Consider the following 71,465-nt stretch of genomic DNA (forward strand, 5'->3'; position numbering starts at 1 on the left):
TGCGGCCGCCACCCCGCCAGCCCGATGCGCGCCCGTTGCTACGCGCCCGAAGCTTCCAGGATGCCTTCCGGGCGGTCACCCGGCGCCGTCCCGCAGGACTCCGGGCGGCAAGTCAGGTTGCCGCGCCAGGATGGTGCCTGGGCGTTGGGGAGACCGCTAGGACTCACTGCACTACTGTAGGGGGCCGCCGCAGTCGGAGTCATGGCTGCAGGGGGTGGGGTGGCAGAAGGCTGCGGAAACGAGCCTCATTCGTGACACCAGGTCAGTGCGGCACGAAAGTGGCGCCACCCACTGTAGACAGGGTGGGTAGTGGGCAGTTGGACAAGGTTGGTGAGGTTCGGTTCTCTGGGTTGCATTTTTAAGATTCAAACTAACCAGGCTCTCCAGAGTACTGCTGAGAGTGGACCAGCAGTACCTGACTAGAGCAATCTTTGGCAAGAGACGTAGCCTTCCCGAGTTCCCTCATCGTGCGCTCCCGGATTCCGCGTTCTACGCCTCCACTGTCGAGGTTCTTTGGTGAAAGTCTCGGCGCACGTATCCTCCCTAGCTGGGAAGCCTAGCGGCCTAAGACAGTAGTGGCTTAGCCTATGTATATATACTCTTGCCAAGTTGTTCCAAACCCTGTCTTCATTTCTTGACCCCTCCACTAGGGCTGCAAACTTGGGCTGTGGTTTCGGATCCCACAGAACTCCTGAAACTGCTCTCAGCACACCACTTTTGTTTTCATTAAGTTTGATACTAACATTTCCTAGCTCCTCTGGTTAAGAAAACCAACTCACATTAGACCTGGAACCTAATCACTTAGTTGTGTGATCCTGGGAGACGGGAAAGTTAGCCCCTCGTCTAAAAAATGGGGACAGTGGTATACTTCCCTAATAGAATAGGCTGCACATTAAAAAATCACATGGTTCCTTAAAAAACTACAAATAGAACTACCATATGACTCAGCAATCCCACTACTGGGCATATACCCTGAGAAAACCATAATTCAAAAAGAGTCAAGTACCAAAATGTTCATTGCAGCTCTATTTACAATAGCCCGGAGATGGAAACAACCTAAGTGTCCATCATCGGATGAACGGATAAAGATGTGGCACATATATACAATGGAATATTACTCAGCCATAAAAAGAAACGAAATTGAGCTATTTGTAATGAGGTGGATAGACCTAGAGTCTGTCATACAGAGTGAAGTAAGTCAGAAAGAGAGAGACAAATACCGTATGCTAACACATATATATGCAATTTAAGAAAAAAAATGTCATGAAGAACCTAGGGGTAAAACAGGAATAAAGACACAGACCTACTCGAGAATGGACTTGAGGATATGGGGACGGGGAAGGGTGAGCTGTGACAAAGCGAGAGGAAGGCATGGACATATATACACTACCAAACGTAAGGTAGATAGCTAGTGGGAAGCGGCCGCATAGCACAGGGAGATCAGCTCGATGCTTTGTGACTGCCTGGAGGGCTCGGATAGGGAGGGTGGGAGGGAGGGAGACGCAAGCGGGAAGAGATATGGGAACATATGTATATATATAACTGATTCATTTTGTTGTGAAGCAGAAACTAACACACCATTGTAAAGCAATTATACTCCAATAAAGATGTTAAAAAAAAAAAATCACATGGAGACTTTAAAGGGAAAAAGCCTGGGCCCATCCCCAAACCAATTAAGAATTCAGTTCTGGAGTTGCACTCACAGTGGAGAACCACCCACCCAGGATAAGGTGGATTAAGTGTACACTAGCCCTCAATATATGACCAAATGTTTATTAAATCGGTCTGTTTTGAGTTTGCTGTCCCCTCTTCTTGGCTACCACACCCCTCACTGACACTTACCCAACTCTCTGCCTTGGCTCATGCTGTTCTACCAACAGGCGCCCAAATTCGACCTCCTCTGTGAAACTTCCTAATCCTCACAGCAGGAACCATCTCCTATATTCCTCTAACATATTTTCACATACTATTACCCCTACACGATAAAACTCATTTTCCCAAGTCCTCCTGGGTAAAACAATATCTATCTAATCTCCATAAGCTTCCACTCCTCCTCTCACCATTCCCCACCCAAACACCCAAGGACTAAAATGTGCTAACACTGGAGATGCAAAATTTTAAATGGCTATTGTCCATAAAAGGCTTGATTCACTCAATCAAAAAAGCAAAGGACCTGCAATGCACTAGGCATTGTTCTCTAACTGCTGGAATAGAGGAGGCTAAGACTCAAACCTGATACTCAAATCTTGAGTGGCTGGGAAAAGTAACAGATAACAAGTTAATGGAAAAATGATTTCTGATAGTAAAAGATACTATAAAAAAACAAAAAACAAGGTTACATGAAGAGATGTCAGAGATCTTTATCCAGAATGAAAAAGCCAAGTACACAGGCCTCCTCAGGGCTGAGTGTTCCAGACACAAGATTTCAAGTGCCAAGACCGTACATTAGAAGCTTTTCATTTTTGAGGAACAAGAAAAAATATAGCTGAGAGCCATAAATTAGAGATCAAAGAACGGCCCTCTCAAATATCTCCCTGCCCTAATTTCTAGAACCTGTGAATATGCTACCTTATGTAGACTTTGCAGATGTACTTATATTCAGTATTAAGGAATTTGAGAGGGGGAATTATCCTGGATTATCTGGGTGGCCCAACATAATCACAAAAGTCCATAAAAGAGGGAGGCAGGAGGATCAGAGCCAGAGATGATGGAAGGATGGAAACAGAGGTTACACTTTGAAGATGGAGAAGAGGCCACAAGCCAAGAATTGTAAGCAGCTTCTAGAAACTGCAAACTGCAAGGAAACGGATTCTCCCCTAGAGGCTTCGGAAGGCAGGAAGGCCTGATGACACCTTGATTTAGCACAGTGAAACTGATTTTGAACTTCTGACCTTCAAAGCTGTTAAGAAACTTGTGTTTTAAGTCACCTAAGTTTGTGGTAATTTGTGACAGCAGTGATAGAAAACAAATACTTAGTGTCTACTATAAGTTATGTCAGGTACTGGGTAGGATGAATAAAAGCCCACCTTAAAAAGTTAACTGCTGAAGAGAAGGGAGCACTTGAATGAGGCACGTGTATGTTTCGGCTAGTTTGATACCAAATCTGTAAAGGAAAACAGCGGGAACAGAAAGTTGTCCATCTTCCCATGCAGGTGGTCCCCAATGACACTTCAAGAATCTGTCCCATCCTAGACATCCTCGTGTAGCACTTATATTTGTGTTAAGTCTATCTTGCCCATTAACACAAGAAAGCAGAGGCTATTTTCCTTTGTATACCCCTGCTAAGTGCTCAAGTTACACAGCAGACAGCATTTACTAAGCACTTTGGGCCAGGCACTGCCCTAAGCATTTTCCATGACCTGACATATTTAATCTTCACTAAAATCCTATGAAAGTTAGGTACTATTATTTCCCCCATTTTGCTGGTAAGGAACCAGAGATGAAGTAATTTAATGGCTCAAACTATTAAGTGGAAGCTGGATATGAATTCATGCAGTTTGGCTCCAGAGCCAGCATTCTTAATCCAGTTTACCACAAAGGAAACTTCAAAGGTAAGCAAGACCAGGAAACACCGGCAACAACTAAACTAGGGTAGCTAGGGAAAGACCTAATAAAGCTGGAACTCTGAAGGGTACAAAAAGGCAATGTACTTATGTGAAGTGAATCTTTGTATAAGTAGAACCTGGGTGGCCCAGACTTTCATCAGAGGTTGGTTAGCCTTCTAGTGGATGTGGATATCTCCTGTAGAAAGTGACACCACTTTCAGGGGAGTTAAGTAAAATAAGATACTAAGGTGCATTTCAACAGGTTCTAATAGTTCACAAAATATTCTCATGTTCAGTTTTAATCCTTACAATCCTGTGAAGGCAAATGATTATCCCAATTTACTCCCTAGCAATCTGACAGCTGTAACTGTCACCTGACAGCATGCTTTTTTTGTTTATTCCCATTGCTTTAGTTATCTACCATATTCCCAGATGTCCTCCCCACTTCCAAACTCTCTCATACATCTCCCTATCCTCTGGTCCTCTAGCCACATTCGGAAACTATGCGGACAGTGAATTTCCAGGACTGAAAACAAACGTGTGCAGAGGACATGTACAGCCCAAACACTGTTTCTTTCCCCTCCATATACCTACAGATCTTCCTATCCCCCTCACCTGCTTCACCAGTATTTGCTATTTTGGGTAATGATGTGTCAACATCCATGGACTGCAAAAAATGTGCCACTCAATGCTGAGAGTGGGGGAGACGGGCTGTTTAGGGGCAGAAGGGTATAATGGAACTCTGTACTTTCCACTCAGCTTTGCTGTGAACCTAAAACTGCTCTTAAAAAGTTAATTCTTTTGAAAAAAACATTACTAAATACCACCATCTCATATATAGAATGCCATTTCTATTACTATTCCAAATCCTACATGCCTAGGTAGTTAGCAATATGCCACCTGATCAACTTTATTACAGTAATTACATGTTTTCTTCTGAGCCACTCCTACCGTTCAGAATACTGGTTGTGCAAAGACTCGTGGGCTATACTGTGTAGTTACCTACAAAAGCAGTAAAACAAAACAGGTAATTTCAAAACTTAAAGACTTTGAGGCTCCACCAAGAGATTAATGTATGATTTTGTTATACATTGATCCAACTGTTTACCAAGATATTAAATTTCTTGCAAAACACTATAGACATGTATACATGTAACATTGGTTTTATAAACTAATAACCTTGATTTCCCTCCAGGATTCACTGACCCTAAACTCACTAATCCAAATAGCTTCCAACATCCAAGAATTTAAATGTAGTTGTCTAGCAACTTTCAAATACTAAAGTGATGATTCTGGTGCAACAAAATCAAAAGAATAGGGCATCTATTTCATACGGCGTAATACCCTTGGCGCTATCAGTGAGAATCATAAACCCTTTTACTTTTATTTTATGTACTTCCTGTTACACTACACTTAAAACTTTCAGGTTTGCTAGCCTAGGTGAGATGATACATAAAAACATACAGGTAATGTTATTTATAAAAGCCTTTCTTTCTATTTCAAGTTTTTGCTCACTAGTATTCTCATGAGTTCTTTAGGTGCTCCAAATAAATTGCATCCATGGGCACATTTCATTTCTTCCTTCTTGATAGACACAATACGTAGTGGAATTATTAGGAACTCACGTAAGTATGGGTAGAAGATGCAAAGCAAAAACATAAAAGTGAAATGCAAAAAGAAAATGACACATTTACTCACTACTTTATAGGCAAGCCAAAGCCTGAGAAAATGGAATTTCAGCAACGGATTTTTATTTGTAAACTGAACCTTTACTCATGCACAAAGGCCTGTGAAATGGGCTTTCTTAGAATAGACCCATTTTGGCCAACTCAAAAGTGAAAAATCAGGACTTCGTACAGGAAAATCTTCAATAAACCCCAGGAATGTTTTTCACAAGATACAAACTGGACCCTAAGTTTTACACGCAACAGGCTGTTGATGTGACTTAACTGTGTCACACCAAGATGTGCCACAATAGTTAGGGGACGGCTGAGAAAAGATAACAAAAAGTCACCAAGACAACAATACAGAGCAGAGAGCAGTCACTGTTTATTAACTGACCGGATTACAAAAATAATCATGGTAGATACCTGAAAGGAAGGGAAAAAAACCCATTAAACACCTTAATAACTAAGAATTAACATAAACCAGGAAGTTGTAAGAAACACCAATTCAGTTTCCACTATTAAGTAGGAAGGAAAAAAAGGCTTTTTCTTCCCTCCATAAATGTCCTCAAAAGGAGAAACCAAATCAACTGCGATCATATATGATGGTTGATCCCCCCCGCCGCCCCACTAAATACTGCTTAGAACTCAAACCAAACCCTTACCACAATAGTCATTTTTCCTCCAGTATTAAGTAAACTTCTTTCAGGATGTAGCTGCTCACCTTAGTTCATCCTTCTTATAAGTCTGTTGATCTGGTCTTCCCTGTTGCCAGCATCTCCACCTTCTACAAAATGGGTAGTCTTTTTCTTCATTCCACCTCGTGGAGAAGACAATTTGAAGGGCCACAGGAAGTTGTTTGCTTCTTTGAAACGTTTTCCAACAGTATAGATCTCATGAATCAGATCCTCCATGCAGATAATACCGTATTTGCCTGAACATAAATCATCAAGATGATTTAAAGTTACTAAAACTGTTTATTTTGAGACTTAAATTTTTAAGGCATTAAGATAGGCTGTGACATAAAGAATTAGAAGTAAATCAAGAGTAAAGTAACAAAGAAGGAAATACATGACTTTATTTACAAAGATACAGCTCAAGCCAACGAAATCATACCTCCATTTTTCATAAATATTGTAGGGAATAAAGGAAGATGCATAATAGTGAGAAAAACCAGGCCACAAGATGCCAAAAAATATCATTTTGTCTGATACAATAACTTTTATAATTAATAATAGTAACTTTTCCCCAAAGAGGTAGAACCTACCAAGAGATCGAGCAATCAACACGTTATCCGTCAGGGCAATTCTCTTCTTGTTGATTTTGCCATAACCACGCTTGTAGATCAATTCATTTACTGACTTCAGGTTTGGGTACCTAAATATGAAAATACAGATATAAATGACCCAATAAGACGATCACTGTCAAAACACCTGCCAGTTTACCAAACAGAAATCAAAGACACCTACCCCCATGCAATGTATGGTTCCACAATTCTCAGCATGTTAATTGAAGCCTTGTTGAGCTTCACAAAGGTGCCATTGAAAATCTGACGGAGGCGAAGAAGCTGCAACACCTTTCGAACCTTTGGGCTCACACCATTGATACTGCAATGCAAAAATACAAAAAATTCATTTAGCTTTTATCAGAATTTTTACTAGTAAAAGACGAGAAACTAACTATAACAATTTTGGGCAACACGTGTCACACCTAAATAAGAAGCCTCGCATGTTACAAAGACCACTTTTCCCTTTAGTTAGCTGTATTCTATTACCTCTGCCAGCTTGCCTCCCCTGCAAGTAAACTGTCTTTTGACACATACCTTTCACGTTTACAACTTTCCCTAACACTCTTATTACTGCTAGTTTTGCATACATCTTTGTCACAGCACTTATGAGGCTCCAATTTAACTGCTTTTGAAGGTAACCTCCAGGACACTGAACTCAAGTGCTCAATTCGAGAATGGATAGATGCTTAGGGCACAGGGCTTACAATCACTAAATTACTCTCCTCACCACCCAAATATTTTCATTCCAATGTTTTACAACCAAGGTCCCCACAAGTACTGTGAAATTTTACTGGGATTGTGTAGCTTTCCCTTGAAAACCAGAATGCAGTAAAAACTGAACTTACCCTCTGATCCTGATGACAAATGCCAATTTGGGTTCCGCGGGTACGTAGAAGTTGCCAGCTTTTCTTGCCATCCTAGCCATTCGAATCTCAGTTCTGTACATCTGCCGGTACTCCTTGTGATAGTGCTTAGCTTTTTCATAGATGAGCTTCCTCCTTGCCTTTCGAAGCTGAAAACCAACATCAGTTGTTCATCTGCTTTTTAGCTCCCAAACACAACTAGCAGTATCAGTTCTTTCCAAGAAAACCCTTCCCTTGAAGCTTTCTCACTACAGTATGCGTTAACATTGCAAGAGGGAGATAACTAACTTCACTTGGAAAGGTCGTTCTAAGTTAACCATGCTCACTGGTACAGCAGCTGAAGTAAACAAGCCTTGTTAAAAACATTCACCTCATTTTCAATCGTAGGGCCTTTTAACTTGGTGCCTCAAAAAAGTTTACTTACCATCTTCTGGGCAAATTTCTTTCTCAGGCGCTTGATCCTAAGCTCTGCGAAATTCTTTCGCTTTTTCTTAAGGGTTTCTGGCACAGCAGGAACCTTCTTTTTCTTCTCCCTAACATTAGCAGACAGAGCGTTAATTCAGAAAGCTCACAGCACTGCAGCACTCCCATTCTGTACTGAGCGCTCTCTCTTACTACTATCACCACTGACTTCAAACGTACCTTTCTTTAACCGCTGTAGCGTGCTATGATGTAAGAGGCAGATTTTAGAAAATTCCTATGCCAGTAATCTTTACCTTTAACACGGACCACTTTCTTTAAACGAGTCACAAAAATAACATATTCACATTTAATCTACCATCACTCCCGGGGTCCCACGACAACAAAAATGCCGAGAGCAAACCGTGAAGAGTAAAAGGCTGCCGCAAGACACTGATCCCTAGACTATTAGTGAGTGTGAGTCTAAGAGAACTTAAGAGTCTCAAGAGAAAAAAACAAAAAACCTCAAACAAACCCCCAACGACAACCCTGGTTCAAGCCTCAAGCTCCATATGCTGTAAGCAGAGACCTGACGGCAGGGACGCTTCGGACAAATGCCAGCTAAGGAAAAAGAACCCCATTCAGAGATTCTGAGCCTCCTTCAAAAGACGAGAGACTGGACAACCTGTCGGTTCCGCACATATTCAGCTCTCACATCTCGTTCCCGGTAACTCCAAAACCTCGCCCCAAGGCCTCCTGAAGCCCATTTCAGCCTAAGACCACCAGGAGTTTCACACAACTTCACAAACACACAGGTAAGTCGACAAAGAGACAGGTTACAGATGGGACGAGAGAGAGTAAGACAAAAGCCTCTGGTTTCGGGGATGGAGGAGGATTCTCGAAAGGACGAGGAGAAACTTACTCAGCACCTTCCATGGTTCCAGCCGGGAAAGAGGAAGTTCGCGCATGCGCGCTGTTCCACTTAAAGACGGCGAGCGTGAAGCCCCAAGACTCATAGGTGTCCCAGGATAAGCCAGAAAAAAAACTCAGAACTGAGAACTCGTATTGCAGAAGCAGAATTAAGAACTGCCTGATTCAGCCTCTTACGATCAAGTTTCAAGTAAAATCTGTATGGGAAAAATTAATGCATTGGTTAGACTCTTTAACCAATATGATGAGAGCAAAGAGTGCCGATACCTTGACTACTCGGGGTCCTAATCCCTGGGCTGCGTTGACGGGATACGGCTCGAATTCTACCCAGTAATATATACAAATTACGCGCGACCGCGGCGCGAACTACAAATCCCGGCATGCATCACTTTCACGGCCCGCCTGGCGGGAGGGCAACGCTTGACCGGGTCGGTAGGGAACCACGGCGGTGGTGAATCCAGCCGGGGAAATTGAGAGCCTTTGAGCCTACGTTCCAAAGCCTACGATTCGAAGTTGCTGCCGGCTTTTGACCGCCTTCTCGGCTCCTTGCCAACCCCAATAGAAAACCGGCACGCCCGTTGCCGCGCTGCCGAGGTCCTTCTCTTCGTTCCTCCAGCCTGCAGGGCTGTCTTCCGCAGCGCCTGATCGCAGGCGGGGCCACCGAGAGCCCCCTGGTTAACGAAAGTGACGAGACGGGGACAAGCGAGGAGCGGACGGCCAAAGGAAGATGGCCAGGGCACTGCCGACCGTCCGGTCTGGCAGGCGGAGGCCGGGACACCCCACGGCAGGGGGCGTGAACCGCGAAGGGAGGTGCGAGGAGGGCTGGAGGCTGCGGCCACGGCCATGTGAGAGGGGCTGCCCCGCCGCGGTTCGGCGGACGGCGAGCGGGAGGCGAGCGGGCGGGGGGCTGGGCCGGGGGCGGGGTGCGCCCGGGGGCGGGGAGGGCCGAGCCGAGGGAGGGCCGATGCCGCCGCCGGCTCGTCCCGGTCGCGGGTTATATAGCGCGGAGTGTGGAGCCTTCTCAGAGGCGGTCGGGAGCGCTCCGACTTGCAAGCGGCGCTGCGCTTCGGAGCCCGGTGCCCGAGTGACAGCCGCGGGGAGTGCAGGGCAGGGGGACACGAGACCGCGGAGGCAGCTGCAAGACGTTGGGGAGCGCTCTCCTGCACCGAGCGAGTCGCCCCTTCCTGGCGTTCCCGCTGCCCCGCACCCCACTCTTCTACCCTCTCGCAACTTGGATCAAGTTGACAACTCCCGCGGCGGCCGGCCGGCCCGTGCCGTCTCCGCTGCGCGCCCCTCCCCCGGAGTGAGAGGGAGCCGCCGCGCCGGCTCCGGGGACGCTCGGGCGGCGGCGGCGGCGGCGGCTTGGCCATGAGAGCAGCGCGCGCCGCCTAACTCGCGGCTGTCACCGCCGCTGCAGCGGGACCGGCCTGCGGCGCGGGCGCTCCGGGACAGGCGGGCGGCAGCCGGCAGGAGGCGCCGAGCCGGGCGGCTGCCGCGGCGGGCACAGCCCGGGGCCACCGCGCCGAGCCCGGGCGGGAGTGGCCCCGCGCAAGCGGGGAGCGGCGCTGCGCACTCCATCCCGGCGGGCACCTCGGGGGCGGGCGCGGGGCGCAGCCTTCTGGTCCCAGCAGCTCTGACAAGCGCCCCCGGGCATCTCGGGGGCTGCGGGGCGCGGGGTGGGCGCGGACGCGGGCGCTGGGCTCGTGCGGGGCCCCGGACGTCGCGATGAACATCGTGGTGGAGTTCTTCGTGGTCACTTTTAAAGTGCTCTGGGCGTTCGTGCTGGCCGCGGCGCGCTGGCTGGTGCGGCCCAAGGAAAAGAGCGTGGCTGGCCAGGTGTGCCTCATTACGGGCGCCGGCAGCGGCCTGGGCCGCCTCTTCGCGCTCGAGTTCGCCCGGCGCCGGGCCCTGCTGGTGCTCTGGGACATCAACACTCAGAGCAACGAGGAGACGGCGGGCATGGTGCGCCACATCTACCGCGACCTGGAGGCGGCGGACGCCGCGGCGCTGCAAGGTAACTGGAACCTGCACCCGAGCATTGTTGGGTCAAGCCTCTTCCCACCCCCGCGCCCTACCCTGGAGGGCCCCGAAACCCCACTGTCACGGTCAACCCTGCTCTCGAGGAAGAGAACCCCCCACCCCCACCCCAGCCCGGTCCTCTGCGAGTAGAATTTGTCCCCTAATAAAGGAACACGATCACCTCTGTATTAGGAGGGAGAAAGTGCGCCAAAGCCTTGTCTTAACGGAGGTCCTGTCCCTTGGAGCACGACTGTGGGGTTTCCCAAGCCCTCGGAAGCTAAGGAAGGCGAGGGAACTTGTTACCACCGGTTTGAATCCTAAAGAAATGTCTCAGTCTCGTTTGCGAACGGGAAACTAGTGTCTTTGGGAAGTTGTTCTCAGACTCTACTGATGCATGTGTATATGTTACTGCGGTCTGAACCGCTGAGACTAGGGCAGCATTGATGATTTCACTATAACTTTAGCCACGGGAAAATAATTAACATTGTTTCACCAGAGACAAGTCAGTACTTTAGTTACATACTCAGCCTGATTGAAAGGTAACCTCCTCTCTTAAGGGAAAACGCTTGAAGGATTCAAGCCCTATTGTAAAATTCATTCCATGTTTTTGATAACCTTAGGAAATCTGCATTTCTGGATATTTATTAACTAACCTGAATCTGAGGTTTTTTTTTTAAAGCCAAAGCGGAGACCATAATTGACCATAAGTTTGGGTCTGGGAGATTTGGTAATGGCTCTTGCATTTTTGACAATTTTTTCGTTTCCAGGGAAAACATTGAACTATATCTGGAAGATTAACTTGGGCACCACTCCTCCCCCATGTTGATCATTTGTCACCAAAATTATTGGCACTTGCCTTTTAGGTCAGAAAACTAGTATGTTTTCACCATTGGTAAGAGGGTAGCAAATAGAGATTTTTGTGCTCCCTGCCTAAACCTAAAAGGGAACAGTCGTTTTCCAGGGAAGGTTTTTTTGGTTTTTAAATTGAGTTCTTATATGGTAAAATTGCATATTTACCTGTAAACTTGGTTTATATAAGAATGCTTCTTTGGGGAGTTCAGCTACTCCAGTTAGACCAAACCAGTGTGAGTCCCACTTTTTTATCAGAAACTTGGTTGATTTCTTGGCTTTGGATGAATTCAGATCATTAATTACAATTTTGATTTGTGAACCTTGAGATGAGTTTCCATTTTGAGGGTGCACATACTAAGGAGTAAGAGCTGTTTCTGGCCACTGTTCCCCCAAAAAGAGGAGTGTGTAGTGCATGTGTTTGGGAGGAGGGGGTGTTACTCTCTGGGCTGAGATCAGTTCATTCCAGGTGTCTTTAGCTCCGGGAAGCCGATCCCATGAGGTCTGACTTGTATTGGGCTTGTCACAATTACATGATTTTCCCCTAAGCAGAGTTATCCAGTAAATTGCTGTAATTCCCAAAGACTTTTGGGGGAGGAAGGCAGCTGTAAGCTCCGTCATTGGCAAGGCTTACGGTGTTAGAAATTTGAAGCTCACTGTAGTGATTTTTGTTTTGTGTGATCTTTGTCCTACTGATGGCCACGTGACTCATGTTTTGCACCCCCCCCCCCAATCCCTTCTCTGTTCCATTTTTTTTTCTTCATCTGGACTTCTGAGGACAGCTGGGAATGGTGAGGAAGAAATTCTGCCCCACTGTAACCTGCAGGTTTTTACCTACACCTGTGATGTGGGAAAGAGAGAGAATGTCTACCTGACAGCGGAGAGGGTCCGCAAGGAGGTTGGCGAGGTCTCAGTCCTGGTCAATAATGCTGGCGTGGTCTCTGGGCATCACCTTCTGGAATGTCCTGATGAGCTCATTGAGAGAACCATGATGGTCAATTGCCACGCACACTTCTGGGTAAATATAAACATGCTTGTTTTTATTACTGGGCCCTACTCAGCAGGAAGGCTGGGAGGGAGTGAGACTTTGGGACCAGCCTGAAAGCCACCTGCACTCTTTCACCACAAAGCTTACTTCCACTTCACTCCTCCCCCGGTGAATTACAACGTATGCCGGTTACTATTAAATCGTTGTTTTCTTTTTTTTTTCCCCTCCAATTCAGTATTTCTGGAGAGAGTAGAGGACTGAACATTTTGAACTAGTTTGGAAGATTGCCATAAAAATAACAAGAGGGAGCATAAAACCCTGGGTTTGTTTATTTTACTTTCTGTTGAGTTTGTAAAACTTTGGTTGTTCTTATGAATTCCTAAAGTCAGAGTTTAGGCTTCCAAATTACTGCTCAGCCACATTTTAGAAAGTGCCAGGGATTCTGAGATCAGCATTTGTGGTCCCATGGGAGTGGTCAGGCCACCCTGGCAGTTCCTTTACCATCCATTGACTGTCCCCAGGGTCTGTGACATTGTCCTATTGGGGTATATCTCAGCACTTTCTCAGCTTAGAGGATGCGTCTCTTTGGAGAACAGAAGTCACCCTGATAGGACCACAGAGTCCCTATGTAGAGGGCAGGGGTGTTGTGAGACCTGGCAAACCGGGGACATGCACCATGTCGGCTTTTAATCATCAGAGCTATTACATCATCTAAATAGATGAGAGGGGAGGGCCTTCTGCTCTGGGGGCAAAACTAACCCCAGTTTTGCAACTAAATTTATCTTCAGTAATGGTAGGTGTGAAGTTCTCCCCTATAACTGTACACTCTTGACCCACTTTCTGCTTTTCTTCCCCCATAGTATTTCTCCTTTTCTTTTGTAGGCAGGTAGGATCCAATAAAGAAAGGGTAAGGAAATAGGTTTGTTGTTTTTCTTTTTTTTTTTCTCCCATAGGCGGCTTAGCCTTCTAACAGAACACAACAAAGAACTGTTTCTCCTAAATAGGTCACATTAAACCTCATTAATTTTTTAGCAACTGTTTTAAAAACTTAATCTAGCTATAGAAGTACTTATTCAAATGTTGCTCCTTGAACATTAAACCATTTCTCTGCCCCTGGAAGAAGCTTATTTTAATGTTGTATTTTTAAACATGAGCTTTATTTAATTCATTTCCAGAGCTCTAGAAATGAACATTTAAATGACATGAGCTAACTCATATCTATGTTTTAAACGCATAGGAGGTTACCAAATACAGTTTGGAGGGCTTTGAGTGTGCTTGTGTGTGTGTGCACCGGGGGTGGGGAACTGAATATAAGTCCTTGCTGCCGTGGGGTCCACAGGAACAGGCGGCAAGTGACAAAGGAGTGGATCAGGTGAGTAAAAGCCAGCACAACAGAATAAACTTGGCAATACAGTGTATCAAGAATCTTGTGTGTTTATAATTCTGAGTAAAACAAACAGCCACCACTTGAAATAAAAGATGCACATAAATTGCAAGTAGACTGTAGTTTTCATATTTAAAGCCTGGTAAGGATGAGGCTGCCAGAGAAACACCAGCTGATTTCAGTCACGTTGTCATCCTTAAACAGATATCCAGCCGTCGGTCAGCTAGTTATGAACCACCAACACCAGGATTGTTTTTTTCCAATAACCTTTGACTGAGATGATGTATGGTTTCCAAAATATGAACTTTTACCTACACAAAATACTCTGAAGTTTAACCATCTTGCCTACCTTCTCTGCATGAATATTTTGCTGAATTGTACAATTTCAAACATAACAAGATTTTTTTCTTTTAATTTATTTTTGGCTGCATTAGGTCTTCGTTGCTGCGAGCGGGCTTTCTCTAGTTGCGGCGAGTGGCGGGCTACTCTCTTTGTTGCGGTGCGTGGGCTTCTTATCGTGGTTCTCTTGTTGCGGAGCGCGGGCTCTAGGTGCGTGGGCTTCAGTAGTTGTGGCACGTGGGCTCAGTAGTTGTGGCTCGTGGGCTCTAGAGTGCAAGCTCAGTGGTTGTGGCACACGGGCCTAGTTGCTCCTCAGCATGTGGGATCTTCCTGGACCTGGGATCAAACCTGTGTCCCCTGCATTGGCAGGTGGATTCTTAACCACTGTGCCACCAGGGAAGTCCCAAACATAACGAGATTTTTAAAGAAACTCCATACAATTGCTCTTACAAGCAGTTAGGTACTTGTAAGAGAAAAGAAGCTTCTTTTTGCTAGACATCCTATAAAAAGAGAGCTAATTAGAGTGTATTAAGCATAGAAAATCCATTGCTTTCGCTTTGAAGATGCACATCAGTTGATATACTTCTAAGTAGAAAATTAAATCAAATTTCCAACGAAATAAACTACTGTGGACCTGAATCTCTATACCAAGGAGGAACATACCACCTTCTCAGAGTCCTTACTTTGCTTAGAGATGTTGCTTAACGTCTCTTAACATCAATTTAGAGAGTTCTTGGAAGCTTTGACAGTAATGACGTCACTTCATATTAAAATCTGGGAGGCTCCTGAATTCTCCAGCTGTTTTTCCCCTAAGCATCTAAACTTAAGAATTTATTTTCTAAATTGAGTCAAAAAATTCATTTTAGAGTTGGAATTTCTGGCTTCTTGCCAAGACTTACAGACCTTTTAAGAAGAGCTCTAGCAACCAAAATTTAAAAGAAGACTTACTATAATTTTATAGTGATTTATTTTGTGTGTTTTGAGGGGCGAGGTTTAAGTGGTACAAGTTACCACCTGAATTCAGTGTCCCTTCCAGTAGTCCCCTTAGGTGAAAATGTTCACGGTAACTGTTCCCAGATGTATTGGCACGTGCTTTTTCCCTTCCAGAAAAAATAACCAGCATGTCTTTTTGCTGCATCTGGGTGGGGAAAAGAAGTTGCCCCATACATTTTAAAGAGTGGATCAGCTGAGCAAAGACTTGTTCATCATTTGAGCAGATCATCTTTAACCAGCCTTTTAAGTAGCAGTTGGTGTCTGTGTTCATAACATAATAAAGAGCGTGTTGATCCTGACCCAGAGGTAAAGTCATAGGCAGCGAACTAGAAACCATGCGGACGTTCACTGAAGAGCTATGCGGGCTCCTCCTTTGAACCATGCCTCGTGCCACTCCCCCAGCCCGGAAGGCCCACTTCTCCGCTCCGCATATCTTTTGAGGCCTGGCTCAAGTTCTTCATGTAACCTCCATCCCCACTCCAGCCCTTTTCTGGCATTTTTGCTTATCAGAGCCGCAGGGATCCTTAGAGACCATCTTGTGCAACCCGTTGTTTTCTGGCGAAGCTGCCGTTCAATGACTTGCCTCTTCTTTCCCTTGATCTCTCGCAGTGTTTGTTGTCTCCCCCATCCTCTGCGCATAGTATGTGCTCTTTGGTGTAACTTCTGATTCGTTGTGCCCTGAGATCCCCAAGTAGATGGCAAGCTGGCTGTAGGCAGTTTGTTATGGCCGTCTGTTTGTTTTCCCCTGCCAGGAACAAAACTCTACTCCTAGTCACTCAGTAAATGTTTGATAGTATAGGCTAAGCTTCCGCTTAAATATTTAGAAGGTAACCTATTCAGAGAATGCTCACATGGGTCTGGCTTCTGAAGTTTCAAAGGGTAAGCCTTATGTTGGACTAATTCAAGCTGCATAAGATTGACGGGATCTCAAAGTGAGGCTGTCTCACATTCGTTATTGTGTCTGTCTCCTTTTGTTTCCCTCCACAACTTTTCCATTCTCCCTGCCCTACCTGTAAGCTTGCTTTTTACTGTAGTATATTGACTCTGCTCATTGGTGCGAGGCTAGCGACTTTGAGAAGGCAATCTGAATCAGCTCAATTTGACTATATGGCAGTCATTCATATTTGCCAGTGGCCGAGCCTCAAGGAGAGGATTCCTGCTGCAGTTCTTTCCTTGCTTCTTAACCTCGAACCTATTTGCATACACGTTAGAAGCTTTTGCAGTACTTGGCATTATTCTGCACAGCCCCCCAGTCTGCTGTGATACTTTACCATCCAGTGTTCTATCACCGGCAGCTCTCCTAGGAACCTTCCCTTGGTCACCAGTCAAGAAGTGATAGATTTGAGGTAGGTTCTAATCAGCATAATCTGTTGTGCAACATTCGCAGTTAGGACAAGAACGTGAGAATGTGTACAGTACAGTGCACTTGAATGTTGGCATAAGCCAGAGAAACAGTCCACTCAGGTTCTCTCTGTACCTGGGTGAGATGCAAAAGCTTGAAAATGCCTCTCTAGTGTCCTTTGAAATATGGAGAGTTGGCCTCTATATAGCAACTGCAAACATGTTTCGCCCAAAACATTAAGTATTGCTTCATTTGTTGTTTTTTAAGAGGAATCTTAAAAAAAAAAAAAATCATTGCTTGCCATTTCTAAAAGACAAAGTTTATCTGTAGATCCTTTTTGACCAAAGAGCTGCACTTGGCATTTATACGAGAGCAGCAAATTGATCCCCGATTAACCAAAAGGGGGAAGCAAAAGCATTTAACTCCAGGCCTTTTATGTTCTGAAGAAGTTTTGCATGGTAAAGGACTAAATCTGTCAAATCGCTAGTCGGTAATTTACTTCTATTGATATGATAGTCAGACAAGATAATTGGTAGTTAATTAATAGACCACTTAACTTAAAAGGTTTCACAGTTTTAAAATACTAATTACTGAATTAGGCATTTATCTATATCCAAGTGTCTAAAGTCTATTTAGTTAAAATCCATCCAGGAAAAGTAAAAGCCCACCAGCTAGATCTGAGTAATGTAGCACTTAAAGACATTAGTGCTGTGGTTGTACCTAATATCTCATGAATGGTCCCTAATCATTAATGCTTAAGTTCTTACGTGATTTACTGGTTTTTAATCTCAAATACTATATTCCTCTGATCTCTGGTTAGAGAAATCTAGTTGTGGTCAAGGCTTCTTAGATTTAGAATTTTAAAAAAAAAACCTTTCTATTCTTATAAAATTATTTGACTGATACTTCCTACTCCGAAGCATAATATTAAGAATTCTATGGAGTATTGTTTTCCCTACTAAAAACTTGAAATTCATGGTGTATTTTCAAGTCTGTACTAGAGCTGGCTTTTGTTATTAAATGAATTCACATGCATAAAAATCAAATGTTTGAGCTTCAGAAATAAACTTTTTGTGTCTTGAACCAAACTGTAAATTGACATAGGGTCAGCATACTTTATCTTATTAATTCTCACGGTCACAGTTAAAAACCGAGTAAAACATCTCTTTAGATAGCAACTGCGTGGATACTTGGAGCTCTATACCTATCAGGGTCATTTCACAGCCTTCTTTCCTAACGTAAAATAAGATCACATGCTCACTGAGCTTTAAGTTTCTATATTTGATATATTACATGCTGGACCCAAATCTAGGGCTACTAGAAATAAACATCTATGACATGATAAACTGTCACTTTACATAACTGGTGTGAGCAGGGAACCATCCTATAAAAATCTTCCCCACACCTTTGATAAATGTTGTAATCTGTGTCTGGTTATCTGAGTTGTTTAGAAAATATTGCTAAGTAACCAGTGTCATATGAAAAAATAGCAGGGGCTTGCTTAATGGCCACATCCAATGTGTGACGTGACCTTTCTACAGAACGTGAGCCTGTTGACCATCTCTTTGAAACGCTGGTGCTCTAGCTTCCATGATAAGCCCCCTTTCTCCTGCTTCTCTTCCTGTCTTCCCAATCCTCTTAGCCTCCCTACCTCCGAGATACGATGGCGGTTTAGTACGGCACGCGCAGACCTCTTCTCATTGTGCACCTCTAGTTGAGTAATCTGTTTACTTCGGTGGCTTCAACTGGGATCTCTAAGAGTTCCCAAGTTCATACAACTGTCTCAGCTCTTCCACGCATTCCCTAAAACCAGCAAGCCTCAAAACTGAACGAATTCCTCTTTGCCCCTTCTTGAACTCCCTGGTGTGGCCAGTACCAGGCTTGGAAACATCAGCAGTGTCTTTAATTCTCCATCCCGCACACATTCATGGGTCACCAAATCCTGACTGATCTGTTGCTATCATGTACTTTGATCCCCTCCTTTCCGTTCCCGCCTCCTCCTCCGTGCTTCTTTCAGCTCTTGCCTGGCCTCTACAAAGAATCTCTGAACTTCTCTCCAGTTTCCAGCCTTTGCTCTCCAACCCAGGGTGATCTAAGCAGACTTGAGTTTGTTAGATGCCTGCTTAAAGATGATGCTGACTAGAACCTACCCCAAGCCCTGTGTGACCATATTGTCCACAGCGTGAAGTCCAGGCTTGTGAGCATGGCAGCTTAGGCCTTCCAGCGCTGCTTTCCACCTGCCTTCCAAGCTCATCACCTATTACACCCCGTGGCAGACTGTAAACACCAGGCAGGCTGGACACCACGCTGGGCCTGAAGGGGCCCGGCACACTCAGCTCTTCTGCCATTTGGGTCCTGTCTTACTGGGGAGACAAAAGTTGAATAGTTCAGACAAAATGTATCACTACTCCTGAGAAAGAAAAGCGAATACATTCAAAATCTTTTCACGTTGACTTCATAGTGTCTTTATATACTAAGGGGGCAGTCCTTGTAGAATAGTGTCAAGTTCCTGGTTCAGGGAATGGACCTCTCTTGTTTGATTATGTGCTGTTTATCTAGATTCCTGGAAGCAAACTTGGTATTCTTTTCTCCCTCATTATTTCTACATCCAGGGCTTTATCCAGTGTCTGCCCAGGTAGAAATTAATCTATACGGCACGTCAAAGTGGAAGCATCCGTTAGTCTGCGCTAAGGCTAACCCTGCTGGGACAGCTGTTTCAGAAAGACTGAGTGGAGAATGCCCGGTAGAGCCCTCAGCCACTGGATCCGATGCGTGATCGGGTCACTGCGGCCCCAGGAGGGCTACAGACCCTACGGTTAAATGCTTCACTGCTCACATTCTCAACTTATTCTCTTTCTTTTCGTTTGTTTTTACCCTAACCATTTTTCAGATTTTTCAAGATCTTTGGCAAATTCTAGTGAATTGACTTGAGTAACTTGAACATACCTAAGATGTGACAATCAGAAAACACTTTCCAAGCAGTTTAATAACCTCACTGGGAAGGTGGAATGATTTTTTTAAAGTAGGAAACCCCTTTTTATTTAGGTTTTTTCTTGAGTTGAGGAATATTAATAGCAGATTCATCTAAAATTTCTGTTGTAGTTCTTTCAGAAACTAAAATTAAAGCCTATTTCAATTAAGATAAGTAGGCAAGTTGCCTCTGTCTAACCCCACTGTCTGCCTGCGTGGCTGGATGCAGAGGGGACGTGTGCGGTTTGCTAGCTTGTGTTGGAGCGCTCAGGGAAGGAAGCTCCTGACCTTGGCGCAGCTACAGACACTGCACTTGGAAAAGTGCGCTCGAGCCTGTGTGAAGTCCTAAATCCCCGGGATGGTTTTGGACCCCCAAGTTGTACTATGCTGAAATTCCACTAGGGGGTGTGCTGGCAGGGTGGATTTGTATCTTATTTCCTTCCGCACACAGCCAGTAATTGTCCCAAGATAAAGGGCCTTTTGTCGTTGATCTTTGGAGTATAACAAACTGATAGTCCTTAAGAAACAGGGACCTATTCCCTGCCTCAACTGAATGGGTTAAATCCAATGTTTTGAGCCTGTTACTCTAGGAATCAGATTAAAATGTGTGAATCTCTCTTGGTTTAATTAGTTGATTTCTTATCTCAGAAGTTACTATCGTAGTTAGCTATTCAAAGAACTAACCCCTTCTTATAGTTCTATTTACTGAGCTAAAAACTCCTTTTAGGCGGAGACCCCTTGTAAGCATAACCAGAAAATAACTTGGAGGATGGAGTCCTTTACTTCATTCTTTGAAAATATATGGTAGACAGATAAAGCATACAGCTGACCTAACCCTGTTCAGACACCATTGTTTAGAGTAGAGGTTGTCAGAGTACGGCCTTAGGACCTAATCTCATTTACCCTGACACACATGGCCAACCGCTTCCCATCACCTGGACCTCTGGGTTTACGCAGGCTTATACCATCACAGCACTGGCAGGCGTGCCTTCCAACAGAAGGATGCCAACATCTCTTACTTGCTCTTACCCAGCGTGGCCCGTTCTTGAGTTTCTTTTTCTTTTTTACTTTATTTGTCAATTCCCTCAAAACTCAAGTTCACACCTGTCAGGGACCATTTTCCTAAATGCTCTGAAGCTAAAATTAAGTGAACCACAGGGAAAAAAAAAGAATATCCTCTCATAATGATGATAAAACTTTCAACACCGCAGCAAGTGCTGCTAGAATATTTAACAAGGAAGGGCAATTACTGCTGCAACCTTGAGTGCTGTCAAATGAGCCCAACTGACAAGCCACTTACAGTGAATTCACATTCGGAAACACAACGTGACTTGGTCTGTGAAACTTTCAAAGATCGCGCAAAGATGTGTGAAAGGTGACAACGGTGTTAACATCGTGAACATTGGCGTTTTGGGGGTTTGGGGAAACCACAGTGTTTCTCATTTGCTGCTTGCATAAAAATGTGAATTTCTTGCCTTTCCTTCAAATGGCTTAGTACTGGAATTTCTGAATATTAACACGGTTCAGCTTCTTAGTGTTATTCTAAACAATGGGGCTCAAAATAACACTTCCAAATCAGTGTAACTGGGAAAATATTTGTGGTGTAACTTATGTAAGCACATGGGTATTTTGAGGACAAGCGCAACTTAAAATTCAAAGCCTGAATTTTTTTCCCACCTGCAAATTGTAATTAACATACTGCCCCCTGCTGATTTCTCAAGGATTTTTTTTTTTAATGGGGATAGTTCTACAATCTCTTGGGAAAGAGAAACATCAGGTGTAATAAATTATTTTTAAATAGTTCTGTACTAACTTTTAGTATTTTTACATTTGCTGGACTCTTCTCCGTCAAGCAGTGTAACTTGTATTTTTTAAGCGTTGATTTTCTGACCCCAGTAGAACTAAAGAAAAGGATTCGAGAAGTGGTGTTACTGGAAAGTGTCGGTTGTTTCCCAGCATCTCCCAGGATTCCGGAGGAAGGGGGCAGGCAGCTGAAGCGGCTGTTAGCCCTGTGTTTGTGAGGCTGCTTCTAGTGGTCAGGTCCTGGGTTTTTGCCGGAAGTGTGGTCTGACACTACGTGGAGGGCAGGGAGGCTTGCGAGCCGTACATAGTAAGAACCGGGAATTGCAGGAACTTGAAGAAACGACATAACCAAAAATAGATAGCACTTCTCACCCAAATAGCCTGCCTATAAATATATGCTTAATTAGCCTTGGGTACGTTTACTCTACTTTTACATAGCACTTAAATTTTACAAAGCCCTTTCATAAACACTTCTCTCTCATTTGCTCCTCACGGCAACTCTGAATTAAGTAGAGACAATATCCCCATTTTTATGGATGAGGAAACAAACCAAGAGAGGTTATGGGACTTGCCTAAGGTCACCACTGGGGAAGGAAGAAGCTAGGACCCAGACCCTCAGCCTAGGACTTAGTTTAGAAGCTCTACAAATACTTATCTGGGCTACATGTTCAAAGCTCCTGGTAGATTCTCCTAGGAGTCACTTATGCTTGTGCCCTGTGGTATAATGTAAGAATCCACCTTCAAATGTTGATTTTTTTTTTTTATTAGCACGGTTAGTTTAGCAATGACTAATTAACCCTAGCTTAATATCCCCGGAAAGTTTGCTTCATAAATTAGACAAACATGTAAAATTCTAAAGACCCAATACCACACTAGAATTTTATTACCAAAGCCCAATTCATGTGTTCTTCTCTCCCTTTTCTGTAATTTTCCATGGTCTGTGTCTGAGATGGTTACTGCATTGACAAGAGTGTGGTGTATCCTTGGTCACTCAGCTTCCTTCTCTTCCTAGTTTGCATGTCAACATTGACAGGACAGACATAAAAAGTAATGAATAAAAAGGGCTCTTCTACAAAGACTGGCTGAACAAAGTTCTATAAATACTTGGAACTGAAATGGCAATAACAGTGTGGTTTTAGTTTAGACTTTTGTTTGTTTTAAGCTTATCTCCTGGAAAATATAAAACCTTTATTCTGTTACATAATATTCTTTTGAGAGCAGAATTCCAGGTAACTGTGTGAGATTTGCTTTGGAAATGCTAATCATGGATTCTCAAAATTGTGCAGTTTTGGCCAGCTGATGGTGTCCAAACTTGTGGCCCAAGTGTCTGACTTTTAAAGGGGTAACTTTTTCCTAGGTAGGGTTTTCTCACAGGCTTACCAAAGCGTGAAAGCTTCAGAAAGGTAAATGTGGAAAATTTAAAAGGTAAATAAATGCTGAGGCTAAAAGGGTCTAAATTCCGTGTCTTGAAAGCTAAGCCCTCAAAGCCTCTGTGAGTAAGGGGGAAGGATTTTGAAATCTTCTAGGTCTCTTTTTGAGAGCTTGTTCTAATGGGGTCAGGGGTGTCTTAGTCCATTTGGGCAGCTCTAGCAGATTACCATGGACTGAGTGGCTTATAAACTACAGGAATTTATTGCTCACAGTTCTGGAGGCTGAAAGTCGAAGGTCAAGGCTCCGGGAGATGTGGTGTCTGGTGAGGACCAACTCCCTGGTTTGTAGACAGCCGTCTTTGCTGTAACCTCACACGGTGGAAGGGGGTGAGGGATCTCTCTGGGGTCTCTTTTATAAGGGCACTTATCCCACTCATGAGGGCTCCAGCCTCCTGACCTAACAACACCACATTGGGCATTAGGTTTCAACATGAATTTTGGAGGGACACAAACATTCAAACCACGGCAGAGGGGCTTGCTAGTGCTAAAAGTGGATCCAAGGCAAATATACATACAGTCAGTCTGTAAACTCCCATAGTTGCCCATACAAAGCTCCCAGGGATCTTGGCATCAATTTGAACTGGCATTTGTCTGATAAACATTACTGGGGAAAGGATGTGGGAAGTGGAGAATGGGGCCTCTCAACCCCTAATAAATACTGTGGTTCAGAGAACACAGGTAGGATAGAGGGCAGAGAAGTTAGTCTGCCTTTACTTGCTGAATTTCTAGGAGAAATTGATCTGAAGCCACTTGAGGTTTAGCGTAGACGTGACCTGGCTCAGGCTACAACCTTAGGCTCAGCCTGCGGTCCAGAATGGCAGCAACAGCATCACCCCATCAGGCTGCATGTTAGAAAAGCAAGCTCTCAGGCCCTCTCCTCTCCCAGACCTACTGGATCAGAGTCTGCATTTGATTCAGATCCCAGGTAATTCTTGTGCACATCAAAGTGTGAGGAGGAATGGCTCTTGAGCACATATTTCCCTTCCCACTTTCTCAATATTCTCTGCTTTTTTTTTAATTTTATTTTATTCCCTGAGCTAATTAGCCCTTTAGGGATTTTGTAGACTAGGAAAATACTACACCATGCACTCTAGGGTCCGCCTTGTCTAGGTGGTGTTTTTGTTTTTTTATTTGGGTTCCAGGCCATTGTTAAAGGAGGAGCCCAGGTGCTCTCTTGCTCACTATCCCCCTTGGTTGCTGTGCCCAGGATGGAGTTTCCAAAGCCATAAACATCACGGTACAGAGTCAAGGCTATGCACTGAAGAGATATGTTCTTCCTGCCCAGGACCAAACAGCTGTCTGGAAATAGGTTGCAGGAGGGCAGAGACCTTGCCTCTCGTGCACCCCGCTTCTCTGCTCCTAGCCCCTGCAGACTGTCAGCATTATCTCCCTTCAGTGGTATTTCTGAATTCAGTGGTAGAGTGGTGGTTTGAAGGTATTGGCATGTAAACTACAATGGGCTTTTGAGCCCATATTTAAGACGTGAAATTTTTTTAAGCCTAGAATGTCTTGCAAAGCCAGAAAATGTCATTACGATATGAGACTTAGAGCTTAGAAAAAATCATCACGGGACTATATGGAACTTGATTTGCTAATGTTCACGTTCCTTCTAAAGAGTGGTTCTCATGGGGCTCTTTTCCCCTCAGGGGCATTTGGCCACATCTGAAGACATTTCCCCTTGTCAGAACTGGTGGGGTTATTACTGGCATCTAGTGGGTAGAGTCTGGGGATGCTGCTAAACACTGTACAACGCACAGGACAGTCCCCACAATGGAAAATTACCCAGCACAAAATGTCCATGGGGCTGAAGCTGAGATGCCCTCTTCTAGAACACTGGCTCTCAAACGTGGCTGCATAGTCAAGTCACCTGGGGAGTGTTGCCTTCCGCGGCCAGATTCCCTCCCGGGTATGCCTGGGCCTCAGAAGGAACACCTCCCCCGGATAATTCCAGTGTGTAGCATCGTTTGAGAACTGATTTCTAGAAAAGGTGGCTTTTTACAATCCTTAAGTGTCTTTAAGAGGTTTGCAAAGTTTTTGTTTGTTTGTTTTTTAACAATGCCTAGCACAATACAGGTATCTCATAGACCCCCTTACACAGTGAGTAAGTTCTAAGTTGTTACAGTGCGTGCCTAAGAATAAAGTGAGTTTTCAGGAGTAACCTCTTGATTTTATGTATCTGGAGTTTAGGTAAAGATGTAATTTTCTATAAAGCCTCCACAGTAAGCACCCTGGAAAGCAGAGAAGAATTTGAACCCTTTGCACGGATGAAATACGAAGGGTGACGGAAGGGGATCACGGCGGCCTTGCTGGGCTGTGGCCTTTGGGTTGGGCGCGGGCTGGGTCCTGCCACTTCAGATGGCCTAAGCAGGGGCTGAGCTCACATGCACGTGGTTATGCCTCATGGAAGTAGTTGCCAGTCACTCGAGCAGAACCGAAGCCTCTGCCCTGTGGAAGGTCTGTTTTCATTACAGTTTCGGCGATGTGATTTGAGTTCGGAGCAAAGCAGAGGGATTAATGACAACCTGTTGTTTAGCAGGCTATTTGGCTGCAATTTTGTGGGCTATTTTCACTATTCTGTAAAGAGTTACTAAATCGGGTCAGGGGCTTGGGGAACACTCCTTTGATCATCTAGGACTCAGCCAGGGGGAGGGTCAGGGAAAGCAGCCTTTCAGAACCAGTGTGCAGCATTCATCGTTCCTTTTAAAACATCGAGCTTCCATGGACTCAAGTAAAAGACAGAAAAACGATGATTGTAGTTTTTTTTAACATGTAAGAGGCATGGATTCACATTGCATTATTTGAAAAGGCACAGCCATGACAACATATAAGTGTTGAATGAATAGATATTTTTACTGCTCACCAGATGCCGGCAACTGCACTAATGGAGTTGATACCTTATTGAGTCATTTATGAAAGTCTTAGGCAGCTAATACCTCTGTGTTACGACTTGTGTATCGAACACGTGGTAAGAAAGAACGAATTATTTGATATAAGCTGTCGTAACATTTTTGAGCTGAGAAACCTCGGAGATCTCCTTTTTGTCTCACAAATGAGTTAAGCCAAGAGAGGTCAAGTAACGAGGAAGGTTAAGTGATTGACAGTCAGGACCATGTGGTTTCTGGACCCTGAAGGCCAGTGTACTTTCCAGACAGATTGAGTTTTAAGTCCCCTCCTTCCTGGTATTTCTGCACAGGGAACTCTGAAGTGTCAGGGAGTGTTGATATCTGAGTTGCTGCCTTGGGGTAGATTCATCCCATGTTTTAACAGTGGGAAGGCAAGTTAATGAAGCATTTATTTTTGCTGAATAACTAATGGCGTCATCATCTAGGTGTTCATTTGAAAAGCCTCGCTCTTTTATCAGCTCCTTGGTTGCAGGGCAACTGTAGGCGTGTACTCGTGCATGTGCGTTAAGTATTAACTGCTGATGCCCCTAAATGTTAAACCAATCCCTGTGGCCTCAAAATAATAACAAAAAGGACAGTAGATGTAACATTGATATGAATTTGACGTTTATGACAAATTCTTCTCTATAGCTAAAGAGAGAACATTTTGTGTCCAGCAGGTAGAGATTTTCATGAACATTTTAAGTCTGAGAGTCGTTCCAGGTTTCAGTACCTTGGGGCTCTGTTGCACAATTTGTCTGGAGACCTTTCTTGTCTCTACAAACACACCCACATAGGAAAGAAAAAAAAAAAGCTGTCATCGAATTACATGAATTTCAGAATTTGTGCTGTCAACTGCAACGAAAGTATTTAAAGTCAGTTTATTGCTAACAAATACAGATTTGGGTTTTACTCCCTAGTTGAAGACAGTTTTGTAATGAAAAATGTCAAGTTACACTTTCTGTGGTCAAAGTGAAGTTTCTGGAGTTTGGTGCTCAGTACGTTGATGAAGCAGATACCTGTAAATCTACTGGATTAAGAATACTTAGCCATGGGTTCCTTTCCCAGATTAGCTTGGGAGTATGTCACCCTTTCTTTAATCTTTGAGCACACTAATGATTAACCCTATTAAATCGCCTTTTAAGCCCAGTTCCCTGTATTTTCAGCACCTTCAATAGTTTGTACTCTTGAATCATCGTTTTCCAGGAGAAGTGACTGAATTTTCATAGAAGAGTGCCACCAGATGTCATTTTAGCCTTGTAAATAAGCAGTATGTTCCTCTGTGATCCCGACAAAGATAAGTTAGTCTCACAGCGGCAGGCGGAAACAGCAAAACACCGAGGAGAGTCGCTGAACCATTTGGAGGGGTACCATAGGGATGTCCAGTTAAACGTTCTTTGTTCAATGGAGCCTTGATCGTATTTTTTCCAGATCATATATATTGCTGCTATTTGGAGACTCTGAAAATCCTTAAACATAAATACATCAGAAAACTGTACTGTACATGTGCTCATGGTGTTAAGCCTTTTCCCATTGTAATATGATTTTTGGTCCCCTTTAGAAATGAAAGTTTTCTGTTTCTTGGACATTCAACTGAGAGAAACACTTCAAAATGATTCTTTTAAAAAGATACCTTTTCTTGAATTGACCACAGGACAGTCATGCCAATGCACAAAAATAGAGTTTGAGGCCTTTTCCTAACTGTGAGGAATTAGCTTTGCTTTTCCCTTAGTATCCGTTATCCTTGAATAGCTTGCAAATATGGAAAACATTCTGAGTGTTTTACCTATACCTTTAAAGTGTCGTCAATCTTGCAATTTCAAAAGTCGGCCTTTGCCGGATACCACATTTCTTCGCGTTCTCTTTTGTTTAACTTTAGGTTAATTTGTCCTGACAGTGCAGCTGCGGGCTCTGCGTTGCAGTCTGTCATTAAGAGCACCAAGAAGGATCTGGAGGGTTGGAACTGTTGGGAGTTAATTTGGCGTAAACCTAACATTCAAAGATTTCTCAAGATATGACATGTCATGTCTGTGTCCAGTCACACTTCTGTTTAAGAAGTTCTTGTTTATATTATAAATATGACCTTTACAGTTATCTTTCAAAGTGCCCAGTGCTTTGAAGAGGAACCCCGAGGAGCTATGGAGATATTAAACTTGTGAAGCATGTTTCATAGGAATGTCAGTGTCTGTCTGAATATCCTCTTCCTTCATCCCTTCCTTCCTTCCTTTCTTTTTTTTCTTTTTAGTCACTTAGCAACTCTGTCAGCCTGGCAGCTTATGGTATTGGATATGGTCTTGTGATAAAATTAATCACAGGTAATCAAAGGTCTATCAGCATACTTTTTAGCCAGGATCCATTACTGAAAGAGTTTTCTCTTTTGCAGATAAAATAATCCCTGGGTCCCTTCCAATTCTAAATTGTCTCACTGAACATACAGATTGGTTGCTGACTCTGAGACTCCCCCGCCCCCAGGTCAAGAGTCAACCACATTTTCCTTGTGACGATCTAGATGTCCTCCCCTGTGTCTCAGACATTTGAATAAGAGGACAGAGCTCAGAGTGCGGTTCTCTGACTTAGACTAAACATCTAGCTAACCTTGCCACCCACTGTTGGCACCAGCTAACTCTGGTGACTGATCAAATGTACTTCCTTTAGCCATCCCTTTGCCAGCTGGTAACTCCCGATCTGGATAATTCGTCCTTACAGTAAGAGAACACAACGGTCCCGGTGTCCGGCGGAGCTGCCCCTCTCAGATTCACTGTCGGCAGCACGTGCGTGAATTTACACTCAAGCCATTTGGGTGTGTGCCGCAGCTTTGCTCGTTCTTCTAACGCGTCTCAGACAAAGATCACGAACCTGAGCTTGAACTGACTGGTGTCATGGCAACTAGCACTTCACCTCTTGCTGGTCCCCATTTCATACGTGCTACAATATTTGTGCACATTAATAATTCATCACAGAGCGCCAGAGTTCTTTGTGCTGCCAAACGGTGTCAAGGACAGACTGTGCTGTGCTCGCTCAGATGTCACCCACCAGACTGTTGAGGGCAAGAGTAATTAGAAAAGAAAACTCGTCGGGTTACTCGGGAAAGTTCCCGAGAGCGCGATGCTTTCTCACCACCCATTTACAGCACTTTTTCTCATAACGTAAGGACTAGACTTCGTGTTGATCAAAGTTCATTTGGTAATGTGCCCCAGACACAAGGCAGGGCTTTGGTTGTGGAAAGAAGGCCCGGGCGGTAATTGCTCGCCTCCACTCAGGCAGCAAAGGAAATGATTAACAGCCTCAGTGCTCGGTCACATGGATCAGGCTCCAGCCTGAGCCCTGCAAGCTCGGGTTTAAAAGGAAACCTGAGTGTCCCCGGTATGAACGCTCTTCCCCCAGGCTTGCCTTCACCCGGCATCCAGTAGGAGCTGAGTGGTGGCCACCAGCTTTGGAAGACAACCAGTCTGGGTCCCAAGGCCTCCCGGCCCTTGGATGGCTTTCCTCCCCTCCCAGTTTCCCCAGCACCTTGTCTGGTGTTTCCGACATTGCTAGTAGTTGTAATAACTGTAGCAGTAGACGTGTAAGTGGTGAGCCTTTCTAAATAAAGAGCATAGACCTTTGTCTTGGCATGTAGAAAGCACAGTGGCGCGCTGGTTTTGTTTCTACAGAAGGTCCCAGACGAGGCAGGAGGCACAGATTTTATAAGAAGTGTTGACCTGCCACAGCCCTTTTTTAAAAAAATCAACCCCTTCCTCTTAAAAGAAAGCTTCATACTAAAACAGACAGACCTGTGCCACACTTTACTAGCAGCTTAAAGTGAAGCCTATTTCCCTAAAAAATATGTTTACAACCCACAGTTGGAAAAGACTTTAGCCACATAGCTATATTTGGATTCTTTTGTTTCTCTCTTTTTTCTTATTTCCTTTAAGTGCAAAACCAGTAGCTTAAATGTCCCTCCAAACTACTTTGGTGGGGGGGTGAAGGGAGGGAAGCAGGCCCAAATCACAGGTTTTTTTTGTTTTTTTGTTTGTTTGTTTTTTGTTTCTTTTTTTTTTTTTTGCGGTATGCGGGCCTCTTACTGTTGCGGCCTCTCCCGTTGTGGACGACAGGCTCCGGATGCGCAGGCTCAGCGGCCATGGCTCACGGGCCCTGCCGCTCCGCAGCATGTGGGATCCTCCCGGACCGGGGCATGAACCCGTGTCCCCGGCATCGGCAGGCGGACTCTCAACCACTGCACCACCAGGGAAGCCCCCCAAATCACAGTTTTTAGCATATGTAGCTATAGCACCCTGCTTTTGTAAAGGATAAACTAAAACTTATATATTTGATGTACTGATGTAACACAGTTACATGCTGGTGAGGATAAATTCTGCTTAGAGACGGGAATGAGACCTGCTGCCATGTTACCTGTCATCGCTTGGCCAGATCATAATACAAGACCTGCATGTAGTAGGTGTTCAGGAAATACTTGTTGAATGAATAAGCTAATTCTGCCAGGTCAGGAGGGGACATGAATCCGCTTCAGAACTTTGCAAGAAATTAAACTTAAAAACAGTGAGGAGGGACTTCCCTGGCGGTCCTGTGGTTGAGACTTTGCCTTCCAATGCAGGGGGTGCGGGTTTGATCCCTGGTCCGGGGGCTAAGATCCCACGTGCCTTGCAGCCAAAAGACCAAAACATAAAACAGAAGCAATATTGTAACAAATTCAATGAAGGCTTAAAAAAATAAAATCAAAACAGTGAGGAATTTGGTAATCTTCTGTCACCTACCTTCATATGTGCTGGGGATCTGGATTAGTCATTTAACACCTGCAGGCACCAACATGGAACACGAACATGGAGAAGTCATTAGAGCCCGCCCACTGGGTGTCTGGGTTTCTAGTCAGGCCTGGCCACCGGGTAGAGTTAGTGTGGAAACAGGCTGGGAACGAGCACGGTCAGCGATCCGGATTTGTCAGGTAACCAAGTAGAAAATTCCTACTGGTATTCTGTACTGTGTGTAATTTCTTAGGATGTACTCTTGAGTCCTTCTACTTACTTAACTTAAAAATAAGACCTTCATACTAAATCTATCCCTGTCTTTCAAGACTAGAGCAAACTTTTAAAACTTAGACGTGGTCTCTGGATAATGTCAAGACTAAATTTTATACCTTTTAGCTAATTGAGGAACAATTAATTATAATCAGATATCTAAAATAAGACTTATAGGCCTGATTACTTAAGGATGTGTTTTGTAGTTTAGATTGGAATAGATAAGCTTCCTTGTGATGTTACTATATTGAAATTCTATCCCCATATATAAGCTCTAAAGCCTGAAGTTTCCAGGTGCTGTAGACTGAAAGGACAAAACAAAACAAAGCACCGCAGAACATAATTATATGTTACAGTGAATGATACTGATTATATGTCTTAAAGAAATATGGACAAAGTCAAGGTGAATAGGATAATATTAGATAAAGGCTTAATACCATAACTACCTGTGATAGAGAATTATTGAGAGACTCTGGTGACATAATTAACATAAAGCACTTTGAAAAGCATGAGAGGCCATGTAAATATGTGATGAATATTACACTTTGAATTATATAACAGGGCATCGGGGTAGATTGTCAGAGAAGAGTTGAGATCATGGGTAAAACCTTACAGGTGAGAATAAGCGTGACACAGGTAACAGCAGTGAGGAGGCCCAGACACATGGATATAAGTGGGGACCAGGGGGTTATGTGATGATCAGGAGTCAGACTGGGGAAGACCTTGGGGTATTTCACAAAGATTCATCTGGCAAGTGAACGCATCATGGATTGGGACATGGAAAAATTTCAAAACTAATGGAATGACTGTTTGATCTTGCACATGCAGAAGCTATCAAAACAGATAAGCTATGTATGCAAAAATTCAGCGATCTGTTAGCCGGGAAATCCTCTGAGAAGGGAATGCAACTCTCCTTTAAGTCCACTGGTCAGTGTTTGGGTTTCTTTAACTTCATAAATCATGGGAAGCTGTGTTGGCAGTGGGCTATAACTCAGCAGTGGACAGATTGCTCTTTGCTGCTTTCTTTTAAGAAGCAGGTTATAAAACTGTTGGGAGCCTGGTGGAGTAGTTAATGGATCATGTTAAGCAATTTGAAGTAATTAAAAAAAAAAAATACAACCTTGCATCTGGAAGGCAAGAAAGCTAGAGAGAAAAGAGAAGTTCAGTGAATGAGAAATCGACGCCGCCTTTTGGGTCCACTGCCCTGGAGCTTCTGCCACGTGCTCTGCCCCCTGAGTGGCCAGTCACCTGCCTCCGTGGGGAAGTCACCCCCCAGTATACCCCACAGTGGAGTGTGGTCATTCAAATGCTATAAATTGTCACAGCAGAGTTAGTGTTAGGACACATTTTTCATTAAAATGATTCTGTACCTTACCCTCCTTTTTTTACACCTAAAATACTTTACCTCCTGTGAGCATACTTGGATAATACAGCTTGGATGCTGGAAGATGCTTCTGGAATATCTCTTCATTCATGGGTCTGTTGCTGTGTAGACACAGCCATGAGGTAAACAGTACACGAGGCTTCTATTCGTGGGTAAGCGGGAGGTCCCTCACAGACCATGAGAGGCTGCACTGAAGTGTCAGAGCATGAAAAGATCTCTGACCTGGGAGTAGTTTAGATTAGCAGATAACTATCACTTGAAAGGTGATAAAGAGCCTTCTCCTAATGGCTTTCTTTTCATCTCTGGACATTGTCCCCGAAAGCTCTTGTGTTACAGTCTTGTTGGTCACGGCTTATAACAGGCCTGCCATGCCGATGATACGGTGCTAAGTGAACCAGACGCCTAAAGGATCTTCTCTTTTTGATAAATGTAAAATATTTTCAAACAGATTGGGAAATGTAACGTGTGGGTAAAACTTCGTTTCGTGATCTTGGGTTTGTGGGGTTTCTGTTTGTTTTTTGTTGCTGTTGTTTTTTAGGTGAAACCCATAACGTCAGTTCTAAAGCTTGAATCTTCCTTTTCTTTCAGACCACTAAGGCTTTTCTTCCTACCATGCTGGAGATTAATCATGGTCATATTGTGACCGTTGCAAGTTCCCTGGGATTGTTCAGTACTGCTGGAGTTGAGGTTTGTCATGATAAAGCATGTCCTTCTTTCAGTCGGTTTATCTCGAGAAGAATACACCAAAGTCCTAGGAAGGGTACCTGCTGCCTGCATGTTCCTGAAAGGCCATGGAAGCACGCTACCTGTGTGCTGCCTGTGGAATGCTCCCCAGCAACCCACGTGGCTCTACGTCTTCTGCCATAAAGTCACTTCTACTAGTTTGACAAAGCAGCAGCAGCAGCAGAAGTGGGTGGGCCCGTCCTCAGTATGGCCCCATTTTCATTAGCAGTTGTGCTTGACAATAGTGGGAAGGTGCAGGGTCAGGATGAAACTGGAGGGCAGTGGCAGTGCCACAGGGAACAGATAAATGAGGCCAAAGGTTGACATTCTGTTTTGGTCCACTTGCCAAAAGCGAGCTGTCTTGTGTTAGCTCATCAGATGAGATGCTTAGGGCTGATGCCAGGTGTCTGCATCCTAAGTCTGTAGAACTGGGCTTAATCAGACCCTGTTCTTCACCAAATTCAAGTTACAAAGCGTGTGTACGTATATTGCTCTGCGTGCTGTTCATCCCACGGGTGCCTGTAGCGGAAAACTGAAAACAGCATCCCATGCAAATATGCAAAAGGATGCAGAAGAGACAGCTTCTACATTCTACGTTTCAATTCCTAATTTTAAAGTTGGGTAATGGAGAAGAACTTTCTTCCTATACCGTGAGTCCTTGGGTTAAGTTCTAGTTTAACTTTACAAGGTAGAGTTATCATTTCCATTTTCACTTGGCCCTAAAAAGAAAATGGGATCATAACAGCTTATAACCCCAGCTAAACTCGCCTTTGTTCTCCTAGCATTAATTTAAACAAACTGGTTTTTCAGTCTCCTTTACTGAACAAGAGACCATTTGTAAATTTTCCAGACACTTCAAAGCGAGCCTCTCTCCATTTTTAACTCCAGCTCGTTCGCTTTCATAGAGTCCTTTGTGGTAACTTCCCCAAAGTAACCTGATACTTCGTTGATGTGGCAGAAAGTGTTCATCTGTTTCTGCTGTTACTTTGAAAATATTATTTCTGCACCAAACCACATCAGATATCTGTCTTTTAAAATGCTCTCCTTTTCTTTGCTTAGTCACCTGTAACCTTTTATATCAAACATGTAACCGGAGTAACGGGACCAGGGCAGCTTGGGATGGGTCAGGGATGTGGACACGTACTGAGGATTTCTGCTCTTTCCCCTCTGCCTCAGGATTACTGCGCCAGTAAATTTGGAGTCGTGGGTTTTCATGAATCCCTGAGCCATGAGTTAAAGGCTGCGGAGAAGGATGGAATTAAAACCACGCTGGTTTGCCCTTACCTTGTAGACACTGGCATGTTCAGGGGCTGCCGAATCAGGTCAGTAAGGACGCGCCTTATTACTGACAAGAAGCGGTTCTAACAAATCCTCTTTCCATCTTGGGAGAATATGTGGAATCAGTCAGATCTCCAGCCGTAACCCACCTCGCACTTCAGTATCTGTCGTTTGGCAGCTCACTTGTAGCTTTCGTTGGTCAAGGTCTGTAAAGTTGAGGCGTGTACGATTGATAAGCAAGGACTGGTATTAGCTCACAGAAGGTAGCCTATGAGCATCAGTGGGAAACGGCTTCTCTGCACCTTCAAGGAGCAAATACTCAGGATTTTCCTTAGAAGCTACTTCTTTAGGAGTGATTTTCTTTCTTTAATATTAACGTTAGTACATAAATGCGACTTTGGTTTGGATACGAAACAATGTCACTGCCATAGAAGAGGGTGGTCTTTCTTCCAAAAAGACCCTTGAATGAGACACCCCAGGTTTGGGAACTTCCTTTTTGCAGAGAGTGTATGTAGCTAGATTCACTCTGACAGAATGAGAAGAAACGTTGAGATTTTCTAAACATGAAATGAAATACCACCACACTTTGGAGGGAGGAGGCGTGTGGGAATAGCCATGTCAAGTCACATCTGACTTGAGCTAAGCGGAGTAAACAAAGCCGTGACTCATCAAGAGGACACTTGTAAAGACATGCTGACTGTGAGATCTCTGCTTGGACGAATCTGACAGGCAAAGCGAGAGAACCAAACGAGTTCCCCATGGGTCAGGGCCGATATGGACACATCCTGAGCCTGGCCACGCTCTGAGCAGGTGGAGGTGATTTGAGTCATTTCCATCTCAGGCTGACTCCAAGTCTGGACCAGGAACGGACTCAGCCCTGCCTCTTTTCCCGCGTGTGGGCGGCGTGTGTGTTGCTTTGCTTTTTGCCTCTTACGGATGGACCAGACGCTGGGGGTCTGAGGAGCTTAGACTGTTTAGCATCCTGTTTAGCATCACAGCAGGTGTCCAGCGCTGCGGAGGGGCGCGAGGGGGGGGGGACGATGAAAAGTCAAAAGAATAAATTGTATTAAGTTATTTCAGTGGGTGCCTGGATGAATTCAGCTGAAGGTAGGGTGTCTCTGTGCACTTCATTTCAGAGACCCCCGGAGAAAATGCCACGGCTTTCCCTCTCCAGGCACCCGGGAAAGCACACAGCTGACATATATTTCACTCCGAAAGGTTATGTTGGTGTTTACACACCATCATTTGAACTACACTTAATACTTAAAAGTTTGGCATCTTGTTTGGGTTTAGTGTCTGTTATGCCAGACACCCTCTCCTTTTTCAATTGAAAGAAAAAAAAAAGTAATTTGAAATACATTTCAAGGCATGTTGAAAACACGACTTTCTCACTTTACAGAAAAGCAGACCAATTCTGCTTTTTTTTTAACTTGTTTTCCAGACTATGCAAATAAAATGTGTGCATAGTAGGAAAATTTAGAAAATACAGAAAAAGCACAACGAAGTAAACAAAACGAATTCCAAATTCTGTTGCTCAGATAACGTCATCCTTCGTGTTTTGATGTGTATTTCCAGTCTTCCCTATTTTGTGTTCATTCTTAATTTCGTCTTTTGAATTTGTAACTCTCAGGAAAGAAATTGAGCCTTTCCTGCCCCCTCTGAAGCCCGATTACTGCGTGAAGCAGGCTATGAAGGCCATCCTCACGGACCAGCCCATGATCTGCACCCCCCGCCTCATGTACATCGTGACTTTCATGAAGAGGTAAGTGTGAGGGGGCTCCCTCCTCGGCAGGTCTTCCCCAGTCCGCCCCGTAACGTAAGGAACACACCACGCCTCACGGGGGCTCACTGTGACTTTTCCTTTTCAGCATCCTCCCTTTCGAAGCAGTTGTGTGTATGTATCGATTCCTAGGAGCGGACAAGTGTATGTACCCCTTTATCGCTCAGAGAAAACAAGCCACAAACAATAACGAAGCAAAAAACGGAATCTAAGGATCTTTTTTGTATGGAATATCACTTCTACCAGAAGACGATCAAGATATCTCATTCCGACCCACATCAGCATGACTGATACTCTCTGGATTCTAAATCCGCATTGACTTTTTTTTTTTCAAATCAACTTTTTAAAAAAATAAAGTGTAAATTAACCGACTAGAGTGCTTGGAAAATGTGATCAGCGTAAATGAGCTTAAGCTGTTGCCAGTGGGGTCCTTTTCCGGCAGAACCCTAAAACCAGTTTTATCTTTTAGACAAGCGCTGTGTGATGTCTCCAGGCTACCATTATTTTTTCTGAATGAGCAGGGAGTCTCGAGATGATAACGACAGTGTGTTTCATGTGTGTGGTTTTTCTTAATTCCCATAGAGTTTATTAATTCTTGTAATTAATCTCTAGCCAATCGACACCCTTGCAACTTCAAGGACTGATAGTGCTATATTTTCTCATGTTTTCGAAGTTTCAGTTTTGCAAAGCCTGTGTGGCTCTTTCATTGTGTTTGTATGTACAGCTCTTTGAAAATGGCATTTTGAAATCTCTATCAATTGGAAGTAGATGATGATGTCTGATTGTTACAGTAAAGGTGATCAGGTCTCTTTGTTAAAGTCATAACGACTACAGTGTTGGTCGAATTTTAAAATGAGTCTCTGAGATCTTTCCTTGAGTATCTCTTCCCCTGGAGACCTATTGATCCAAAAAAAGATCATACATTTTCTACCTATGAATTTTGCTGCATACAGAAAGTGCCCTTTCCTCAGGAAGTTGCTGTGTTTCATTTCTTTGGATGGACTTTGATCTAGAATACATAGCAGCTCTGCAAAGAAACAGTTTCTAAAAATGGGAACTTCTGCATTTAAAAACGTCCCCATTTTTGTGCCAACTATGATTAGCAAGGGGGAAAAAATCTTATACTGTGGAGTACATATGGAAGGGTGTAAAGATTCTTTTGAAAGTTTTATTCACATTGTAGAACAGCAAATGACATTTTTACAGTATTTTTTTGTAAAGCAAACTATTTTGTGCCTTGAATTTGGTAAATGTGTATTAGTGAAACGTTGTAAAAGTGAACTTCTACCTCTGTATCTAAATGTATACCATCCACTTGTAAATTACTATAAACTATTATGTGATTGCTTTTTTTTTTTTTAGAATGTCCTGTTTAAATAGTGACCAATGTTTTAGGCTATTAAAATAAGCCATCTTTTACTAATTAATTGGGAAATTTTATAAAGGACTGATTAAATTTAAAGAAAACTTACCTACAAATGACTGTGTGATTATTAGTTACCAGCATTGTTGCAGGGACATTGTGTTCTTTTTTTCCTCCATGCCATATCACACCTCAAAGAGAGATGTTTGAACGGGATAGTGTTCAGGAACAGACATTGATAGCTTTGGTTGCCCTACACTCAAATTTCCAATGTTACCATCTTCTTAGATTAGAGACTTTATCAGGAGCTTGTTGATAGTGAAAGTGAGAGGATAGAAAGAATCCCAATACCTGTGTGCTGTCTGGCTGCACCACAGTTCAAATCTGCACTGTATCCACATACAGGATAGTGCTGGCTCACTGCTAGTGTCCCCAACACTGGTCTTAACGAACAGCTTCATTCTGTGTTTGAATTTCTTTTTATAAATGACAACTAAACCTGAAGCCATTATAACACCTGAGGCACTGGCCGCCTCTTATTTTCCATTTTGGATTTTAAGAACAGTTGACCCTTGAACAACACGGGGGTTAGAGCCCCGACTTCCGTGTAGTCAAAAATCCATGTGTAACTTATAGTCAGCCCTCCGTATCCGTGGTTCCTCCTTAACCGCAATTCCCCATCAGCTGATTCAACCAACCTTGGATTGTGTAGTACTGCAGTATTCACTACTGAAAAAAATTCATGTACACGTGGACCTGTGCATTTCAAACCTGTGTTGTTCAAGGGTCAACTGTACTTTGAAGTAACCTCATAACAATGTGGGGTGGAGACTTATTTTCAGGGGTTCTCTGGGTCTGCCCATCAGTAAACCCCTAGCACCCTCCAACCATCCTACAGAGATCCGTTCTACTCTAACAACCCACTTAACAATCTTAAGACGAAGGAAAGTCGTCTTTACATTTAATTTTATTCTCATGTGTTATAACTTAAACCTATTTCTATTCTTGTTTGTTACTGCCCTTATAAGGTTGTCCATCTCTAAATTCAATAAACCAAATTCATTTAACTTTTTGGTAGAAGTCTTCAATTCCCATGTCCCAGCCTTAGTTGAATTACCTCTGTGGCTCTCCCTTGAATGTTGTCCAAATTCTCTTTCCCATCTTTAGCCGTGGAGTTTGGAAGGGGACCCAGTTAATGCAAATTTAGGACTGCAGGATTCCTACGTGTTATGTAGCTTCATACCAGTCTCCTGTTCTTAGCCTAAAGCTGTATTGATGATGTAGTTTTCCCCAAACATGAACTCTCTTCTAGTCAAGACTGCACACTTGTGTTGATCATTTAAGTAATTACCAGTGTTCCTTTTCTTGCTGATTATTCATCGAGACCCCCGACCCCACCTTGAGATTAATGCTGACTTTGAATATGTTCCCTTTTTCTGTCAGTTGGCCCTTTTAGGCGATATTCAGGACCACTGGGCTCAAGGCTGACCCCCTAAAGAGGCCACTTCTGTTCCCCAGCTAGAACTGGCTCTGTCTCATCTTGGGGCCCAGGAATCAAAAGTTTTGAAGGCAGCAAAGATAAATTCCAACTATTGTTTTCCCCCTTGATCTACCAGGTCTGTTGCTTTGTCACAAAAGATTAGATTAGCTTGACAGGATTGAACTACATAAAGCCAGGCTGGTGTTTTTTTGTTTTTTTTCTTTAAAGTATCCTGTTTCCTTGAAAGGCTATAGCTTTCAAAATTTTTCCCAAGTTGAAAAAAAAAAGTCACATGCATTTTTCAAAGTTTTCTTTTCCAACTGGCAGAAATAATTCGAAATTGGTATTGACTTGAATCTTGGAAATTTGCTTTTGCCTCCAACAAAACATAAAATTAGTGAGGGTTGGGGGAGGAGGGCAGTTCCTTCTGTGTCAAATTTATTGCCTGTGTCTGATTAAAAAGAGGAGAGGACTTCCCTTGTGACGCAGTGGTTAAGAATCCGCCTAACAATGCAGGGGACAAGGGTTCGAGCCCTGGTCCGGGAGGATCCCACACGCCGCAGAGCAACTGAGCCCGTGCGCCACAACTACTGAGCCCATGCACCGCAGCTACTGAAGCCCACGAGCCTAGAGCCCGTGCTCCACAACAAGAGAAGCCACCACAACGAGAAGCCCGTGCACCGCAACAAAGAGTAGCCCCTGCTCACCGCAACTAGAGAAAGCCCGCACGCAGCAACAAAGACCCAATGCAGCCAAAAAATAAATAAATAAAAATTTTTAAAAAGGAGGAGAGAAAGCAAGGCTGTGATGGGCCAGAAGTGGCTGGGACATGGGGCCAGGGAGCATGGAGTCAGCCTTTGCCCACACTCAGTTTGATACACTAGGCATCTACGGGGCCCAGGGACTCAAGTAGCGTGCAAGTCACAAGTTCAAATACAAGTACCTTTCTGTGCATATACCACAGGTGAAGCCTCAGAAGTGTGATGAGGTTTCAGCAAGGTGGGGAGGCAACTGAGATAAGCCTTGAAGGTTGGTGATGAAACAGATGGAGATGAGGATGAGAGCTTGGGCATTGCAAAGAACGGATTATCAGGAAAGGCCCAGGGACTTCCCTGGCGGTCCAGTGGTTAAAACTCCATGCTTCCACTGCAGGGGGCACAGGTTCGATCCCTGGTCGGGGAACTAAGATCCCACATGTGGCGCGGTGTGGCGGGAAGAAAAAAAAGAGGGAAGGCCCAGAGGTTGAAAAAGGACGATGATAGTCATCGTGCCTGAAACAGAACACGCGAAGGGAATGCCATGCCTCCCTGACAAAAGGCCCGTTTTGAAAAGAGCCTTCATTCCAGGAGGAGGAATGGGTGCTTCACGTGATGAAGAAGCGGGGCGCCCTGGGAGGTTTCTTAGCAGGAAAGCGACAGGAGCACAGAGTTGCGAAGTTAAGAGCACCAATCAAGCTGCCGTAAGAATTTTGAGTCGCCGCGAGCCAGAGAGCGGTCAGGAGGGAAGCTCTTGCAGCTAAGCAGTGACAGGCCTGTGAGCCAGCCTGGCGGTGAGACAGGAAAAGAAGACAGTGAGAATTTAGGAGGGAGAAGAACCCTGCAAGGCCGAACAGGTGATTGCCCATGAGATCTAACTTAAGCTTGAGTGACTGAAGCCTCACTCGTCCCGGGCCAGGTCGTTAAGGGTTTTGTTTTTTGTTTTTTTTTAACTTAAAGTTTTTTAATTGAAGTATAGTTGATGTACAGTGTTGTGTTAGTTTCAGGCGTACAGCACAGTGATTCAGTTATACATACCTATATATATTCTTTTTCATGTTCTTTTCCATTATAGTTTATTACAAGATAGTGAATATAGGACCTAGAGATTATCATACTAAGTGAAGTAAGTCAGGCAGAGAGAGCCAGGTCGTTTCTAAGGGAGCCGCAGAACGAACAGTGACTGTAAGAAACGTTGCATTCGAGGTGATGATCGATCCCCGGCAGACACGGGGACATTAGACCTGGCCCTCAGGAGAGAGGTGGGTGCTAGGATTCTGGACTCAAGGAAACGGGGAGCGGGGACGTGCAGAATGCGAAGGTCCAGTGCTCAAAACCTGGGGAACAGGAGGGAGCAGCTGAAGGGAAATTCATAACGGGTGACGTCTCAGCGAAGTTCAGAGGGGAACTTCCTCCTCCCGAGGAAAAACCAGACTAGAAACAATTATCTCCTCTGGCTGGGCCTAATCTTCAGTCTGAGTCACATTTAAGAGACCTCAGTCTGGCCCAAGAAAAAGAGCCTGTGTGGCCAGCCCTGGGGCAGAGGCCCAAAAGGTGAAGGGTAGTGTCAGCAGAGAGCCCAAGGGGTCTATCTACCCGGGCACCCGGGTTCCTAGTAACTGAAGCCATTGTTAAAATAACCAAAGTAGAATTTCTTCCTAAGTGAAGCCTGGAGACGTCAACATTTGACAGTGTTTTTTGCTTGGCCTCAGAAGCATGGCTTGCTTAGATGTTGGAGGCCATGCTTCATGAGAACCTGGGGAAAACCAAATGCTTCTCAAGCATCACCAGATGGATACACGTTAGCTCAGATGAACTCCTTCTGATGTGCCAGAAAGATGGGACAGAACCAGCTTCTATCAGTCTGCTCAGCGAGACAGGCTCCTATCTGGTTCCCGCAAGCACTAAACCCCCAGCCGAGAACTGCTCCGGGCAGATCCCCAGGTCAAGATGGACATCCAAGCACTCCCCAGCTCTCCCAGGAAACGGCAAGGCAGAGCCGTGTGGGACCACCGTCCTAGGTACTATTTATTATGACCCTTCCTGGGCCTCACAGTTCCTACAATACAATAACACTTAACACATTTTCCCTACGCTCTCTTTGGGCAAGCATTGAGAATGTACGGTCATGAATCCTACTCGCTAGGTAATTATTTCTCATTTAACTTGCTCCGTTTCTGTAGAGTATTTCCAAGATGTCTTCCAGGAGCTTCTAACAAGCTTTTCAGCTGTCAAGTGTTGAAACCTTTCTAACCACTAGCCAAAAGCAAGAGAATTGATTAGCAAGAAAAACAAAGCATCTTCAGCCCAGACTCTAAGTTTGAGGTTTTCCTGTCCAGGTGATTTAAACCATGCTGCAGGGAGAGATGTGTGGTCATAGCAGCCATGAAAAATGCCCCCTTGCCTTGCCCACGCGTCCTGGGTGGTCCACCTGGACTGCACTTGGGAGGTCTCCCCTCCCCCGCAGAGGAGGAGCCTGGCCCCTCCCTCCCAGCCCTCTGCTGTCACCCCAGCTAGCCTGGCTCTGTGCGTAGGGCGTGCGAGGTCCAGGAGGCCAATGGGCATGTTGGGATCCTGGCCCCAACACAGGCACACAGCATCCTGAAGCCATAGATTTCCCATCTGACCCCAACATTTTGGGTCAAAATGTGTCCCTCCCCTCCCGAAAAGATAATGTCCTGAAGTCCTAACCCCCAGATCCTGTAAATGTGACGGTATTTGGAAATAGGGACTTCACAGATGTAGTCATGATAAGGTCATATTGCATGGGGGGTGGGGGACCCTAAGCCCAATCACTGGAGTCCTTAAAAGAAAGATGGAAATGGGCAGGGAATAAACCATGTGATGACAGAGGCAAAGAGGGGAGGGATGCAGCTACAAGCCAGGGAGTGTCAAGGATTGCCGGCAAGGACAGCAGCTAGGCAGAGGCCAGGAGCAGACTCTCCCTCAGAGCCTCCAAAAAGGAATCAACCCTGTTGACACCTTGATTTCTGATTTTTAGCCTCTGGAACTGTGAGAGAATACATTTATCAAAAAACTATATATAGGGCTTCCCTGGTGGCACAGTGGTTGAGAGTCCACCTGCCGATGCAGTGGACACGGGTTCATGCCCCGGTCCGGGAAGATCCCACGTGCCGCAGAGCGGCTGGGCCCGTGAGCCATGGCCGCTGAGCCTGCGCGTCCGGAGCCTGTGCTCCACAACGGGAGAGGCCACAGCAGTGAGAGGCCCGCGTACCACAAAAAACCCCCCAAAAAACTATATATAGCCTCTTTTATCCTATGATTTAATATAGAATATAAACCTCGTGATCACAAATGCACAAAAAATCACTTTGTATATGTATTATTTTCACCGCATTGTATATTTTTTCATTTGATACACAAAGAAATGTACTCATCAGGTTTATTCTTTTAACACGTGAACTATATTCAAATTTACTCTGGCTCCTAAGATTAAAAAAAAAAAAAAGCGTCCAGTTTGTGATACTCTGTTAAGGCAGTCCTAGGAGAGGAACGCAGAGTCTGCTGACGCAGGGCCTCAGCTCAAACCCAGCTCTTCCCCTCCCTAGCCATTTATCCTCAGCCTTTTTCTTAACTTCTGGAAGTCTCAGTCTCCTCATGTATAAACTGGGAATAATGGCAGTACCTATCTCAAGAGTATTGTAAGGAATATTCAAGAGGACACACATAAAGCACTCGGTACTGTGCCTACTGTCAATTATAAATGCTGAAGAAAAGGCATTAGGTTGAATTATATGAACTCACTGTGACTCAATTAGTTTTGACCTACATACAGCAAAAGGCAATTTCATAGGGTCCAGCCTAACAGTAATGATAGTGATGGTGGTGGTGGTGAGAACAGAGACCTTGTTTATAATACCGTTTGGTTTTTCCAACAACACTTCTCACTCTCTGACCCCAACCGGGTGTCCTACAGTTCAATTTCAGTGCTGACACCATTCAGCATTAGCACAGACCCCACAGGTTAAGGGCTCAGTCTCCCAGGACTGCACCCACTTCAGATGCCAGCTGCAAGTGGGGGCCTCAGACTACCCACACATCTGTCCAGCTGACTCCAAATTTGGGGGTTCCCACAGTGCCGCCTCAGGTTTGCTAATCCTCTAGAACAACTCAGAACGTGGGTAAACCCTGTACTTAAGATGACAGTTCATTATAAAGGGTACGAATCAACAGCCAGATGAAGAGATACACAGATCAAGGAGGGGACGGGGCAGGTGGCATAGGGCTTCCGTGCCCTCTCCAGACACATTACCCTCCCAGCGCCTCACTGTGGGCACCCACCTGAAGACTCTCCAAATCTCATAGTTCAAGAATTTTTATGGTGCTTTGAAGAATTCCCTGGCAGTCCAGTGGTTAGGACTCTATCCTTCCACTGCATGGGGCACGGGTTCTATCCTGGTCAGGGAACTATAAGATCCCTCAAGATGCGAGGCGTGGCCAAAGGAAAAAATACTTTTTTATGATGGTTTTATTACGTAAGCAAGATTGACTACATCATGGGCCACTGATGAATGAACCCAATCTCTATCCCCTCTTCCTACCCTAGAGGTTGGAAGTGGGAGGTGACAGATGGTAGTTGAAAATTCCAATCCTCTAAGCAAGGCCAGGCCCCTCCTTGAAACTATCTAAATGCCAACCTCTGTCACCTCATTAGCAGAAACTCAGGTTTGGTTGAAAGGGGCTTGTTATGAATAACAAAAGACACTTCCTTCACTCTTGAAATTCCAAGGGTTTTAGGAACTCTATGCCAGGAACTGGGGGCAAAGGACAAATATACATATTATCTTTTTGTTCTACCACAAATTGTTTTGCAATTATTTGTACATCTGAGGACAAGAGTCCTGTTTATTCTTCTCAACCATCCTAGTCCTTGCACCTCAAATAGAGCCAAGCATACAGTTAGATGCTCAATCAATGTTGACCTGAATGACCTTTGTGCTTTACACATATTACCTGGTGGCCATCTCATCTGTGAAATAAAAAGGAACTTTCCCAAGTCTTCTGTGCACTAAAGGAATTTTTTTTCTGCTCTGTTGCTTCTAAAGGCACTATAAGGACAAAGGAATTTTCTATTCACATGCCCTTGTTGACGTTATTCCAATCAACCTCACTGGTATGCAAAGCACCCACAGATGCTGGCCCTTCCAACCCCTCTGAGTATCTCACCAGTCTTGGAAAGTCAAGAGAGAAAAACAAAAGTTAGCCACGTTTTGAAAAAGACAAGCATTGACACAGACACAGAGAAGTTGAATCGGACTCCTAATACACCATTTCTTCTGGCTTGAAGTGACAATGGAAAGCTTATCCTTTGAGGAAAAGAAGAAGAAGAAGAAAAAAAAAAAAAAGAATAACTAGAAGCTTCTATCGTCCAGACGCTGCCTTTCATTTTCTACTTGCTTTGCTGTGACTTCGGCAATGGCATTGTCAGATTTTCTGGGCTTTACAGCAGGATGGATGCTAAAGGATCTTTGCAACATCCCCGGGAGGGGACCTAAAGATGCTTTTCTCATGACAGCCTCTGGAGCCCAACCCACTGCCCTCAACATTCCTGAAGCAGAGGGAGGCCCTCCAGCACTGCGATCAGGGAAACTCGGAACCTGGCCAGGGAGTGAAGAAATGAATCCGGCTGTCACGGAAAGAACTAGATGGAGCAAAACCTGTGGCCCTGGGGGAGATTCCCTAACCACAGTTCCTCCAGCTGCTCCGACTTCCTGCTCCACCACCACCTGGAGTCTGTCCCTGAAGACCTTCCCGCAGCCAGCTGAAAGCCCAGGAACCATTCCTCCTCACCTGCTCCAGATGCAACACAGCACATTCTGGAGAAGACAGACTGGCCCAATTCCCCTATCTGGGACAGAGCTTTGGGGAATGAGTTCCATTCGCACCTCTAGGTTTTAGCTCAATGAGCCACAGAATAAAAAGTGTGTGCAATTTGGGTACTTCTGGCCTATTCTCAATGAATAAATGTCCATTTGAAATGATTTGTCTTAGAAGAGAAGAAGTAGTATTTTATGGATGGATGAAAAAACTCGAGTAACTTCAAAGATCAGTTAAGTGTCACCTAAAGAGGAAACAGTGAAGTTACGACGGACTAGAGAAAAATGCACACAACTGCGGATCCCCCAGGCCAGTCTACTTGGCTCCTCTGGCAGTGGAGGCTCATAGGCTGAGATAGATTCTTTAATCAGCCTTAGGGTTTCTAGTATTTTCTCATTGCATCAGACCCCTAAAATCAGATTCATCTGCAGTCGAACCAGTTACAATTTGGGAGGCAGGAAGATGAAAAAGGAAAGGAGAAGAAAAAGTTTCTGTGTCCAACTTCAACAGACAGCTATTTAAAGAACACACTTCAGTCTTAGAAGAGCAGCTGTTTCAAAAGACAGAACCCTTGTGTGCTGTTGGTAGGAATGTAAAATGGTGCGGCCACTATGGAAGACATACGGTGGTCCCTCAGAAAATTAAAAATAGAATTTTCATGTAATCCAGCAATTCTACTTCTGGGTCTATATCCAAAACAATTAAAAGCAGGGTCCTAAAGAGGTATTTGTAACCCATGTTCGTAGCATCACTTATTCACGATAGCCAAAAGGTGGAGGACACCCACACGTCCACTGACAGATGAATGGATAAACAAAATGTGGTACAGACATACAATGAAATAGTATTCAGTCTTGGAAAGAAAAGAAATCCTGAGACATACTACAACAGGGATGAACCTTGAGATCATGGTGCTAAGTGAAATCAATCAGTCACAAAAGGACAAATACTGTATGATTCCACTCAAATGAGGTACCTAGGGTAGTCAAATTCATAGCAACAGGAAAGTAGAATGGCGGTTGTCAGGGGCTGGTTGAGGGGCCAGGAGTGGGGACGGGAAATGGGGAATTATTGTTTAATGGGTACAGAGTTTCAGTTTTGCAAGATGGAAAAGTTGTAGAGATTGATTGCACCACAATGTGAATATACTTAACCCTATGGAAGTGTAAACTTCAAATGGTCAAAATGGTAAATTGTACGTGTATTTTACTATGATTAAAAACAAAACAAACAAACCAACAAACAAAAAAACCACTTGAATGGCCTGGCCTTTGGGGCCACTATTGAGAAGGCAACATTCCATCCATAAGTAGCCATAGCAGATGGTCTCCTTACCTGACGTCCTCCTTATCTGTGACAAGACAGGGCGAACACTCTCTCGGCGTTTCAAATCACAGGGCGAACGCTACAAGCTGATGCCACATGCTGGACACTTAGGATGCAGAGGTGACCAGGACACACATCCTCAGGGGATCGAAGGCCGGACACTCAGATGGAGTGATTTCCCTAGGAGCATTGCAAAAACTGTTGCCACGTGTACTTTCTAAATGACCAGCACTGCTGCTGGCTCTGGCTTTCTGCGGCTTCTCCAGCTCCCAGGCTGCACCCCACTCATAATGTCAAGCACGCCCACGGGAAATACAGCACCATTTCCCCACAAGTCTCCTGAGATGCTCCTAGAAAAGCGCTCCACTGCCAGAGACTGTTCCCAGCGCACCGTGAACACCCCTCAGTCCTGAGGGGTAGCCGCTTCTCAGCCACCCTGGGAATTGGGCTGCTGTTTACACCTCTGTGTGTTTGATCCTGGCTGGACCAGTGCTCTCCGTGCATCAGGCTTGAATCTTGGTTTCCTCTGAGTGTTTGGCAACCAGTAGGCCTTCAGGGCACATGAGCTATTGCTTTGCACACTTGTTTTCCTTCCCAAACTGAGGAAAGAGTTTACCCAGTTGGGAGCCAGTTCTCTGACTGGCCTGGGGTGGGAAGTAATGGGAGCCACAACGACTTTTCCCAAGAGTTCACCTCAGTTGGAAATGACCTGAGGCAGGACCAGAAACCACGAGGCTAAGGCCCTGGTGGGGAACCGACAGCCCGCAGGCAGCCTACAGAGCCAGCCGTGGGCTCAGACGATCCGAGTGAGGACCCCAAGGGCAGGGGGCAGGCCACCAGTTGTCCCAGGCTCTGCAGAGTGGTCCAGGTGCTAACGTAGATGTCACCTAATAGGAAACAGGACACCTCTGGGCTCCAAGGTCTTCAGGCCAACTTTTCTCAGCCACACTCACGCACCTGAGTAATAGAGGCCACACCACAAACTGGTACAACTGCTCTGTCGCTGCATCTAGGGGTTAGTTCCTGGCAGGTCGCTGCTGAGGTTCTGGGCCCTTAAAATCCTCAGATGAAACTTCCCGTTCACGTTGTTGTTGTTACTCTGCAGCTTTCTCTCGTCAATTCTTAATTGTGTATCATCTCATTCATGCATCCGACCTACACCTGTTTTCCCCCGCCTCCATTCCCAACATTCTCCTGGATTTACCGTCTCCCTAGGGCTCTTTAAGCTTTGGCCACAGGCCATTCCTACTATTTTCCCACTTCCAACATGGGGTCCCAGGCTTACTCCTTCCACAGGGCCCCAAAATTGCTCCACCAGAAGTGCAGTCTCCCTCCCTCTGCTGAACTCTGAGTGCCAGGTCTGTGCTAGGGGAACTCACTGTTCCCATCTCTGCTAAAAGCAATGAAAAGGCAGGGATCTTGGGGCTTCCCTGGTGGCACAGTGGTTGAGAGCCTGCCTGCCGATGCAGGGTACATGGGTTCGTGCCCCGGTCCGGGAAGATCCCACATGCCGCGGAGCAGCTGGGCCCGTGAGCCATGGACGCTGAGCCTGCGCGTCCGGAGCCTGGGCTCCGCAACGGGAGAGGCCACAACAGTGAGAGGCCCGCCTACCTCAAAAAAAAAAAAAAAAAAAAAAACCACAGGCAGCGGGCTTCCCTGGAGGCGCAGTGGTTGAGAGTCCGCCTGCCGATGCAGGGAACACGGGTTCGTGCCCCGGTCCGGGAGGATCCCACATGCCGCGGAGCGGCTGGGCCCGTGAGCCATGGCTGCTGAGCCTGCGCATCCGGAGCCTGTGCTCCGCAACGGGAGAGGCCGCGGCAGTGAGAGGCCCGCCTACCGCAAAAAAAAAAAAAAAAAAAAGTCAGGGATCTTACCATATTCATCTTTGCATTTCTCCTCCCAAATGCCATTACCCGTGTGTTGTACACAATTTGTGCTCAGAAAATGTTTATGGAAGGGCTTCCCTGGCAGTCCAGTGGTTAAGACTCCACGCTTCTACGGCAGGGGGAATGGGTTCGATCTCTGATCGGGGAAAGAAATTCCGCATGCCGCGCGGCGCAGCCAAAAAAAAGGTTTGGAAAGAATACATGCAACTCAATAGTAAAAAACCAAACAGCCCAATTAAAACATGAGCAAAGAACTTGAATAGACATTTCTCCAAAGAAAATCTACAGATGACCAAACAAGCACATGAGAAGATGTTCAATGTCATTAGTCATTAGAGAAACGCCAATCAAAACTGTAAGAAGATACCACTCCACATCCCCTATTATAATTATCATAATAATTAAAAAACAACAACAACAACAGAAAATGAATGTTGGCGAGGATGTGAGAAAACTGGTACACTCGTACATTGCTGGTGGGAATGTAAAATTGTGCCGCTGCTAGGGAAAACAGTTTGGAAGATCCTCAAAAAGTTAAACACAGAACTACCATATGACCCATCAACTCCACTCCTAGGTATAGACCACCAAGAATTAGAAATAGGTATTTAAACAAAAGCTTGCACATGAATGTTCATCACAGCACTATTCACAACAGTCACAAGGTGGAAACAATATACATTTCGATCAACAGATGAATGTGCTGTACGTGTTACGACATGAATGAGCCTTGAAAACATTACGCTAAGTGAAAGAAGCCGGTCACAAAAGATGACACATTACTGTGTCATTCCATTGTATGAAACGTCCAGAACAGGCAAATCTGTAGGGACAGGAAGTAGATCGGTAGTCGCTTACAACTGGAATGGAGATGGGGGTTGGGGAGGGATGGCTGAAATGTATGGAGTTTTTCTTTGGGGTGATAAAAATACTCTAAAATGGATTGTGATGATGGTTGCACGACTCTGTGTATAGACCCAAAACATTGAATTGTACACTTTATTTATTTGTTTCGGCCCTGCCTCACAGCTTTGCGCGATCTTAATTCCCCAATCAGGGATTGAACCAGGGCCATGGCAGCGAAGGTGCCAAGTCCTAACCACTGCACTGCCAGGGAATTGCTTGAATTGTACACTTTAATTTATTTTATATTTTGCGGTACGCGGGCCTCTCACTGCTGTGGCCTCTCCCGTTGCGGAGCACAGGCTCCAGACGCGCAGGCTCAGCGGCCATGGCTCACGGGCCCAGCCGCTCCACGGCATGTGGGATCCTCCCGGACCGGGGCACGAACCTGTGTCCCCTGCATCGGTAGGCGGACTCTCAGCCACTGCGCCACCAGGGAAGCCCTGAATTGTACACTTTAAATGAGTGAATTGTATGGTATGTAAATTATATTTCAATGAAGCTCTTTTTTTAAAAGAATAAATAAATGTATTTAATAAAATTTTACCATTCAAGTTTTCGGATTCCTGTCTTTGAATACTCATGCCATATGCTGAAGACAACATGCCATCATTTAAAATTTGCCAGGGCCCAATTTGAATTCCACAAGTCAAGAAGCTAACATTCTTGAGGGAGTTCTTGGGCCAAGTAAGGAGACCAGATGCCAGCATTAATGGCTTTTGTACATTAAGATAGAAGAGAAGTGATTGAAATTCTAATACCACTTTGTTTCTTTGTGAAAAAAAAAAAAAAAAAAAGGCCCCAGTCAGTGAGGAGGAGAGTCATAAAACCAATAGGTATAAAAAAGTGATGTTGTTCACTGATTAGAATTCCATCAAAGTCGTTGCACTTCCCCAGGAAACACTGAGCGTCTAGTGTGTTTAGAATCCTGGCTTTTAGAGAGGAGAGGAAGCTACCACAAATCTGGAGGCAGTGTGTCCAGATTTGCAGTGCTTATTCCACACAGGTGACTCCAACCTGGAATTGATAACCATACAAAACTCACTGGCTAGAGATGAAGACCTTTCCATACAGGTACCACGCCTTCAGAGCCAAGGATACCCCAGAACCTCATCTACGACTCCGGGTCAATTATGGGCAATCAGGAGAGAGAAGCTTTGCTGGAGGGGGAAGTGCAGGGGTGATAAAAAAAAAAGATAGGCAGACAACAGGGTGGCCGTGGCGGATGGAACCTCCTCCAGGATATTTATAGAATAACAAAACAAAATTCATCCTTTGGGGCTTCCCTGGTGGTGCAGTGGTCGGGAGTCTGCCTGCCAATGCAGGGGACACGGGTTCAAGCCCTGGTCTGGGAATATCCCACATGCCGCGGAGCAACTAGGCCCGTGAGCCACAACTACTGAGCCTGCGCGTCTGGAGCCTGTGCTCCGCAACAAAAGAGGCCACAACAGTGAGAGGCCTGCGCACCACGATGAAGAGTGGCCCCCGCTTGCCGCAACTAGAGAAAGCCCTCGCACAGAAACAAAGACCCAACACAGCCAAAAATAAATAAATAAAATTTAAAAAAAAAAACAGTTAAAAAAAAGTTCATCCTTTGTATGGTTGTTGAAGCTATTAGTTCCTTCCCACCCTTGTGTCTGTCCCCCACCTTAAAACAGCTGGGCTGTCCCTTGCTCTTGGCCACAGGAGAAGAAAACCTCACAGTCAAGGATCTGTAATCAGATCTCATTGTTAATCAGGGAAATGGGATTTAAAACCACAAAGAGATATCATTTCATGCCTAACACTATTGGCAAAAGAGAAACAAGTCTAAAGTACATTGTCCAGGGTGTGGAGCAACAGGAACTCATAATTGCTGGAGAGAGTGTACAAGCTTTGACATCTCCAGAAAAATTCAAGTGGCACAGACAGCAGGACCCTACAACCCCACCCTAGATAAAAAGTCTAGAGAAATCCTCACACACATGCACGAGAGGATGTGAGTAAGAACGACCAGTGTATTACGTTTGTATAAACAGACTGAAAATGACCAAAAGGTCCATCAGGAGAAGAACGGATACATTGTGATATGTTCATTCAATGGATTATTGTAAAGCAGTGAAAAAAGGAATGAACTATTGCTATATGCATCAACATGTATAAGTCTCAAAATGTGTTGTTGAATACAAGAAGTACATTGCAGAAAGATGCACTATGTTATTTATTTACAGTTCAAAAATATGTAAAACTATTTTATTTTTTTAAAATAGCAGGATTATTCACATCCTACCAATTTTTAAAATATTTATTTATTTATTTGGCTGCATCGGTTCTCAGTTGCAGCACACGAGATCTCTCGTTGTGGCACACGGGCTCCAGGGCACACAGGCTCTGCAGCTGTGGCGCGTGGCAAAACTATTTCATGCTTAGTTATGCATGCATATAGTAAATATAAGTATAAAAGTATACACAAAATGCTAAGCACCAATTTCCAGATAGTGCTATCCTCAGGGGAGAGAGGAGGATCAGATGAGCACTGAGTATGCAAAGGCTTCAACTGTACAATGTTCTTCACATTTTTCCTATATATATACATACATATATATGTATCTCTGAAGGAAATATGGAAAAACGCTAAACTCTAACATACTGGGTAGTAAGTGTGTATTCTGGTATTCTTTTTTTTTTTTTTTTTGGCTGGGTTGGGTCTTCGTTGCTGCACACAGGCTTTCTCTAGTTGCCATGAGCGGGGGCTACTCTTCGTTGTGGTGCATGGGCTTCTCATTGTGGTGGCTTCTCTTGTTGTGGAGCACGGCCTCTAGGCGCACGGGCTCAGTAGTTGTGGCGCATGGGCTTAGTTGCTCCACAGCATGTGGGATCTTCCTGGACCAGGGCTTGAACCCATGTCCCCTGCATCGGCAGGCGGATTCTTAACCGCTGCGCCACCAGGGAAGCCCTATGCTAGCATTCTTTATATTAACTTTTATTCTTTTTTTGCATGCTTGAAATACTTCATAGTTTCCTAAAAGTCAAAAGATAAAGAAAAGAAATCCGGGAATCTCTTTCTGCATTTGTCTTCAAAAAATTTAGGAATTTAAAACATTCCTTAGAGGAAAGAAGAGATGTACACAAGGTATTTGGGATCAAGGGGTTTAAGATGAGTTAAGTGATCCCACTCACCTTTTTTTTTTTTTGTCCGTGCCATGGGGCAGGCAGGATTTTAGTTCCCCAACCTGGGGTCAAACCCTTGCCCCCTGCAGTGGAAGCTGCAGAGTCTTAACCACTGGATGGCCAGGGAAGTCCCCCACTCACCTTTACACCATGGAAATACTCCTAGGGCTGAGGGACTCACAGGGGAAACATGGTCAAGAGGCCATGAAAGAGAATATAGATTCTGTGGTCCATGGATAAATAGCCTTCCGTCCCTCCCTCATACAGAGACGTGAGGAGGTAACAAGGGCCAGGACAGTTTTTGGGGATTTGAGTTAGAAAAGACCTGTGCCCTATCCCAGGGACGTGGTTGGGCAATCTGCTACCTTAGTGTGTCACAGAGACAGTACAGTAAGTGGGTTCAGAGCCCCAACAGGACTTTTGTGATCCCGAGTGTGGAGCTACACAAAGCCACTAGGGAAACAGAACCCAAATGTGTATCATTAAATAGCCATGAGAGCTGTGGTCCTACTAGACAGGAAGAATATATGGGAGTGGGGGGATTCTGAACAGAACTGGGCAATAAATAAATAAGATAAAGCAACCTTGGTACAGAGAGTTGCAGACTCAGACCAGATGGGAGACTTGGGCTATATATACCTTCAATGCCAGAGATTCCAAACCCCTCTACAAGGCAAGGGTTCAACTCAACCTGTCTGTGGGTCATGAGGAAAACTGGAGTCTGTGAACACAGCAAAATCTCTGTTTGCTGTAACACCTCAGTCCGCTGAGATGGAAACTACAACTTGCTTGGTTCAACTTTACTGTTTCCTCCATGAGTAAGTGTCTTTTGACCTTGGAAAGGGTTCAAATTAAGTATTAATACTTTTCGATTGGATTTTGCAATGATTTGTGTATATTGGGCATTTTGAGTGTTTGTAATGTTTAAGAGGAGCTGGCATTAAGGAGTCTAGTATATTATCTTCATGATTGCAATTTAAAATGTATAACTGAGTAATTGTTTAGATTTGTGATTTTACTAGGTTTATAAACAATATTGGAATGTTTATGAGAACTTGAGATGCACTGGATTTTTAAGTTTAATTTATTATACTTAATAGGATTGTTTTAGTATTGGGGAATGTTCTGATTTTTAGGTATTTGAAGTGTTTATAAATAAAACCAAATATGCTACATTTATAAATCTGATTTAAAATATATAAGGGGATTTAATTAACAAAATGTAAAAAGCCCCTTTAAGAATGATTGTTAAAATTTACTGGATTTGTAAATAAAATAATGAGAGCTGTCAGTTGAACTTAAAAGCTTAAGGAAAATTAGGGGGTTTTCCTCAGAGTATTATTTAAATAAATTGAGTAGAATTTTTTTTAAAGTAACCACAAATAGTGTCTCTTCTACACACAGAGCTCCCCTCCAGGACATTACACAAGTCACTGGCCATCACACTACAGAAGTGGCAGAGGGGTTGCCCAGGGACCCATGTGTGGGAAGGGAGGACAGGCAGGGGCACCACTACGGGCTCATGTCTGGGGCCAGATGTTCCTCTCCCTGATCCCTGCCACTGTGTAAACAAAGAAGTTCCATGGAATCTTTTTTCCACCTTTTTATTATGAAAATTTTCAAACATACAAAAAATTGAAAAACATACAGTACAATGAACACCCATACACCTACCCCCTAGATTCAACAGTTGTAAACTTTGCCATACTGATTTTATTTACATCTATCATTTAGCTAGCTAGCTATCTTACAGAACCATTATAAAGCATGCTGATATCATGACACTTTATCTCAAAATGCTTCAGTAGAAATCTCCTAAAAGTGAGGCTATTCTTTTATAGAACCATAATACCATATCACACCTGACAATGTGAACAGTGCTTAGAACTCCGAGATTTCACTACCGAGGGTGCAGGTTCAGTCCCTGGTCAGGGATCAAGCCAGTTAGCACAGCCAAATTAAAAAAACAAAACAGGGCTTCCCTGGTGGCGCAGTGGTTGAGAGTCCGCCTGCCGATGCAGGGGACACGGGATCGCGGCCCGGTCCGGGAAGATCCCACATGCCGCGGAGCGGCTGGGCCCGTGAGCTATGGCCGCTGAGCCTGCGCGTTCGGAGCCTGTGCTCCGCAACGGGAGAGGCCACAGCAGTGAGAGGCCTGCGTACAGCAAAAAAAAAAAAAAAAAAAAAAAAAAAAAAAAACAACACAAAAAACCCCCAAGGATTTCCTAATGTCATTTAAATTCTCAGGCCATATTCAAATGTTCTCAAATGTATGTCCAACTGATTTTTTTTTCTCTTGGGTCTGATTTATTAATTCACATTATGTTTTTGAGATACATTTATGTAGTGTGATGCAGTGGTACGTTAATATATACTTAAATAGAATATTGTACAATGTATTGTACTGCTACAACATATACCATTATAATATATATATATACGTTTATATATCCATTCAACTGGTTATGTGTTATCTTTTCTAGTTTTTGCCTATCCAAATGATGCTTTCTTACACTACACTCCAAGCAAGAATCATGCATTGCATGTCTCTTTATATTATTTTCATCTGGAACAATCCTTCAACTTCATCATTAATTTCATGAAGGAATGTTCTTCCAGGGTCAGTTGTCTTGAAAAATGTCCCAAATTCTGAATTTGTCTTTTTTTTTTATGACAGTATTTAATCTCTGGTTTTTCTAGACAGTATTTTCTCTATCTCTGGTTTTCCTGTAAACTGGAAGTTAGGCCAAAAGGTTCGTTCAGGTTCAAGTTAAATATTTTTGGCAAGAATGCCTCATAGGTGATACTGTGTACTGAATATTGTATCATATCAGGAGACTCATAATATTAGATTGTCCCACTATAACTTGGCTAAGATGGCAGCGTGCTTGGTAAGTACTGGAACACAGCAAACACAAAACAAATATTGTCCATTATTAACCCCATTTTATAGATGAGGAAACTGAGACTCCTATGTTTTCAGCGAATTTTCTTCAGGTAACCTAGCTTATGAGTGACAGAGCTAGTACTCAATCCCAGGCCCTCTGATTCCAAATGCAGTCTTCTTTCCCTTCATGATCCAATTCCCAGCTTCTTAGAGCTAAAAGGTACCTTACAAGTCATTCAGTCACTTAGTAGTTCATTCGGCAAATAAGTAGTGCAAGCTTACTATGAGATGTGCGGGCCCTGTCTCAGGCACAGGGGATACGTCAGTGATAAAACAAGTCCACAGGGAGCTTACGTTGTAGTGGTGTGAGATGGGCAGTAAACATAAACAATAAGGAAAATTATAGAAGATGTTTCATGATTGGGAGGAAAATAAAGGAGCCTCAGGGGAATGGGGTGGGTCTCACTGAGAAGGTGAATTTTGAGCAAAGACTTACAGGAGGTCAGAGGGTGAGCCATGTAGAAATCTTGTGAGAGAGGGCTCTAAGCAAAGGAAACAGCCAGGAGAAGGCACTGAGGCAGAAGCAGGGAGGGCAGGTATATTTGAGGAATATGGAGAATAGACCGTCCTGTCCCCAGCCCTGAGCCTATCCAGCATAGGTGCCCCATTACAGCCGTTCAGTGCACAGATATGTAGATATATGGACATATTCCTTTGCCTCTGTAATCGTCGGTGTATGAGTCCCCACTCAAGTACCTGCAGATGCAGTTCTGTGTCCCTCTTGCCAACCTGCTCATCTCTGACCTCTACCACCAGGCCCAATCACCGTGTGATTCTCCCACAGGATGATCAAAGAGGAAAGGAAGGAAGCTCACACCATGTGACAGCAGGGCAAAGGAGATGGGCACAGCTTTGGAGGTTGAAAGGTCATAGCTTTGGGGCCAATGGCCTCTCTCTGAGGCTTCCACCCACATTAGCCCTCAGCCTCTTATAGGTCACTATTGCAGACAACGCGAGAAGAGCGGTGACTGACAGGACAAAGAATCCACGAATCTAAATCGATATGTAATTTGGGGTGAGGCCTAATAGAAGAACTTGAATTTGAAGCTGTGGGAAACTCGGGTTTCCAGATTCTGCAGCCCCACCCCTGATTCACCAAACTGGAGATGGGTGGACACAGCTGCGCATCCCGGGAAGAAGTTCTGCAGCACCGCAGAGAGTAGAGTAGGGAACCACGTGTCAGTCTTGGGCCTGCCCTGGGAAGGCCAAGATGCATCTTCACGGGTACCCATCGAGTGAAGAGCCCGGGCTGCCCTCTCTTGGGTCAGTTGTTAGAAAAGTCTGAGCTTGAAGAGCGCATGAAGCTGATCAGAACCGGCGCAGTACCGTGCTGGTCACAGAATGCATTCATTCACCCACTATGCAGATGAGGACACGCAGCCAGGATTTGGACCAGAGCCCTAGAGTTGCTGCCGCTGGATGAAAGCATTATCCCGGAGTGGTTGACCTGTCCCACCGTGAGCATGAACGGCTCCAACCAAGCACCCCAGATGCACCCCTTAGCCCAGAACTGGTGATGCTGCCATGGGCAGCCCTCCCGCCCTCAAACTCACACTCCGTTCGGTACCCAGCTTCCTGTCCTGGCCAGAATGTTTCCCACCATCTAAAACACTTTTTGCTCCCTGAGGCTGGAAAACAGGCTGTGTCATGAATAGTTAAAGGAAACATTCAAAGTGACTTTCTTCTCCTCCTCAAAGTAAGAGATTCCCTGCCTAAGATTTTCAAGACTTGAAGTGAGGGCGTGAGAGAATCAGGGTAGCTGAAGGAAATGCAGATGTGGCAGAGGAAGCCATTCTTAGGAAAGGTTCCAGGTGGAGTTCCCCAGAAGAATTTTCTACAACATTGGGTTTAGGTTGGTCAAGTCTCATGCCAAGGGGACTGAAGTTCTAGTGCAGGACAAGGCAGGATCCAGAGACGGTGTCAGGAGGCCCAAGTCGGAAGGAGAAGCAGGTTTTCCTTTCTGTCTGCAGTGCCCATGCAGCTGTGGTCTGGGGGACTAAACTGGCCTTTCACATTCTAATTCTTCCATTCTGTGTTCCTGGCCCCGTGTCTGATGATCAGAGACGCACAGTTTTAAAAGAGTTTCATCAAAGTCTTGCTTAGACACAAGAAGAGCTATTAACTGAAACCATACTCTTTTCGCTTTGAAGACAGACAAACAACAGATAAGAGAGTCTTTATGTAGTTCAAATGGAAAACGGTCCATAAAGAACTCGGAGGACCTGGCTGGGGAGCAGAGCAGAACAGACATGAGTTTGATGGGCCGTGTCCAGCTGAAGCCGAAGTACAGAATGCCGGGGATAAAAATAGCAGACTCTGACTGAGTGCTGGCTTTCATATAGTAACTCATCTAATCTTCACAACAACCCCGTGAGGCAGTTACTATTATTAAGCTCAGTTACAGAAAAAACAGAGGCACAGAGACAGACATTGACTCATTCAGCCCGAGGTCATATAGATGATGCAGAGTCAGGTTTAGAAAACCCGTAATCTGGTTTCGGAGTCTGCACCCAGCTACTCCTGTTTCTTACTTGCCCTCACTCTAAGTCGGTGGCTGACGTCCCTGTTTAACAAAGGAGGTTGGGCTCCAATTCCTCCACCACACATGGAAGTGAAACAGGACCCAGAAAGCCAATCCCACACCCTGATGATGAAGGGAAAACCAAGGGGAAGAATCGCATTCTCTAGATGCATTTGCCTGTGAAGCACAACCTCACGCACGGAAACTGAGCCAAGTCCTGCCTCTGGTTCAACAACACACAGTAAAGGAAAAGATGCTCAATGCCATTAATCATTAGGAAGATGCAACTCAAAACCACAGAGGGATACCACCTCATACCCAGTAGGATGGCTATCATCAAAAAGTCAGAAAATAAGAGTTGGTGAGGATGTAGAGAAATTGGAACCCTCACACATTGCCGGTGGGAATGTAAAATGGTGCAGCCGCATTGGAAGATGGTCTGGCCGTCTCTCAAAAAGTTAAATATAGAGTTACCATATGACCTAGCAATTTCACTGCTAGATATATTCCTCAGAGAATTGAAAAGAGGGATTCAAACAGATTGTTGTACGCAAATGTTCATAGACAGCCAAAAGGTAGAAACAACCCAAATGTCCATCAACGGATGAAGGGCAAAAACAAAATGTGGTGTATCCTTTCAATGGAATATTATTCAGCCATAAAAAGGAGTAAAGTATATCAGCACATGCTACAATGTGGATAAACCTCAGAAACATTATGCTAAGTGAAAGAAACCAGGTACAAAAGGTTATCTATTCTATGATTCCATTTATATGAAATCTTATCCCGAAGAGGTAAGCCCCTAGAAACAGAAAATAGATTAGTGGTTTCCTTCCAAGGTCTGGAAGGAGAGAGGTCTAGGGAGTGATTACTTAATAGATACAAGATTTCCTTTTAGAATGATGAAAACGTTTTGAAACTATAGAGTTAAGGGCTACACAACATTGTGAATGTGCCAAACGCCACTGAAGCGTGCACGTCAAAATGGTTAACTTTATGTTGTTTGAATTTACCTCCATTTTTTTAAAAAAAGCAAAAATGAAACATAAAGTGTAGAAGAGGGGAGAGATGTCACCCATTTTTCTGAAAACCTGAGTGTTTTGGTGAGTGTGGCTGAGTGTGAACCATGGACTTCATGATCATGATGACGTACCCCTCTGCCCACGCGCTGCCCTAGGGCCTCACACCATTGACTGATCCACTCCTCACAACACCCTGAAGGCGAGATCCAGGGAACATACAGTCGGCTGTACAGGTAGAAAAAGGCAGAGCTGGGATTTGAACCCAGGCACTCTAGAGTTCGTGGCCTAACCCAAATAACTGTGCTTTTCTGTAGTAATAGTGACAATGGGGAGAGGCACACCAGCCAACACTCAATGGGGTGTGCTCTTAGTAGATGCTAAGAAGTTTGTTTGTTCACATGTTCATTCCACAAATATTTATCGAGCACCTACTCTGTGCCGGTTGCTCTTCTAGGTGATAGACCAGGTCCCTGTGCTCGGGCAGCTTACCTTTTAGGAGGGAGAGACAACACAAGAATAAACGTGAATCTTACACCAGGTAAGGGCTAATCAAGAAAAAGAAGGTAGGGGATAGGGAGTGACAGGTGGGCTGGAGGGAAACAAGTTGAGTGGGGAGATCCGGGGAGACTGCTCCGAGGAGGTGACACTGAGCAGATGTGATGAAGTGAGGGAGAAAGATTGGCAAAGACCTCGGGGAAGAAAAGCTCGGCCAAGGGAAGAGCAGGTGCACAGACTCCAAGATGAAAGCCGGCTTGAGGGGCAGCAGGGAGGCCTGTGTGGCTGGGATGGAGGGATGGGCAGCAGTGGGGAGAAGAGTAGTCATCAGATTCCTGCACAGAAGTCAGAGCACAAGGAGACTCACAGAGAAATGTGAAAGTTATTCTGTCTCATGAGAAGTCATATACTATCTCAATGAACTCTCACAAACAACCCTAGGAGGCACGTCCTATTATTATTATAATCATCCCGGGGGTTTTTGGGTTTTTTTTATAAATTTATTTATGGCTGTGTTGGGTCTCCGTATCTGTGCGGGGGCTTTCTCTAGATGCGGCAAGCGGGGGCCACTCTTCATCGCGGCGCGCAGGGCTTTCACCATCGCGGCCTCTCTTGTTGTGGAGCACAGGCTCCAGACGCGCAGGCTCAGTAATTGTGGCTCACGGGCCCAGCTGCTCCGCGGCATGTGGGATATTCCCAGACCAGGGCTTGAACCCGTGTCCCCTGCATCGGCAGGCAGACTCTCAACCACTGCGCCACCAGGGAAGCCCAATCATCCCTGTTTTATAGGGAAAGAATCTGAAGCTCAGAGTGGTTAGGTAACAAATTCAAGATTCCACAGCCACTAAGTCTGGAGCTGGGATTTGACCCAGGTCCCGTGATCCCAGAGCCCCCAAGCCTTAAATAAACAAAAACCTCACCTACAGATCTTTTAATAACACAAGCTCAGCCTCAGGCTGAGCTAGTTCAAGCCCCCGGTAGAAGTGCACACGCTCTGCCTACACCCTGCATTTGAGGCAGAACTTGAGAGGCTAGGAGATGACCAGAGAGAAAGGAGGATGGTGATGTTAGCCCTGAGCCCACACTATCTCAGCTCCATCCACTCCCAGCCTTGGAGCTTGGCAGGATTAAAGCCTGAGTTTAGCAGTGAAGAAAAATGAGACACAGACAGGTCTTTACATTGCCACGTGTGCTAAGGGGGTCAGGTGGCAGTGCTGTAACTTGGACCCAGACAGTTTCAGACCAGAGGCAAGGAGTTTACCCACAGACCGATGTTACTTTTATAATGGGTCCCTGATGGCATTAGATCCATGAACTTCAAATGGCATTGCCTCCCCACTCCTGGACGCCTACCCCTGAGGGAGGGCAGAGGACCATCCAGCCACCCTGCTTCTCCTCCCACACCCCTCTTCCCAGTCACCCTACATCCTCAGAGCTTTCTTCCCTCCCTGCCTGTCATCAAATCCTACCCGGCTGCCTTGAACCTGCTCATTCCCTCCTCTCCACACCCAGTGCCCTGTGACTCTGTCACTCTGTCACTCACAAATTGGGAATGCAAAGATGACCAGACATAGCCCCACCCTCAAGGAGCTTACTGTCAAACAGGGAGAAACCGATGAGTAGACAATTCATATACGGTGAATAAGTCCATGGGAAAGGAAAGCACAGGGTCACGCCTACAAGTGTAGGGGAGCGGGGGATAAGGGTGGACATCTAGGTAACCTGAGGAAGTCAGGGAAGGCTTCCTGGAGGAGGTGATACCTGAATTCAGCCTTGCTGGACAGTAGGGACAAGAGGCACAGGCCAGCTCATGATCCCCCAAGAATCCTGTGCTCTGCACACTCTCTAACCTACAGCTTTTGTTCAAACAGTCATTGGAAGAGTACGAAGAAATGTTAACAGACCTGGGTTCAAATCCCCATTCTGACACAACCCAACAGCCTTAAGTGGGTTGTTTAATCTTGCTAAGCCTTCCTTTCCTCAGCTGTGAAATAGAATAATACCTACTGTGTGTAGCTATTGGAAGAATTAGCAATAACATATGTCCCAACCTGGCATAGGGCAGTTATTTAATAAGTGGTTTCTCCTGATGGTAGACTGTTTGTTCTGCCTGAAATACCTTTCCCCTCAAACCTCAATTTCTTTAAGAAATCATCTGAGATCCAAGAGGTAAAATTAGTTATTTCCTCTTCCAGACCCATTTCACTGCTCTTAGCACACATCTCAGAGTCTGCCTTGCATTAGTGACGTATGGCGTGTCTGACTCTCCTAATAGATGCTCAGCTCTGAGAATTACAGTTGTGTTTCACTCATTTTTAACCCCTCAGTGCTCAGCTCAGCCCAGGCTTATCACCAGTGTTTATAAGATTGAAATTTGGACCAGATCCTGTCCTGAGGGATGTCTGGGGCCATTGGGGGTGGGGTGGGCTGGGGGTCATTCTGACCATGGGTCACAGCAGGGACAGGCCAGGGGACAGGGACCCAATGTTGAATGTGCGATGAGGGGGGAAGGGGGTGGGAACAACATAGGTCAGATCCAGAAATGGCGGAAAATACAGGAAAGAGAAGGTGGACATTAATAAAACTAGAATACTTTGAATTGTCTGACCCTATAAAATGGACATTAAAAAGCTTCACATTAAAAAAGCTTCCACAAATAGGCAATCCCCAAAAGAAGAGATTTAAAGAGACATTCATCATATGAAAAAATGGCCAAACTCACTAGAATTAAAAAAATGAAAATTAATACAAGACACAAGAGCTCAGAGCGGTAGAGACAGAAGCTATGTGTCCCACCAGTGACCCTCTCACCCATCCCCGGCCAGATGTAAACTGATCCAACATTAAAGTGTGCATACTCTTTAATTCTATAATCTTACTTCTGCAAACTTCTCTTAAGGAAATTATCAAAAAAGAGTGTGATGGACTTCCCTCGTGGTCGAGTGGTTAAGAATCTGCCTTCCAATGCAGGGGATGTGGGTTTGATCCCTAGTGGGGGAACTAAGATCCCACACACCGCGGGGCAACTAAGCCCACGTGCTCTAGAGCCCACGTGCCACAACTAGAGAGACTACGTGCTGGAAGGAAGATCCTGCGTGCCGCAACTAAGACCCATTGCAGCCAAATAAATACATAAATATTTTTTTAAAAAGGAGCAATGTCAAAAAAAAAAAAAGAGTGTGATAGTACATATTCAATACAAAAAGGTTTTACTATAGCATTGCCTATAATAACAGCAAAAAAATGGCAAACAATGAAATACCCAATGATAGGATGCTATTAAATAAATCACGGCACAATATTATGTAGCTGTTAAAAATAATGTGGCAAATCTGCATTTCTTAACATTGAAAGATTTCATGATATGGTAAAAGTTAAAAAAGCAGGTTACAAAATGATAATATCCTATTTTTGTATTTGTATACTTATATACATAGAGGGATAGAGAGAGAGAGAGAGAATTTAAAAACTCTCCTGTGTACAGTGGTCACATATACATACTTTCTAATTTTTCTGCAATTAAATAGAATAAATTTTGCATTCTATGTGGGCTATAAGTGACCTGGCCCTCAGGTAAAGCAGGTAGCCTCCTCCTGTACGGTGAACACCTGGTGGTGTTCACTGCACCCGAGATCCCAGGTACTTGGTCCCCATCAGGACATGAGTCTAAAGCCACCAGCAGAGAAACTCTTCCCAGACCAGAGCAGGTCAGACTGTCTTGCCCATGAAAGCAGAAGGGGGAGTCTGTTGGCAGATGGACAGATTTGTGAGGACAGAGGTGGGGCTGCCCCCAGCAGCTCTGCTCAGGAATTAGGGGTGGCAAACTCACATGGGCAGTCGGACAGCCCAAGGTCCTACCCTACAAAGCAGGCGTGTGCCATTGCGGGGAAGGAAAGTAAGACCCTCTTCCCCAGGAGGTCACCAAATCAAGACCTCATTGTCACAGCCAGTCATTACAATGTCAGGTTTCTCCAAGCTCAGATAAATCTGATATTTGATATCAACTGATTGCCAGCCAGTGTGAGAATTTCTCCCTGCTCTAGGCACATCTCGGAGCAGAGGGGTCCCCAGGAAGCTGGCTCCAGGCACCAGAATATGTTTGAAGTAAATCCTTGGGCTTGAACTTGCTCCAGGCTGCAGGAAGCTGAGACCTCTCTGGGTGAATAGAGAAGCAAACAGGATGGAGTTGAGAAGAAAAGCAGGAAGACAGTCCCTAGAGATAGGTCCTACTTCCTCTAAGAGTCCCCCAGAACTTTTCCTTCTATTATTCATTGACATTGAACACTTCCTGCTTGGTACTATTGTCTTTTCAGGCACTTCATAGCTTATCTCCTTTATTAGATTGACTCTGCCCCGAAGAAAGGGCTAGTTTCACTGGTCTTTTTATCTCCCCGCCCCCTACCTCTTCAGTACCAAGCATGGCGCCTCGTGCAATAGGAGCATTCCTTCAACACGTACTTACTGAGGTCCTACTCTGTGCCAACGCTGCTGGAGCATCTGTAGTGAACAGGGCAGACAGGCTTTCAAACTCATTGAATACACATTCTAGTAGATGAACACCAGACTGTATACAAATAAATAAACGAGAGAATAGGACACTTAAACACTTATTTGATTTACATAATTCTAACTACATTTGTTCAGCAATTCTCAGTAACACTGAGAATAATAAAAATAACAATGACATAAGGCAAGCAATTCCACCTGCCACTGCATTCAGTGAGTCCACATCCAGAGAAAGCAGGAGATGGAAGAAGGAAACCTGCTGCCCCGTCCTGAGCATTTCACCACGCTGAATGGGACTCTGAGGTTCATGTAGTTTTTTCATAAAGCTTTACTCTTAAATCAAAACCATCTGGTGTTTAACCAAAGGAAACAGTGATCTGTTCCAACTTGGAGGGCAAACAATTCTGTTAAACTTACTGAGAAATGGTCTGTGGTTTTTCAATATGGTGTCTCCCTGGGGGGGGGGGGAAGGGGGAGGGTTTTAAGGGTTATATTGATTACATGTCATTTCCACAGTACATGTAGACTTTAGACCTAATCCCTGATGAAGTTTGACTCCCCTGCATCTATGCTATCTGCTAATTCTCCTAACTCAATAGCTGGTATCGATTAATAACATACCATTTTTTACGAAGTCCTTATTATGTGTCAGTACCTATTTTAAACAATGAAACTAGAGATGAATCCAAAGAAGTCCCGCTCTCAGAGTGTGAGCAATGTCTTCTACTTGCATGGTGTCTTCTATCTACAAAGTATTTTTGTAATGCTGCCCTAATGGTTTTTCTGCCCGGCATCTCTCCTCTTTTTCTAGGAATTGTACCCCCTTGCACCCATACTTTTACGAAATGCTCCTTCTCAAGCTACAACCCTGAGTTTTGAATGGGAGCTACCACTGTTTTCCAGTATCTCATCCCTTGTTCCTCAGCGGAATAGTAGCCTGCACCAGCCTGGCCAAAAGTTCCAGGGTTTGTCCGAGTGGAACTAAAAGCAGAGCTGCAGGCATTTCCGGTGGGGAAGCGCTGAGAGCCGATGTGGCAGTAGCAGCTGGCCATGCTTCGGTGCCACGTGGAGAAATGGAAGCAGAAATGAGTGAGGTGGGGAGGCAGCCTCCCAGCAGCAAGCATTCCCGCCGCCCAGAGGATTCCCCGGAAACATGAGATTTCCTGTCGATTCTTCTTTTGCCTGAGCTAGTTCAAGTTGGCGTTCGGTCACTTACAACCAAAGCGTCTGAGATACGCGTTTTTAGATATCTTATCATTTGTTCTTCAACTCGAGGAAGGAGCTCAGAGAGGTTTTAAGTGAGCTGACACAGAGAGAGCGGCAAGAGTTTAAACCGTGCTTCGCATCCTTGACCCTTCAAAGGGGTTTCCCCGCTTCTCAGGTCGCCGCCTCCCGCGTGCGTTCTGCGTACTCTGGTCTGCGTCTTTTTCACCGCGCAAAGCTGCGCTGGGCACGTCTGGGTCCCAGTCCTCCAGGGACTCAGTCCCAGCAGAGACTCCTCCGCAGTCCTCCTGTCCACCTTTCCAGCCCGCACTCCCTCCCTTAGCTCGTGTGTGCCCCCTGCAACTCCCAAGCCCTAGTGAGTCATGCGCTCGGGCTCTGTGGGCGCGCTGCCCCACCCCTCCCAGGACCCGTTTCCCGCCTGCCCACCTCAGAGGCCTGGAACGTTCCTCCAGTCCCCAAGCAACCGGTAACGTCGCTGCCACCTGCCACCCCAGGCAGGACCACGCCTCCTTCCTTTGCGCCTTCCTCGGATCTGCCCCTAACAAGGCACTCGTCTCCTTGTTTCTCGTCCTCATCCTCTGCCTTCTAGAATCCAGGTTCATGGGGGACAGGGATAGGGACGTCATCTATCTCTAGGCCCTGGCCCAAGGCCTGGCACGTGTAGGTATTCACTCCATGTTTGCAGAGGGGACGAGCAAGGGGATGAGGAATATGGAGGTCGATGCAAATATCAAGCATTCATACTTCGTTAAGAATCAGCATCAGTTTGCGGGTCGACTGACGTGATGCTCTGAAGCCAGTGAGAGCTGAACGGGCAAATCTGAAATACCTTTTCAGAGATTCATCTTCACTGTATGTACCCAATTAATGCGGGACCATTAGTCCTTTCTGAAGCTGCCAGGATCTATTAAGCCATTTAACTTACCCTCAGGCATTTCAGGATCAGTCCCAAGGGCATTTTTTTCAGGCCTGGGCAGCCAAAGCCTAACTGACTTAAATGGTGAGCTTTCTATCACTCCCACTGGGAACCCATCCACCAAAGCAGCTTTAATGGATCTGAAGCACTGTGAAGCAGGAAATCTCCTACAGCTCAGGCTGGAATCTGCCTCAACCCTTAAAGAAATACTGGTCTGGTGCCCTTCCTAAGGGCTGGCCTTCTGAGTAACTGGAACAGGAAACCACCCTCTGTAGAGTGATTGGAATGGTCCCAGGAAAGTCCCCAGGCCTAAGGCATGTTATGTCCCTCAGCCATTCACTATGGTGCCTGAAATTCCCTCCGTTAATCACTTAACAAATATTTACTGAGCACCTACTAGGTGCCAGGCACTTGGGGAGTCTGACACGAATCGTTACGCGTTTGCTATTTTGAGCTAAGTGAGGGCTTTATGCTGAGCTCAAAAGCACGTGTCCCTTCGAGGGTGATCTACTGAGCGTTGTCAGTCATTAATACCATCCTGCCAAGGAGGCTACTGGGGCAGGAGACAGCTGCATGGTGGGGTCTTAGGACAGGTAGGGAAGCAAGTTGCTGGGGAACCAGAAGAGGTGTGAGCCTACATGCTAACTCCAAGCGTAGCAAGTGACCACCGTGGTCAAGGTTAGCCCTCTCCGTGTCCCCCCCACCTCACCTTCAGCACTCTGGAGTTGCTAGATCAGAGAAGCAAGCAGAGTGGACATGTCAAATATACCTTGTTTATGGGATTAGCCTGTATTCCACGGCTCAGTCCCACTTTTAATTCCATCGAGAAACACCCCAGGTTTGCATTTGGAGTGTGGAAGCATGTCTAAGCTTCCTAGTTTGGGCATTCAATTTAGCCCCTGTGAACAAAACTACTGTCAGGGTCGACTCTAAACTGCAGTCGTAATTATAATACAACAATTACAGCTATCGTTTTTCAAGCACCTACTAGGTGAAAGCCACTTTACCAGATGCTCTATTTAATCCATTTTTCACAGTCATGTCGAGGGTGTTGCATTTTTAAGAAACCAAGTCTTAGAGGGGCTGTTTGCTCAAGGTCACACAGTTGGTTGACATCTGAGGTAGAGGTGCTAGCAGAGTCTCTGTGCAGCTCCAGAACCCATTTTCTTTCCTGTTAGGCTACAGAAGTCATGGATAAAGTTAATTTTTAGTAGCATCCTTGTCTAGACCCGGAAGGGGCAACATGAGTAATCCTAACAGAACTCAGGAAGGGGAAATGGGTTTGCCCTCTCAGACCTGATATCAAATAAAATAACAAGGGAAAGTTCCTCTAAGGAGATGGAATGGCTCAACCATGACCTGATTAAAGATATGGAGAAAGGAAGAGGGTTAGGTGGCCAGGAGGGGACTCCTACAACAGGTGAAATCAGGGGCACACACGTCTGTGTTTCTGGCCCTGTTCTCTTAATACCAGAAAGGAAGTCCCGGGCAGCTGCTGGGGCAGTTTTCCCTCTGGTGGAGACAGATGTGTCGGAAAGTATCCCAGCCCGATGAAACCAGCCACCGCCATCTTCTCCCACCGGGTGTCGGTTTCCCATAACATGCTGTTCAGTGGCCACGGATATCTGATCCTTGACGGTTCAGCTCGTCGTAAATGAACAAACTGAAATTGGGAGTATTCATTCTAGTTCATGAACTTAGGGCCTAGTACCTCCAGATATACCAAGAACAGCCCAGAATCCAGACCCTGGGGCCCACCAGTGAGGTCGGTCTGAATGCTGAGCTGGCGGGTCCCAGGCAGAGCCCCTAGCTGGGCCTCAGGCCTTCTTAGATGGTTACAGGTCCTACCAACCCTCCTTCCCACCTTAGGAATCTGGTGCCTTTGAGCTGGCCCTGGTCCAGCTGCACTCTTCACGGGAAGCCTGGTACCCACGGGGGTGGGTGTGCATCTTGCCTGACTTCTTTCCCATTTTCTTTGGACTCTGCCTTCTAAGATGTCATGCACCTTCACCCGATAAACCAATCCACATGTCACCTTTCCCCAGCATTGAAAATAAAAATAGCTTCCAAAACATTAAAAAATCATGATCATTTTTATTATAGAAAATATATCATATATTTCTAATGTATTATTAAATATCGTATTATATATTATTTATAAATAAATATTAGTTAGTTATAATTAAATTCTAGAACTTTTCAACATACTAAAAGCAGAGAGAAGAATATGATGAACTCCTACATCCTCATCATCTAGTTTCACAATAATCAACATCTTTGTCAGTCTGGTTTCATCCATCCCCCACACGTTTTTGCTCTGAGCATTTTTAAAGGAAATACCAGAGGACATATGATTTTACCCACAAAAACTTGGGTATGTGCCCTTAACAGGTAAGCATATTTTAAAAAACATAACCGTAATGCCATTATCACCTTTAACAAAATAAACAATAAACCCTTAATATGATCTGATACTCAGTCCCACTATTCAAATTTCCCAGATTGTTTCAAAATGCCTTATTATAACTAGTTATTCATACTTCTCTGAAGACAGATATAACAACCAAATTCAGCTATGAACCTTGTTTACTTTGTAGGTGTTGTCATAGATTATCTATTTTAAAATTCCCTGTCAACCTTTCACTAGATAGTTTTAGCAACCATTGATGATCATTTCTAAATCCATTATCTTATTAGGGGTTGCAAAAGTCATGATTTTCTAATTCTATTATTCCTTATTATTAGGGAGAATTTTGTCGTAAAGATGAACTTTACCGTACCAGCTCTTTGGCTACTCTGAGATACCGTTCATGCAGGAAAGGTGGGATATTCTTATTTCTACCAGTTTTCAGAGTGTTGAGTTGGTACCCAAACAACCTCTAATAGTGACCAATAAGGAGTCTTTTTTTTTTTTTTAAATCATTATGAACTTTGAGTTTTCTGTATTTTCCAGCTTTCAATACATTGTAGTCATTATTCTTTTTGATGCTAAAAATGTCCCATCTTTGGCCAGTAGAACTCTCCATCTGGCTCCCGGGCCAGCTTTTGATAGCTTCCCTGCTTTCTGGCACAATCGTGGAGGCTCATCCTGGACATTTCCTGCCCTAATCAGAAATCAGCTATTTTTCCGAGGAGCTCTGGTTCCTTTCAGTGTTCCAAGCATCTTTAAAGGATTCCCCTTGGGAGGATAACATACCCTAGAAGAACTGAATAAAATTGGGATTTGAAAGCACCAAGCTGAGTAAATAGGACAAAGGTTTTCTTCTTTGGGGATGGAGAAGGGTAGCATGAGGGGAGAGAGGAAGATTTCAGAGGCCCTCGCACAGTTCTCCCTGCCCTGATCATCCTTTTCTCTGAATCTCTGCTCCCCATACCCTCTATTCTTAGGACTAGAACTTTCCATTGCCATTAAGTGCAGGTGAAAGGCAGTCAACTCAGAACCCGGCGCCCCACCTGCCCTCCCTTTTCAAAGAGCCCAGAGCCTCTATTCAGTGTTGCATCACTTCCCACCCAGCCCTTCCTGAGCCAACTCCCTGATGTCTCTGGGAGAACACAGTCGGCCTCATCCCAGTGACATCAGGGAAACTCCTGTTTCCAACAGTTTCTCCTTCAGCTGCAGAAATGTGCAGCGGTAGACAGGGTGTGGGCTTTTGAAGTCTCTGCAGGAAGCAGAGTTGTTTTCTCAGCACCACCTCTGAGCGCATCTTCTGTGAGAGCTGTGGTTGCTCAGCTGATGTGGAGTCCTTGCATCCCCTCACCCGATACCACCACGCCCACGTGGGTCAGGGAAGGCAGACCTCACACCACGAGGAGGGTGTTAAGGACGACAGAGGACCAGCACAGAGGAGCAAAATATAACAGAGGCGGGCAAGGGGGATGCCTGATACCCCTGCTGGTTTTCCTGAATGTTCTTTGTTTCTTCCACCCGTTGCTCAAAGAGACAATAAATATCACTGCACCTAAACTTACATCAGCTTAAAAGAGTCTGAAGGTCTGCCACACTCCACCAGTGTCCATGAATCTAGAATGGCCATCTCATATGTTTACCACGGTCCCCTGCTACTGCCAGCTAGAAATGTTGTTTATCGGGACTTCCCTGTTGGTCTAGTGGGTAAGATTCCAAACTCCCCATGCAGGGGGCCTGGGTTCGATCCCTGGTCAGGGAACTAGATCCTGCAGGCATGCCGCAACTAAGAATCCTCATGCTGCAACGAAGGTCCCACGTGCCGCAACGAAGACCCGGCGCAGCCAAAATAAATGAATAGATATATTTTTTTAATTCTAAAAAAAATTTTGTTTATCATCACAACTTCCTCACTGTGCCCCTAATCCCTGAAGTCAAGGAAAGAAGAAGTCCCGACTTAATAACACTCAGATGCTGGCTAGGCCTGGCACACACCTCAAAGGACCTACCGCGTGCCTGGGGCACTTTCCCATGTGTCGTGTTTGCTCCTTCCAGCAGATCTGTGGACAGATATTGTTATCCCCATTGTACAGCTGGAGAAGTTGAGGATCCTTAGAGGTTAAGTCATTGGCCCAAGATCCCACGGTTGGCTCAGGTCAGGCCTCAATGTCCTGAGCCCCTCTGCTCCCCTCTATTGCTGCTTTCCAAACTCGGCAGTGAACTCTTGTACTTGGGACTAGAAAACCTGTAATATTTTTCCTTTTAGGAGCAAGAAGTTGGATAATTATTGCTATTACAGTATTAAGACCACCATACCCCGGGTGATGCCCACATCTGGACTTGCACTGCAGGTCACACTGGCCGCCATTGGGCATGGCTACCTTCCCTCAACCAGGCACTTTGCGTTTATTATCTCATTTCATCTTTGCCCCACTTTATAAAGTGGCTTTTAATATGCCCTCTTTACATATGAAGAACTTTGTCTAATGCCACCAAGATTTGTAACTAGGCGTGACTCCAAAGCTCACACCTTTTCCAATTAGCTGCCCTGCCTGTCAAAAGTAGGTCATCTCCCCATCTTTCCCAACCCTCAATTTCTAGATCTGTGGCACATAAAATGCATAAAAATGCAAATAGACACTGCAGTGCTTCGATGTCTGAATGGTATTCAGCCTCTGTTAACCTTATTATTGTTTTTTTTTTTGGCCCCCTGGCTTGCAAGATCTTAGTTCCCCAACCGGGGATCGAACGCGGGCCCCAGCAATGAAAAGCACAGAGTCCTAACCACTGGACCGCCAGGGAATTCCCGAGCCTTTGTTAACCTTAGAAGACACTGGAATTTGGGACCCCATCCAGCCCAG

At 44.9% G+C, this 71,465-nt stretch overlaps 2 protein-coding genes across 4 annotated transcripts; one reads left to right on the forward strand and one right to left on the reverse strand.

Moving 5' to 3' along the window:
- Positions 1–5,570: 5,570 nt before the first annotated feature.
- On the reverse strand, positions 5,571–8,710 carry RPL7 (ribosomal protein L7). Of its 3 annotated transcripts, none has more exons than XM_059994763.1 (7): positions 8,682–8,710; positions 7,785–7,893; positions 7,343–7,509; positions 6,679–6,816; positions 6,477–6,586; positions 5,934–6,143; positions 5,571–5,635 (listed from the first exon to the last, which is right to left on the reverse strand). In XM_059994763.1, the coding sequence occupies exons 1-6, from the start codon at positions 8,693–8,695 to the stop codon at positions 5,935–5,937; spliced, it is 747 nt and encodes a 248-aa protein (XP_059850746.1). In that variant the 5' UTR covers positions 8,696–8,710; the 3' UTR covers positions 5,571–5,635; position 5,934. The 3 variants fall into 3 exon arrangements, with proteins under 3 accessions (XP_059850746.1, XP_059850747.1, XP_059850745.1); XM_059994764.1 differs by having other exon boundaries at positions 8,689–8,699; XM_059994762.1 differs by lacking the exon at positions 8,682–8,710 and adding an exon at positions 8,445–8,476.
- A 1,622-nt stretch (positions 8,711–10,332) lies between these two features.
- RDH10 (retinol dehydrogenase 10) lies at positions 10,333–38,271 on the forward strand. Its single transcript, XM_059994765.1, has 6 exons — positions 10,333–10,703; positions 12,340–12,575; positions 32,676–32,774; positions 33,987–34,132; positions 35,719–35,850; positions 35,957–38,271. Exons 1-6 carry the CDS (start codon positions 10,415–10,417, stop codon positions 36,078–36,080), a joined length of 1,026 nt encoding a protein of 341 aa, XP_059850748.1. The 5' UTR covers positions 10,333–10,414; the 3' UTR covers positions 36,081–38,271.
- The last annotated feature ends 33,194 nt before the right edge of the window (positions 38,272–71,465 follow it).

The sequence above is a fragment of the Delphinus delphis genome, chromosome 17, assembly GCF_949987515.2.
Source record: "Delphinus delphis chromosome 17, mDelDel1.2, whole genome shotgun sequence".
NCBI classification, from domain to species: Eukaryota; Metazoa; Chordata; class Mammalia; order Artiodactyla; family Delphinidae; genus Delphinus; species Delphinus delphis.

Excerpts from the sequence above, each read along its gene's own strand:
- RPL7 (XM_059994762.1), bottom strand. Across the intron at positions 7,510-7,784 it reads AGAAATTTGCCCAGAAGATG|CTTCGAAAGGCAAGGAGGAA; the intron begins GTAAGTAAACTT and ends GTTGGTTTTCAG. Across the intron at positions 6,144-6,476 it reads GTTGATTGCTCGATCTCTTG|GCAAATACGGTATTATCTGC; the intron begins GTAGGTTCTACC and ends ATTTATGTTCAG.
- RDH10 (XM_059994765.1), top strand. The coding sequence starts at position 10,415 with ATGAACATCGTGGTGGAGTTCTTCGTGGTCACTTTTAAAGTGCTCTGG. Across the intron at positions 10,704-12,339 it reads GGACGCCGCGGCGCTGCAAG|CTGGGAATGGTGAGGAAGAA; the intron begins GTAACTGGAACC and ends TTCTGAGGACAG. Across the intron at positions 34,133-35,718 it reads TTCAGGGGCTGCCGAATCAG|GAAAGAAATTGAGCCTTTCC; the intron begins GTCAGTAAGGAC and ends TGTAACTCTCAG.